Raw genomic sequence first — 72,089 nt, forward strand, 5'->3', positions numbered from 1 at the left:
GGGTGCAGCAATCCACTCCAGCAGTCTAGCCTGGAGAATCCCTGTCAGGCTCCCAGTCCATGGGGTCACAGAGTCGGACATGACTGAAGCAACTTAGCATGCATGCAGGCATGCACCCATAAAGCAAAAGCAAAACTCCTGTGTCTTGTCTCCTTAGCCTCTGCCATATTTGTACTTTTGTCTCCCTTTTCACTGGAGATTTTATATATTTCTGTTTTTCTTCTTAATGACACTTGCAAGATATTTGATTAATACTTTTCAAATGAATCTTTATTTTCTGTCTTTAATTTCTGATTTGTTCCTCTCTATCATCCTTTATTGCTTTTTCTAAATTTGGAAAAATATTCTAAAATTGGAGATGTAGCTAATTAATTTTAACCCTTTCCCTGGTGACTCAGATTGTAAAGAATATGCCTGCAATGCAGGAGACCTGGGTTCCATCCCTGGGTGGGGAACATCCCTTGGAGAAGAGAATGGCTACCCACTCCAGTATTCTTGCCTGGAGAATTCCATGAACGGAGAAGCCTGACAGGCTATAGTCCAAAGGGTTTCAAAGAGTTGGGCATGACTGAACCACTAACTATGTTAAAGTATAAGCATTTAAATGATAAAGTTTTCTTTTTTAGCAGCTTTATTGAGGTATAATTGATAAACAAAAAGCTGTACATATTTAATATGTGCAATTTGATAGGTTAGGACATATGAAAACATCCATCATTGCAATCATATCCATCATAGACATACTCAACACCTCCTAGAGTTTCTTTGCATATCTCCCACTTTTTTTTTGTAGTAATAATACTTTACAGGTTACTCTTTTAACAAATCTTGAAAAGCACAATGCCATGTTAACTAAAGACACTGTCATACAGCAGATCTCTAGAACTAACTTATCTAGCATAGCTGAAACATTAGACATTCTGAACAATTGTTACCTGTTTCCCTCAACCTCCAGTTCCTGGAAAACACTATTGTATTCTTTGCTTCTGTGAGTTTGAATTGATGCTTTTGAACTGGTTTTGGAGAAGATTCTTGAGAGTTCTTTGGACTGCAAAAAGATCAAACCACTTAATCCTAAATGAAATCAGTCCTGAATATTCATTGGAAGGACTGATGCTGAAGCTGAAGCTCCAATACTTTGGCCACCTGATGTGAAGAACTGACTCATTTGAAAATACCTTGATGCTGGGAAAGATTGAAGGCAGGAGGAGAAGGGGATGACAGAGGATGAGATGGTTGGGTGGAATCACCGACTCAACGCACATGAGTTTGAGTAAACTCCAGGATTTGGTGATAGACAGGGAGGCCTGGTGTGCTGCTGTCCATGGGGTTGCAAAGGGCCAGGCATGACTGAGTGACTGAACTGAACAGGTATATGAAAAGATGTTCAACACCACTAAACAACAGGTAACTACAAAAACTACAATGTGATATCACCTCACAGCCATTAGAATGGCCATGATCAACAAAAGAGACAATAAGAAGTGTTGGGGAAGATGTGGAGAAATTGGAGCCCTTGTACATTATTGGTTATGAGAAATGGTGCAACCATTATGGAAAAAAGTATGAAAGGTAATTAAAAAATTAAAAGTAGAATTGCCATTTGATTAGGTGATCCTTTTGAATATTTATCCAAATGAATTGAAATCAGGATCTTCAAGATATGTTTTTACTCCCATTGTCCATTGCAGCATTATTCCCACAAGCCAAGAAGTAAAGATCTAAATGTCTATTTATGTATTAATGAATGAAGAAAACGTGGTATACATATACAACGGAATATCACTTGTTCTTACAAGGGAATTCTGTCATATGCTACAAAAACATGGATAACTTAACTAAATGGAATAAGCCAGCCACAGAAGAACAAATACTACATGATTGCACTTTTGTGAGTTCTCAAAGTAGACAAACCCATAGAAGCAGAAAGTAGAATAGTGCTTGCTAGGGGCTGGAAGTGGGAATTTGGGGGAGATGCTGTTTAATGGGTTTAGAGTTTTAGTTGTGCAAGGTGAAAAAATTCTAGAGATTTGCTGTACAATACTCTGCATCTAAAACTGCATTGTAGTGTATTCCTTAAGAAATGTTAAGAGGCTAGATTTCATGTCATGCACTATTTATTATGCAGAAAGTAAGATCTAAGATTACTGAATGAAAATAACATTATTGTATTTTGCTCCTTTTTCACAGTACTTCGGATAATTTTAGGCCTGTACGAGGTACTACATGGATACTACAGAGTTCTTAGAGTTTGTAAAACATGTCAGTGCTGCCATATTTTATTAGGTTGGCCAAAATGTTCATTTGGGATTTCCACAACATCTTATGTCAGATGTTGTTGATGTTAACATCTAACATCTTATGGAAAAACCCAAATGAACTTTTTGGCCAACAAGTAGCCATAGATCTGGAGATGAAAAGAAATTAATTTCAGGTCTACAGTGGCGCTAATGGTAAAAAACCTTTATGCCAACTCAGGAGACATAAGAGATGCAGGTTTGATCCCTGGGTCAGGAAGATCCCCTGGAGAAGAGAATGGTAACCCACTTCATTATTCTTACCTAGATAATCCCATGGAGAGAGGACCCTGGTGGGATATAGTCCATGGAGTCAAAAAGAGTCAGACACAACTGAAGTGACTTAACACATATGCAGTCAACTCTAAAACTGCAGAGTTTTTCCTTCAAGCTTTGTACTTTTTCTATGGCACCATCAATATCTTTTCTAAATTGCTTTAAATGAAGCAGTCTAATTCTCCAACTGGTAAAATTAAAGCATTCTGATGCTACTTTTGGCATCAATTACTATCTTCAGAAATTGCAAAGAAAAGAAGGTGCAAAGAAAAATAGAAATTGAGATTATAGTCTTAAATAGTAGTCTGAATAAGAAAAAAACTACTTAAAATTGAGAGGGAATGATTTTGTGTGTGTATTTGTGAAGACTGGTAGAAGAAATCTGAATCTAGAAAATTAAAATATGCAAATGAATTATAAAGATATCTTTCTTTGGTTTCCTTAGGACAGGGAAAGCATAAAAAGTGTTCATGGGAAACATTATGAAAAAATTCTCATAGTTGCCGATCATTAAAATTTAATCTGATGGGAGATTGTGTTAGATAACAAATATCACTTTTGTTTTTAAGAAATATGATCAGTAGAGAAAAAAACTACCTTTTGATGTTGATTATTTTCAGTACTGCTTGGCAGTAATGATAGTATCATTTGATATATCCCTCTGATTTTTCTTTATGTCTTGGAAGAAAGATTAAATGATTTCAAGTCTCTCTCTCATATTTTCTCAAATATATCCACAAATTAGGCTAAAGAATGGGAAATGTTTCTGGAAGGAAGAGAACCTTCAGGCAAAACTTTTGAGATTGATTTTTTTTCTCATGTACTCTAACAGTAAATCTTATGAGACTTATGTCCACATAAGGGCTTGTGTCCTTTTAATATGAAAGTATTTCTTTTTCTAAAGCTGAATAATATTCCATTGTATATATATATATACCACCATTTGTGACTACATGGATGAACCTGGGGGACACCGTGCTAAGTGAAGTAAGCCAGAAACAGAAAGAAAAATACTGCACAATTTTACTTGTATGTGAAATCTAAAACAGCCAAATTCATAGAAGCAGAGATTAGAATGGTGGTCCAAAGAGGTGGGGAGGTAGGGTAAGTGGGTGACTGTTGGTCAGTGTCCAAAGTGGCAGTGACGTAGGATGAACACAGTTTCAGAGACCTAATCTACAGCAGGGTGACTAGAGTTAGTAATAAACCTGTACTGTAGGGCTACCCTCGTGGCTCAGAGGTAAAGAATCTGCCTGCATGAGAGGCGACTTTGATCCCTGGTCTGGGCTGATCCCACGTGCCATGGAGAACTAAGCCCATGTGCCACAACCACTGAGCCTGTGCTCTAGAGCCAGGGAACCATGACTGCTGGGCCTATGTGCTGCAGCTACTGAAGCCCACGTGCCCTGGAGCCTGTGCTTGGCAACAAGAGAAGCCAGGGCAATGGGAAGCCCACACACCGCAGCTAGAGAGTAGACCCTACTCCCACAACCAGAGAAAAGACCGTGCAGCAATGAAGACCCAGCACAGCCATAAATAAATAGATAAAATGCTACTGTATTGTATACCAAAAGCTTGCAGAGAGTAGATTTCATATGCTCTCATCACTACTCTGGAAAAGGCAATGGCACCCTACTCTAGTACTTTTGCCTGGAAAATTCCATGGACGGAGGACCCTGGTAGGCTGCAGTCCATGGGGTCGTGAAGAGTTGGACATGCCTGAGTGACTTCACTTTCACTTTTCACTTTCATGCGTTGGAGAAGGAAATGGCAACCCACTCCAGTGTTCTTGCCTGGAGAATCCCAGGGACGGGGGAGCCTCGTGGGCTGCCGTCGCACAGAGTCGGGCACGACTGAAGCAACTTAGCAGCAGCAGCAGCAGCATCACTACACACACACAACAGTGAGTATGTTCAGTTCAGTTCAGTTGCTCAGTTGTGTCCAACTCTTTGCGACCCCATGGATGGCAGCACGCCTGTCCATCACCAGCTCCTGGAGTTTACTCAAATTCATGTCCATTGAGTCGGTAACACCATCCAACCATCTCATCCTCTGTCATCCCCTCCTCCTCCTGCCTCCAGTCTTTCCCAGCATCAGGGTCTTTTCAAATGAGTCAGCTCTTCGCATCATAACTATGTAAGGAGATGGATGTGTTACCTAGTTTGACTGTAGTAATCATTTCACTGTATATATCAAAACATCATATTTCACACCTTAAAAATTATATTAAAAATAAATGAAAATGGGAAAAGTACTCTTTTTGCATTCATATTGAAGGAGAGCCCCTGGTATTCTGAATATCATAGACCATGACTAAGCCTTGACTACCTATGGAGGGACAGAATTAAGAAGAGGGACCATGTTTTTCTGATACTATTTCCCTGTCCACTGTTGTTCATAAAGCAGGGGAATGATTTTCCAGACTCTACCAGATGCCTGAGATGTTATCCTCAACAACACTCTGTTAAGAGTCTCTTTGGCATCATGTAGCTGCTCTTTTCCCAACAAACTGGGCTTCCTGCAGCATTAGCTTTGCTTAAATAAACAGGTTAGCATTGGCACATGAGGCACAGAATATCACAGAACATATGGGCAATCAGCAAAGCATGTTACTTGGTAAATAAGTAGCATGCAAAGATGGAAATAGAATAGACAGAAAAGTAAAAAATAAAAATATTAGGACTTGCTGAAATAGATGCACATTTATATGTACATCTGTATTAACATATATCAATATCTTCATACATTTAGGAGATAAGAAAAATAGTTTCTCTCTTTTCCTCTTAATGACAAGGCAGTGGTCCAGATGTGTGCATTCATCTCTGATTTGAATGAAAGATGTGAATATATTTTCAGGAATAAAGCATATTTTATCTCAAAGAGCACTGCCTTATCATTCATACATTTATACTAGGGAAAATGCATCACACTTCCACTTAAAATTCAGTATATGTGGTAGAAATTGTAGAATTGATCATCAGAAATTTCAGCAGATTGTAAAATTTTCATTTGAATTGGTACACGCTATTTCTGGTCATTATAGCCATCTCCTCTTCTCTGCCATTTTTATTTTTTAAACAGGAAAAAGATTGGTGGAGGAATAGCTGAGTGAATTACTCATTCAGAAAGAATGTCTACTAGGCAGACTTTATTACGAGCACATCTATAAGGTCACATCATAGAACAAAAACCAAAGTTCTAAAACAAGAGTTTCTGTGCCCAAGAATACACATATCTTTGGAAGGCCTGATTGTCTAAAAATATTGTTTTTCATTTATTGGCAGTTCACATGTTATCACTGACAATTTTGTCAATGGTCCAAGTGATGAAAAAGTGCACTGCCATTGTATCTCACCACAAAATAAGCACTTGTCAGATATTCAATATAAACTTGAATGAGAAATATTCTCATCAGAAAATATTTCTAGTGTAATAGATAAAAGTGAAACTACGTAAATTGTATTTAAAAAAAAAAGCAAAACTGACTGGCATTGGTCTACTTCAGGGCTTCCCTGGTGTCTCAGATGGTAAGAATCCACCTGTAATGAGGGAGACCTGGGTTCAATCCCTGGGTTGGGAAGATCCCCTGGAGAAGGGAACAGCTACCCACTCCAGTATTCTCGCCTGGAGAATTCCATGGACAGAAGAACCTGGCAGGCTACAGTCCCTGGGATCACAAACGTATACTTCAGGGCTTCCCTGACGACTCAAAGGATAAAGAATCCACCTGTGATGCAGGAGACACAGGAGCCGTGGGTTCGCTCCCTGAATCGGAAAGATCTCCTGGAGAAGGAAATGGCAGCCCACTCCAGTATTCTTGCTGAAAAATCCCATGGACAGAAGAGCCTGGCAGGCTTTTGTCCAAAGGGTCACAAAGAGCTGGACATAACTGAACATGAGCACAATCAGGCATGGCGTACTTCAGCGAGGTACAAGTAGAAGATGTTTGAGTATAGTTTGCAGGAAAATTGAGCTTCCTAGTAAAAGGTGCAAATATAACTAGTAGTGTGCCTTTAGCCCTTCCTCCCAGTTTGAAGACCTGTGTGACTTCAAACTGTGTGACTGTGAAGAAAAAGTTGAAAAATTGCAGAGAAGTCAGTCCTGACATTTTTGAGCTGCTGAACCAAAGAGAGAGATCCCCTAACTTCAGAGAGTCTGAAATGTGAGAAAAATAAACCGTATATTTTAATGCCACTATTAGGCTTTATCTTGCTTACACTTTAATGCATTTCTGATTGATACAGTGACATATGAACAAAAGTTGCCAGTTCAATGGAACACACTGAAAATGTATTAAAGAGGGAAGAGGTTTTTTGATAAAACAGCATCTTGAAAAGACTAGAAAGGATAGAACTAAATAACAGGTTTTTTTTTTTTTTTTTAAGAAAAGAATGAACTAAAAGGATAATGGAATAGACATCCCTGATCTTCAAGATTTTTGGCTTCAGGTTCATCAACTGTAAAATGAAACGGGCTCAGACTAAATGACCTTCCAAGTTCCCTTTATTTCTATAACTCTGTGATTATAATAATAGCTCTATTCTTTCTCTGAGCCTGGAAGTTGTAGACACATAGGGGCATTGATTCTTGGATGTGAGGAAGAAAGTGTATATGGCCTCAGCTTTCTCCATAAAATCAATGCAGGTTGAACAGAGGGGTCGCTGAGCACCGGTGAAGGTCAGGTTGAAGTTGTACAACATGAATTATTCAGGCACTAAGACTGTAGTGTTCTGGTCTTCCTCCAGGAGTGCTCTTCAAGGAGGACCAGAAGTAGAGGGGTGAACTGCATAGGGGATTCTCTGACAAATGTGGGTATAAAAAAATCAAAGTGCAGGAAGGAAGGATATGTGTTCAACAAAAATAAAATATCAGAATTGTCTATGAGTAAAGTCTACAGTTTTTTAAAAAAGCAAATTATCTGACACTTGAGAATATCAAAAGTAAGAAAAGTTTATTGTATATTTTACAGTTCTTTTAAGCATTAAGATGAATGAGGAAAGGATAGGTAATGTAGTATTTACAGATTTTATTTATTTAACGCAAGTAGCTACATTGCTTACCAAAGCACAATGATGTTGACAAGAAGAAGGCAAAGGTAATTGATTCTATTTTTACTTCTCTTTTCTCTACTAAAGAAAATTTTCAAAAAAAAAAAAAGAGGTTTAAATTCTATATCAACAACAAATAATCAAATAGCAGGATCACACAAAATATACTCACAGTGTTTAACCACTTCATTACTCCGTTTTCTAAGTCCAGGTTCAGTATATGGGAAGAGTCTGAGGTTTTAAAGATGGGTTCTCAGAAACTCTTGAAACCTGAGAGATTATGGTAAATGGAAGTACCATTTTAACTGGAACGAATTGAATGTTCTAATTTATAAAATTATAAACTCAAATTGGAAGTCTTATCAAAATCATCAAACTCTATTTGGAAAATGCAAATTAGGAAAACTTGAGATCAATGAGTGAATTTTACTCAGATGACAAATATATATACTACTGTGGGCAGGAATCCCTTAGAAGAAATGAAGTAGCCATCATGGTCAACAAAAGAGTCCGAAATGCAGTACTTGGATGCAATCTCAAAAATGACAGAATGATCTCTGTTCGTCTCCAAGGCAAACCATTCAGTATCACAGTAATCAAAGTCTATGCCCCAACCAGTAATGCTGAAGAAGCTGAAGTTGAATGGTTCTATGAAGACCTACAAGACCTTTTAGAACTAACACACAAAAAAGATGTCCTTTTCATTATAGGGGACTGGAATGCAAAAGTAGGAAGTCAAGAAACACCTGGAGTAACAGGCAAATTTGGCCTTGGAATACAGAGGAAAGCAGGGCAAAGGCTAATGAGTTTTGCCAAGAGAACACACTGGTCATAGCAAACACCCTCTTCCAACGACACAAGAGAAGACTCTACACATGGTCATCACCAGATGATCAACACCGAAATCAGATTGATTATATTCTTTGCAGCCAAAGATGGAGAAGCTCTATACAGTCAAGAAAACAAGACCAGGAGCTGACTGTGGCTCAGATCATGAACTCCTTATTGCCAAATTCAGACTTAAATTGAAGAAAGTAGGGAAAACCACTAGACCATTCAGAAAGTGAAAGTGAAGTCTGACTCTTTTCGATCCCATGGACTGTAGCCTATCAGGTTCCTCCATCCATGGGATTTTCCAGGCAAGAGTGCTGGAGTGGATTGCCATTTCCTTCTCCAGGGGATCTTCCCAACCCAGGAATTGAACCTAGGTCTTCCACATTGCAGGCAGACACTTTACCATCTGAGCCACCAGGGAATCCCTGACCATTCAGGTATGGCCTAAATCAAATCCCTTATGATTATACAGTGGAAGTGAGAAATAGATTTAAGGGCCTAGATCTGATAGATAGAGTGCCTGATGAACTGTGGATGGAGGTTTGTAACATTGTACAGGAGACAGGGATCAAGACCATCTCCATGGAAAAGAAATGCAAAAAAAGCAAAATGGCTGTCTGGGGAGGCCTTACAAATAGCTGTGAAAAGAAGAGAGGCAAAAAGCAAAGGAGAAAAGGAAACGCATAAGCATCTGAATGCAGAGTTCCAAAGAATAGCAAGGAGAGATAAGAAAGCCTTCCTCAGCGATCAATGCAAAGAAATAGAGGAAAACAACAGAATGGGAAAGACTAGAGATCTCCTCAAGAAAATTAGAGATACCAAGGGAACATTTCATGTGAAGATGGGCTCGATAAAGGACAGAAATGGTATGGACCTAACAGAAGCAGAAGATATTAAGAAGTGGCAAGAATACACAGAAGAACTGTACAAAAAAGATCTTCATGACCAAGATAATCATGATGGTGTGATCACTCACCTAGAGCCAGACATCCTGGAATGTGAAGTCAAGTGGGCCTTAGAAAGCATCACTATGAACAAAGCTAGTGGAGGTGATGCAATTCCAGTTGAGCTATTTCAAATCCTGAAAGATGATGCTGTCAAAGTGCTACAGTCAGTATGCCAACAAATTTGGAAAACTCAGCAGTGGCCACAGGACTGGAAAAGGTCAGTTTTCATTCCAATTCCAAAGAAAGGCAATGCCAAAGAATGCTCAAACTACCACACAATTGCACTCATCTCACATGCTAGTAAGGTAATGCTCAAAATTCTCCAAGCCAGGCTTGAGCAATATGTGAACCATGAACTTCCAGATGTTCAAGCTGGTTTTAGAAAAGGCAGAGGAACCAGAGATCAAATTGCTGACATCCACTGGATCACTGAAAAAGCAAAAGTGTTCCAGAAAAAGATCTATTTCTGCTTTATTGACTATGCCAAAGCCTTTGACTGTGTGGATCACAGTAAACTGGAAAATTCTAAAAGAGATGGGAATACCAGACCACCTGACCTGCTTATTGAGAAACCTGTATGCAGGTCAGGATGCAACAGTTAGAACTGGACATGGAACAACAGACTGGTTCTAAATAGGAAAAGGAATACGTCAGGTTGTATATTGTCATCCTGCTTATTTAACTTATATACAGAGTACATCATGAGAAACGCTGGGCTGGAAGAAGCACAAGCTGGAATCAAGATTGCCAGGAGAAATATCAATAACCTTAGATATGCAGATGACACCACCCTTATGGCAGAAACTGAAGAGGAACTAAAAAGCCTCTTGATGAAAGTGAAAGAGGAGAGTGAAAACGTTGGCTTAAAGCTCAACATTCAGAAAACGAAGATCATGGCATCTGGTCCCATCACTTCATGGGAAATAGATGGGGAAACAGTGGAAACAGTGTCAGACTTTATTCTTTGGGGGCTCCAAAATCCCTGCAGATGGTGATTTCAGCCATGGAATTAAAATATACTCCTTGGAAGGAAAGTTATGACCAACCTAGATAGCATATTCAAAAGCAGAGACGTTACTTTGCCAACAAAGGTCCGTCTAGTCAAGGCTATCATTTTCCCAGTGGTCATGTATGGATGTGAGAGTAGGACTGTGAAGAAACCTGAGCTCCGAAGAATTGATACTTTTGAACTGTGGTGTTGGAGAAGACTCTTGAGAGTCCCTTGGCCTGCAAGGAGATCCAACCAGTCCATTCTGAAGGAGATCAGCCCTGGGTGTTCTTTGGAAGGAATGATGCTAAAGCTGAAACTCCAGTACTTTGGCCACCTGATGTGAAGAGTTGACTCATTGGAAAAGACTCTGATGCTGGGAGGGATTGGGGGCAGGAGGAGAAGGGGACGACAGAGGATGAGATGGCTGGATGGCATCACTGACTTGATGGACATGAGTTTGAGTGAACTCCAGGAGTTGGTGATGGACAGGGAGGCCTGGTGTGCTGCAATTCATGGGGTCGCAGAGAGTGAGATATGACTGAGCAACTGAACTGAACTGAATTGAGATCAATACCCACCAAAATTACACGATGTCTTATCCTGTAATTGAGGTGAAAGCAAATGGAAAGTGAAGAAAAGAAGATGAAAAGCTGTCATGGGCTCACTAAGAACAAGTCATTTCAAATTAATCCACTTATATTTTACTGATACAAATTCTACCCGACTGAGACACTGCTGGTCTAGTGGTGTAGTACAGGATCTCCAAATTCTACTGGATTGGTGAATTAGCATTAATCCAAATATTTGGCTGAGATTTATTGATGGTATGCTGTGTGAGAACATGGTGCTAATTTTGAAGTGTGAAAATGTTAGTCGTCCAGTCACATCTGACACTTTGCGACCCTTTGGACTATAAGCAGCCAGGCTCCTCTGTTCATGGAATTTTCTTGGCAAGAAGAATACTGGTGTGGATGGCCATTGCCTTCTGCAGGGTATCTTCCCAGCCCAGAGATTGCACCTGGGTTTCCTGCATTGCAGGCAGATTCTTTACTGTCTGAGCCACCAGGGAAGCCCTCAAACAGAAACCAGTGAAATTGGTACTCTGTCAGGCTCCTCTCTACATGGGATTATCCAGACAGGAATACTGGAGTGGGCAGCCATTCCCTTCTCCAGGGAATCTTCTCATTCCAGGGACTGAATCCAGGTCTCCCACATTGCAGACAGATTCTTTACCATCCAAGCTACTAGCGCTAGTTTTGAGTAATAATTAATATCACCAATTCTGCTATTAACATTTCACTGCACTGTAAAGATAACTAGATGCAGAGAGCACTAAATACTGTGAATTTTTGCAGAAGGAGTAAACTGTAGCTATAAGGAATAGAAGAGTAACTTTGATTGGAGTAATTATGGAAGGCTGTAAAGTGGTCAGTAGCATAGAAAACAGTTTTGAAGAAAAGGACCTACCACCATTTAGTATTAGTACTATTTCTATCACCATCTGCTGCTACTGTTTGAATTACGTGCCCCAGCCTATTGTCCCCAGCCCATAAAGGCCATGTCGAAAGGCCTTACAGGCGTGCTTTCAGGTGATGAATCCACTTTGCTCTTCAGGTACTGAGTTGAATGTCAGTCGTTGTACTTGTTACGGCCTCTGGAAGAGGCTAAGAGTCAGCGACTAAGTCATCTTTAAAGACTAGGAGACCTATAATGACCTGGAAAACAGGACACTTTGGGGAAAAATCTACCCAGAATAGAATTCCTGGCTTTCTACTAATAGCTTTGCAGGGAGTTTTCAGGACAGGGCAAGGTCTGCTGCAGGGAAAGCTGAACACTTGATGAAAATATAATTTGCAAACTCTGACAAGTTATTCTGAAAAATATGTTCCTTATTTAAAGAGTATCACATAACTTCATTCAAATGGGCCAGAGAGAGCAATTCCCCTCTGATTAGAAGGATCAACTCAAGACAGTATAAGTTGATATTAATAGAATGCTCCATGTCTTGATGCAACTGAAGCCACAGGGGTGTCTGAAGGACATGGCCCATGGAACTGTACTCCTTATCCCATCTCAGCAGGAAGAGGGTTTGAAGAAAGTTGACAGCACCTTTGGTGGGTCTCCCTAGGAAGGGCCCATTTTGAAAGGCAACATGGCTGAGGGGTTGAGCTTGCTTTTTATGTAGGGAAGATGAGTGTGGTTATACTGACTATGTCATCAACTCTCTTGCTCTACTGAAAAGAATTACTGGGATCCTAGGACTCTGTCTGAAACCACATAGGGATGGGAACAATCAGACTGCCCACTTAGCAAAAATAATATTAGGGGACAGCGTAAATGATTCAGAGGACAAGAAGAAAAGGATCAAGGGGGTGGGGTGGGCAGAAGGCAGTGGCAAGTCCTTGCTGAACTGATCTCCCTAAGTATGAACTGGCTTATGTTCCTCATTGGTAGGTACTACACAGTTTATACCAATGGAGATAGGATGTGGGGTTATAGATTCAGCTTAAGCTTCTTTGGTGTGTCTTTGACAGATTGTAGCCTCCTTAGCTCAGCACTATACTTATAAATTCAGATTCCAAAACTTTTTGGAAGGTGTCATGTCGTGTCTTTAGGAGAAAATTTGATTTTGTGTGTATGTGTGTAAAGGAGTTGAATCCTGATAGGGCTCCTTGTTTTTCTTTGAGAACACGCACACACACAAACACAAACATACACACACATTCCTAGTCCATCCTTTCCTTTAGAGAATCTCTGCTTTTTGTAGAAGTGTTAGGTCAAATGCCCTGTGTATTTAAGGGTAATCGAGCCATTTCATTAACGAAATTATCAAACACCCCAAGGCTGCAAAAGCTGTCATTAGTTCACATCAGTCAGTCAGTCATTTCAGCTGCTCAGCTGTGTCTGGCTCTTTGCGACCCCATGGACTACAGCACGCCAGGCTTCCCTGTCCATTACCAACTCCCGGAGCTTGCTCAAACTCACATCCATCACGTCCATGATGCCATCCAACCATCTCATCCTCTGTCGTCCCTTTCTCCTCCCACCTTCAATCTTTCCCAGCATCAGGGTCTTTTCCAATGAGTTGGTTTTTGGCATTTGGTGGCCAGTGTATCGGAATTTCAGCTCCAGCATCAGTCCTTCCAATGAATATTCAGGACTGATTTCCTTTAGGATGGACTGGCTGGATCTCCTCACAATCCAAGGGACTCTCAAGAGTCTTCTCCAACACCATAGTTCAAAAGCGTCAATTCTTTGGTGCTCAGCTTTCTTTATAGTCCAACTCTCACACCCATACTTGACTACTGGAAAAACCATAGCCTTGACTAAATAGACCTTTGTTGGCAAAGTGATGTCTCTGCTTTTTAATATGCTGTCTAGGTTGGTCATAGCTTTTCTTCTAAGGAGCAAGCATCTTTTAATTTCATGGCTGTAGTCACCATCTGCAATGATTTTGGAGCCCCCAAATATAAGGTCTCTCACTGTTTCCATTGTTTCCCCACCTATTTACCATGAAGAGATGGGACTGGATGCCATGATCTTAGTTTTCTGAATGTTGAGTTTTAAGCCAACTCTTTTCACTCTCCTCTTTGACTTTCATTAGCTCACATTCCATCCTGATTTTCATTTTCTTCTTTTCTCATTTTGGGAAATGTCTCTTATTTTCTTGTAGCGCACTTATTGTGTGTGCATGCTCACTTGCTCAGTCATGTCCAACTCTTTTGACCCTATGGACTGTAGGTCTCCAGGATCCTCTGTCCATGGGATTTTCCAGGCAAGAATACTGGAGTGGATTGCCATTTTTTTTCTCCAGGAGATCTTCCCAACTCAGGGATTGAACCCACATCTCCTGTGTCTCCTGCACTGGCAGGCAGGTTCTTGCTACTGTACTACTTGGAAAGCCAATGTACTTATTAGGAGATTTGTAATGTTTATTTTTAGCAGTTTTGTAGTGATAGGATTTTCTTTCAGAATAACTATTCCAACATGCTGCTGCAAGAGGCAGTCTCTAATACATTATTTCAAATAGTTTTATTGAAGTGTAACATACATGTAAAATACATTGATATTCCATACATGTAGAAAAATGTACATGTCATAAGTGTACTACTGAATGAAAAGTCAGAAAATGAACTTAACCATGTGCAATCACCCAGGTCAGTTACTGCAACATTAGTAGCCTCCAGAATTTCACTTTGTGCCCCTTATAACCACAACCTTCTTCCTCTACCCAAAGATCACTAGAGAATTGGTTTCTAATACTATAGATTATTTTTTCCCATGAATTTGAATATGATCATACTATATGAATTATATTGTGCTTGGATTTTTTTCAGTACTTCAGTTCAGTCGCTCAGTCGCGTCGGACTCTTTGCGACCATTTACAAGAATTATTCATTTTGTTCCATGTGGTTGTATTGATTAATTTGCATTGCTGTTGTTTCTATTGTATGAATATATTTATTCACAATATATCTACTTTACTACTGTTAAAGGGCATTTGAGTCATTCAGAGTTTTTATCACTTAAAGTAATGCTGCTATGAACATTGTTTACATGACATTTGGATGTGTGTGAGTGTATTTCTGTTAGGAATTGCTTAAAAAGAAATGTGAAAATACTGTCATAAAGTATCTAATGTGTGGTGTTAGTAGGTAATGCCAAACAATTTCCCTAAATGTTTATATAAATTCACAGTGTGATCTGAAATAAAAGAGTTCCTTTGGCTTCATATTTGCAAACAGTGATTCAGTTAAAATATTTTTTAGCTAATTTGTTAGGTGTGTATTGGTATCCTACTACAGTTATAATGTTCATTTCCCCAATGTCTAAATAAACAATAATTTTCACTAGGTTATTGGATGTTTCATGTTGCCTTTTTTAAGTTTCTAATTTAAGTGGTCTGTTCATTTTTTATTAAGTTGTTTTCCCCTTACTTAGTGATTTAAGACTTTATAGTTAGCGCCTTTCAGTTTAAGAACTTGCCCTATTCCTCCGACATGACAATATCTTGTAATCTAGATTCTAGTTTTATCTTTTTGTGGTCATATATAACATTGATCTGATATTGATTTCTATACATGTAAATTTCCTTCTTTAGTGGTTTGCTAATAATTTAATTTTGTTTTTGACATAAATTGATGTTTTATCACTTTTTCTGCACCTACTGGGATGGTCGCATTTTTTCTCCTTTATTCTTATAATGTTGCAAACATTATAAGAGTTTTTAAAATATTAAAACTCCATTCTATCCTTGGAATAAATCCAACTTTGGTTATAACGTATATTCTTGTATTGGTGGATTTGATTTTCTGGTATTTTGTTTAATATTTCTATCTATGTTCAGTTAAGTCTTTGTATCCAGATTCTGCTGAAATTTTAAAATAAATGGAGAAGTATTCTATCCTTTAATTTTTTTTTTTTCCTCAGAAGAGTTTGTGCAGGAGTTGAACTATGCCTGTTAGTAGAATTCACTGATTAAATAATTTTGGCCTAGAGTTTTATTTGCGCAAATTTGTGTTAAATTTCCACAAAATTTAACATAAAATTTAAAGTTGTGTTAAATATTGGACTATTTCAATTTTCTATTTTGGGGCTAGTGTCTTTAAATTTTATTTTCTTGGAATTTTCTCATTTTACCTAAAACTTCAAATTTTGGGGAATATATTGATATTATTATACATACAACCTCTACTTGTTTTCTAATGTCTATAGATGCTGGTGATATTTACATCCTTAATGTTTGTTGCTTTCTTTTCTCTTTAAAGTTTTGCTAGAAGTTTATTAATTTTAAAATTCCATTTAAAACACCAAATTTTGCTTTTGTTGATAGACTCTTTTGAAACGGTTTTAATGATTTCATTGATGATTTCTTTTATTTTCTTCTTTCTTTGGAAGGAATTTGACTTATTTAACATTTTCTAATTTCCTGAGATGGATGATTGAAGTTTTTTGATTATCTATTGCCTTGTAACCAGTTACTCCAAAACTTAGTGGCTTGAAAAATCAGTTCATTGTCACTGCTTAAATCTCTGGTGGCTCAGAGGGTAAAGCGTCTGCCTGCAATGTGGGAGACCTGGGTTCAATCCCTGGGTTGGGAAAATCCCCTGGAGAAGGAAATGGCAACCCACTCCAGTATTCTTGCCTGGAGAACCCCACAGAAGGAGGAGCCTGGTAGGCTACAGTCCACGGGGTCGTAAAGAGTCAGACACAACTGAGTGACTGCATTCACTCACTCATTGGTCTGTTAGTTGGCAGGGCTTAATTGGGGTCTTTTGTGCCACTACAGATAGCACCTGGGGCAGGAGTCATCTGAAGGGTTATCTGGGAGGGTCATTTAAGTATCTTCTTGATTTACATGACTGACAACCCATGTTGGGATGGTTGGAGCACTAGGGGGCTTGTCGTACATCACCCTTGCCCCACGCTGCCTCTTCACTGTAGTTGCCTTGGGCTTGCTCAGAGCATGGTGGTCTCTATAGCTAAACTTTTTACACAATGGCTGCCTTGCCTCAGCGTGAGCAAGCTAAAAGAGACAGATGGAAGAGTTATCGGAGAGCATGTAGAAGCATGCTCTCTCAAGACTTTTCTTGTAAAAAAGAAAAGTAGAAGCTAAAAGATTTTCCATGACCTGAGCTCAGAAATTATGCACATTCACATCTGCTGCATTCTGCTGGTAAAAAGCGAGCCAAAGGGCAAGTCTAAATTCAAGGGCAGGGACCACACAAACTTGTGAGTATCTGGTAGCATTTGTTTCATTGTGGGGCCATCTCTGGATTAAGGCTACCACACTTTGTTTAGTAAGTACATTTTCTAATGTGTTTATTAAAAGACATAAATTTCTTTATAAGCACAGCCTTTCTACATTCTTCAAGTCTGATATATTGAATTTGCATAAACATTCAGTTAAAAATACTTTCTAATTTCCATTGTGGTTTCTGCCATAACTCACAGGTTATTTAGAAATGTGCTTGTTAACTTCTGAATATATGGAGATTTATAGCTCCTTATTTTGTGTTGATGTCTAACCTATTTCTCTGTGATCAGAGAACACAGCCTATATAATTTAAAGTCTTTGTTTAAAATCTCAGAATTTGTTGATTATCATTAATATTCATGTGTATTTTAAAAGAATGTGTATTTGGCAATTTATAAATGGGTCACTATATATAATTTAGTTGAATTTTGTGAATCATGCTATTCAAATCTTTTATATCCCTACTGAAATTTTGTTTCACTAAAAGGTCTCCTGATATCATGGTTTATTTAATCATTTTCCTCTTATGTTAGTTTTTGGTTTATATTTTCTGAATCATATTCGGTAATGCAAATTTAGGACTATTTTCTCTTCCTATTAATTAAAACCTTTATCTTTAGGAAATGTCTTCTTTATCTCTAGAAATGCCTTTTGCTTTATCTCCAGAGACCTCATTGTGAGATTGGTTTATCCAGGGGTGGGCAGAGACCTAAATCCATTTGTCAATCATCTGCCTCTGTCTCATCACTGCACATGTTTTTCCCGTTTATTCCTGCCCAATGTTACCTACACTTGTTGACCGAATTCTTTTCAGCTCTCTTTCTCACTTTTGAAGTTATTTTGAAAAATAAACCTTTCCTACATACTTCAAAAATAAGATCATGTGTTTTCTTTATTTTTTAATAAGTTTATTTAAAGAGATATGGTTGATTTACAATGTTGTGTTCATTTCTACTGTACAGTGAAGTGATTCAGTTATATATACTTACATACATATAAACCATAATGGAAAAGAACATGAAAAATTATATATATATTCCATTTATAAAATATATGATATTTCCCTGTGCTATACAGCAGGACCTTGTTGTGTGTCACTCTATATATAATTGTTTGCATCTGCTAATCACAAACTTCTAATCTATGCCTTCCCCACTCTCCTTCCCCCTTGACGATGGTAAGTCTGTTCTCTACAGATTGTATATTTTAAATGATTGAAAACATTTTTATTTGCCTCTTAACAGGTTAAATATTCACCTGAAAATTCTCTTTAAATGAGTTTTCCCTTCATAGGTAGAAAAGGTAATTTTCTATCTACTTTTATTTCCATAAACATACAGTTTGAATTAAAGTATTATAAATTAGGTGTATGTCTTCTCAAAGTAATTAACTCAAACTGAAACTATGGACCCACAATCCACAATCTGAAACTGCAATGAGCCATGTTTACCTGGTGAATGAAATATTAAGCCCAGGTATTGCTTCTCCACAACTAAATTGTGAATAGAATCATTATCAAAAATGAAAAATGAAACCAAATAAAACTCAAAAAATGAAGTCCTAATGATTTGCCTAATACTCCTGATAAACATGAAATTATGAAGTCATAATAAGGCAGCCATTTCATTCCTGGTCAATGAGTTTCAGAGCTTATATGATCTTGAATATATTATGTCCATAGTCTATTTTTTTTTTGGTATTTCCTAATTAGATGGTAGAAGATGCTGCTGTCATTTGAAATATGTTTCTATAGCATCCCAGAAAACTTAGTATATTTCAAGGATTTGTGAGCTCACATATTTTTAATAGGCAATTGTACACCTTTAACTTTATTTTCTTCTCCTCACCATAAATATTAGATGCTATAATTAAAGAAAGGCATAAAACTGGAGTGCAAAATAGATGGTGTGTCTCCCCAAAGTAAAACTTTGAAAGAAAAAAAAAATCCTTGTAAAGCAACAGGAACGTACTCTGTGATTATGTGCTCTGGGGCAGTTACACAGCAAGCATGATGGGGATTACAAATTTGCTTGCTCTGGCAGGAAGGATATGCCTATTAACAGAAACCAGCTGTTCGGAAAAAAAGCCATGCCCAGAGTATGGAAAGGATGTCTTAATTTAGCTCTGGGCCACATTTATTACTGCTGAAAAAAATTACAGCGACTATCTACTCTATTCAATTAATGACATTCTTGTGAATTTATGTAACACAAAGAAAATATTAAGAATAGTTCATCTAAAGTAGATCAATCTCTATGGTTTAGCAACTTCTTTCTTTCACCACACGATGTCTCTAGGCTTTCTAACTTGTTATTTTTCATCCAGGCCTATGCAAGGAGGGAATTTAACCAACTCAGTAGAAAATGTTTGCACTTTTCTTCTTGGAGTGATCAGCAGACCAGAGAGGTCACTTAGAGCCCTCACAGAGCATTGAGGGGACAAGAGAATTGCATTTAGGGTTCACTGAGCATCGAATCTATTTTCTTGCTCAATAGCATTTGTGCAAATAACTAGTCTCTTCCTAAATTTGAGTGAAGTCATGTTGTGGCTTTTAAAACTATGGTTTTTGGAGATATTTAACTCAAAGATGTACAACAAAATGAACATAGATAGAAAAGGTCTAATTGGAATATGTAGAGTCTGGATGAAAAGCTCTTATTGAAGCCTGAGATGTTGGCTTTTCCACAACGATCTCTATTTATTTTGGCATCTAAGACTTCCCTGTAGCTCAGATGATAAAGAATCTGCCTGCAACGCAGGAGACCTGGGTTCGATTCCTTGGTCAGGAAGATCTCCTGGAGAAGGAAATGGCAACCCATTCCAGTATTCTTGCCTGGAGAATTCCATGGACAGAGGAGCCTGGTGGGGTCCATAGTCCATGGAGTTGCAAAGAGTCAGACATGATTGAGTGATTAACACACATAATGTGAGGATTTTTATTGAGAACTTATTAATGGTTGAATTATATAGTAAGGACTGTTTATACAACTTTTAATAAGATAGATTTCCTTTTGCAACTCAGTTGAGGCGAATGATCAGTGATTACAAACCTAACTGATAAACATTATGTAGACAGAGTATATAATAAGAGCAAAGAAAAAGAGCACTTAAAAAAAAGACTCTTGACTCAGGCTTGGCTGTGGCGTATGAGTGTGTGCGGGTGTGCACATGTGTGTGGGCACATGCGTGTGTTTACAGCACATGTGTACTCTTTCACAGGAAGTAAACTGAAATCAAGTTTGAACTATTAATTGGATTTATTCAACTTAATCTGGTCGATAATACAGGGAAAGGAACTCTAGAACAAAGAACAAGCATGGGCAGAGATTTCTGAACACCCGAGTTTCATAGCTCCTTCAAAGAGTTTGAAATGACTGAGGCAGAATGAAGCCAGGAGGTGTGCAGAGGGTGAGTCCAGAAGGACTTTGTGAGCAGTGTCAAGAGGTTTGAATGTTATCCTAAAGACTAGGAAAGCCCTGAAGGATTTTAAGCAAAGTCATAAGATTTAAGAATATATAGAGCAACCCTCCTTCTCTGTCAGGCTACCTCTCAGCTTAGGTAGGCAGAACTTAGGTGAAGCTTGGACCTCACAAGATCCTGGAGGTCAAGGACTCATCTGTTGAACACTAAGTATCCAGCGGTGGTGGTGATTTAGTCGCTAAGTCGTATCCAACTCTTTGCAACCCCATGGACTGTAGCCTGCCAGGCTCCTCTGTCCATGGGATTTTCCAGGCAAGAATACTGGAGTGGGTTGCCATTTCCTTCTCCAGGGGATCTTCCCCACCTCGGGATCAAACCCAGGTCTCCTGCATTGCAGGCAGATTCTTTACTGACTGAGGCACCAGCAAAGCCTTAAGTATCCAGATCTGTGGTTATTTTCTGGAACTCTGGATAAGTTTGGAAAATATTTTTTGAATGGCTAAATAAATATATGAATAAAATACCTATGAATAATCACCTCCCTTCTCCAGACTTAATAAAGAAGTTGAGTTGTTGCCTGATCTTGACCTCTATCTTCTATTTAATTTGCCCCATGCCTCAGCACTGTCCATGAACAAGCTCTCAAATATCTCAAAGGTTGGTTTTTATCAATTGTTTATTTAGCTTATTACAACAAACATTACTGAAATTACACCATGCATGTCAGTGTGCCAGATGCAGTAATCATATAAAGACAACAATACTAGGTCTTTATCACTAAACAGCTGGTAATCTCACCTCTTTTCTCTGATAAACATCATTCTTCTAAATTTTTTGTCTTCCTTTTTATATTCAAATGGAATTTTCATTGTATCAGGGTAATTAGGAGCTATCATCTTTATTAAATATGTCATTGTATCAATTTTTGGTATTATTTTATTCTCATGTATTCACCAACTCTGTATGTTAATTAAAAACATTTCCTTATAAGTTTATAAATAAATCAATCATTTAAAACTTGGTTGTATTTTGCCATCCATAGCATATCATGGTGTACTTAGTTTCATTATCTGTATCGTATTAAAATTTGATTTTTAACAGATGGCAACTGGTAATCCTGCAACTTCAGGGAGAAAAGCATATTTGTTTTTGACATTTTAATATGCACAGACTTGGTTTGCTTTATACATGAATAAGCTGATGTTATTCTACAACCTTGGGCTTACCTGCTGGCTCAGTGGTAAAGAATCTGATTGCCAAACAGGAGATGTGGGTTCGATTGCTGATTTGGGAAGACCCCCTGGAGAAGGAAATGGCCATGCACTCCGGTATTCTTGCCTAGGAAACCCTATGGACAGAGGAGCCTGGTAGGCTATAGTTCATGGAATCACAAAAGAGTCAGACACGACTTAGCAACTAAACAGCAACAACAACTTCTACAAAATTAACTTGTATTCTAGTCATTTTGGGTTTCTTTTCCACAATGCAATTTTCTTAACTGCTCTGTAGACTCATAATTTTGAAAGTGACTGCAATTCTTATAATCTTGAATAGATACTTTGGAATCTTCTTTTGGTGTTGCTTATACAGATTAATTGTACTGGGGCTTCCTTCATAGCTCAGCCAGTAAAGAATATGCCTGCAGTGCAGGAGACCTGGGTTCGATCCTGAGGTCGGGAAGATACCCTGGAGAAGGAAATGGCAACCCACTCCAGTATTCTTGCCTGGAAAATCCCATGGACAGTGGAGCCTTGTGGGCTGTAGTCTACGGGGTTGCAAAGAGTTGGGCACGACTGAGTGACTAACACTTCAAAGAGAAAAAAGTGTTAAATGTGTAGATATGGAAATTGTGCGGAAACAGTGAAATGTTAGAACAATGGAATGCTTATAATCAATTGTTTTGATGCTTTCATTTTAGATGCATGAGGTCAAATAGCATGAAAATCTATAGTTTAAATTTTCCTTAAAAGCTAACGCTTGTAAGGCACAATACTTGGAAAATGCAAAATTTCCATTTTCTAGATTGATACATTATTGTAGAAATTATAGTAAATGTCCTAGACTGTACATTGTAGGATTACTACCCCATTACTGTGAATTTTTGAATGTTGAATACTTATTTTGCCCATTACAGAAAAAATTTTTTTTGCATTCATTTTCTTTACAAGTAAGAGAAAAGAAACATTTAAATCTGTAAGAAAATTACATGGTACCTTCAGATTTCTCAATTTGGGGGCCAAATTGAAGTGTTTTTTAGCTATGCCATTAAATAAGCATTAAGCACATTTTATGAATTGAAAAAGAGAGAGTCCAAAACTTTGTGTGTTTGAATTATATCTAGAAGATTATTTTCTGGGTGATGAATCCTGATGGGCTTCACATACGGATAGAAAGTTGCCCAGAGCATTTAAGAGTTTGGAGTTGGCCATCTTTCTTGCTCTGAGCTAGAGTATTTTCTTATTTTAGTCTTTTGATAATGCTGGAGAGGACAGTGAAGGATCTCAGGGAAATTGAGGAGCCTCCTCTTTACTAAACCTACATCTTGCATCTCTGTTGAATCCTTTGCTTTCCCCCTACAGTACCAGAACTAACAATGAAGGGATGAAGGCAACTGATATGAAATAACGGATTATCGGGGCTTTCCAGGTAGCATGGTGGTAAAGAATCTGCCTGCCAATACAGGAGACACAAGAGACGCAGGCTTGATCTCTTGTTAGGGAAGGTCCCCTTGAGTAGGAAATGGCAACCCATTCCAGTATTCTTGCCTGGAAAATTCCATGGATGGAGGAGCCTGGTGAACTAATGAAAAATCAGGTGTCAGTCTCTGTTGCTTTATAAGCATCACCTCCTTCAATCAGCTAAGTGAAGTAGGTTTAATGTTCATTTTGAAGAAACTGGAGCCTATAGGAATGATGCAAATTACTAAAAGTCACAAAAGGAGTTAGTAGAGGGTATTGTAAATTTAAGGCTTCCCAGGTGGTGCTAATGGTAAAGAACCTCCCTGCCAATGCAGGAGACTTAAGAGACATGGGTTCAATCCACAGCCCATGCCTTCAACCACGGCATTCACAGTTTCTCTCTTGACCCCATCTCTTTTGAAGTAGGCACGCGCTCTCCATTTCGCATTCCTCCCCACCACAATTGGGTGATTCCAAGGCGTAGTCATGAAATTATCTCAGTATTAAAGTCTTTTCCCAGAGGGAATCTGCACCGCAATTCTTGGCCAGTTGTGAGCACATTTACCCGAAGTCTCTGAGTTTATTTTATGGGACTACCGATAGAGGGTGGCATCTCACCCCTCCTTTGCCCCTTTTTTAAGGCTTGGGATGTTTTTTTTAACAGCTCTGTCTACATCTCCGGAGAAGGCAATGGCACCCCACTCCAGTACTCTTGCCTGGGAAATCCCATGGAGGGAGGAGCCTGGTGGGCTACAGTCCATGGTGTCGCTAAGAGTCAGACACTACTGAGCGACTTCACTTTCACTTTTCACTTTCATGCATTGGTGAAGAAAATGGCAACCCACTCCAGTGTTCTTGCCCGGAGAATCCCAGGGACAGAGGAGCCTAGTGGGCTTCGGTCTATGGGGTCGCACAGAGTCGGACACAACTGATGTGACTTAGCAGCAGTAGCAGCAGCTACATCTCCTCTCTCCTAAATTTCTGATGCAATTCTCCATTTAAGGGAGAAATTCCATCACGGCAAGCCACTATATGATCTGTCACTGTGGCTATGTGCATCCCTCAGGTGTATTAGAACTGAATAAAAAATAAAACTGTTAAAAATGCTTTTTCAGTGTGTGGATAAGTAGTCTTGATTCAGTTGCATTAAGAAGATCAATCATCAGATAATGACATGACGCACTTTTCTCAAACAACAGCCTTGCTTGCTGATGTAATATAATTCCTGGGCAGCTTCAGCCTGTAAATGATTGACCCTTTCAATCACAGCTATTGCTCAATTCCTCCCAGGGACTGGGTGTTAAGCCTTCTCTGTGACTATTTCTCTGCTTATGCTACCTCTCTGGAAGCCAAATATTGTATTCTTTGATGCAGGAAAATGTAAAATCAGAAATGTGATCCTTCCTTTAAAAAAATCAGCTAGGCAATTTCCTGGGGGTGGGGTGTAGGGGAATACTTGTCCATTCAGTGTCTATCTTTTAAATTGCTTTGGAATGCTTCTGTTCATGGGGTCACAAAGAGTCAGACACGACTGAGTGACTGAACTGAAGAATACTGAAATCTTGCCCTAGTAAATTAGACAAAAAAGCATTAGTTGAGTAATAATCTTTGAAGTAAATTTCCCAAACAAGTTTAAGCTTGACTGTGCTCTGCCTTTGGGATGGTGATGGTTTCTCTGCTGTGTTTACCTGCCAGTCAGTGTGAAGAGGTAAGGACACACCTATTGTCACTTTCCTCAGCTGAAATGTAAGGTCTTGGTATTTCAAACTCATTGCAAGTTGGTGAAATACATTTCAGGTAAACTTAGGAAAATTTTAGAGCCTGACAGTGGGGGAGGAAGTGATAATTTATAGTTTGCTCTTATGGTTAGGAAACACAGAATCAACTTAAATGAATTTATTGTTTTTAAATCATTACCCCATTTCCACGCCAACTTCTTTATTGTGAATGCATATGAAAATCTTAGTAAAAGTTCTAATGTTTGCAAGCAGACTAATTTCTCATCTCCAGGCTGCAGACATTTAGAATAAACTTGAAATGCTGCTGACAGTTTCAAATCCAAATTGTAGCATACAACTTGATTTATATTTTAATACATACCTCCAAGTTCCCATGGTTTTTCACTTCATAAAAATGTATTAATTTCAATTTCCTCCAACACCTAAGCTAAGTACCTCTTTCTTCATGTGTGTAGCTCACTTATTCCTTGGAACAAGCTATTGCTCATAACCTATATGTACTCTTGGATTTGGACATTTTGTTAGTCTCACATCATCCAGTGGGTAAGAGTATTTCATTTGAAATGGGCCTCCTTGATACTTCTGAAATCATGTTACACAGTAGCTAACTTTTTTTAAGTAATAGGAAGGAAAATGGTAATTGATGATGTTCACAACCAGACGATGTTAAAATAGGGTGCTTTTGAGCACTTATTATGTAACAGGCCTTCTATTATGTCAACAAAACCTTTTGAAAACATGTAATCTGATGGTATAATTGGCCAAATTATAAGGTCCTAAGAGTTGGAGGCATATCTGTCCTGTGGACTGTTCTTTCTCCAGTGTTTGACACAGACCTGTGTTCTATCAATATTTATTTATTTTAAAACATTAATTTTTTTAAATTGAAGTATAGTTGACTTACAATGTTGTGTTAGTTTTAGGTATTCAGCAAAGAGATTGTGTGTGTGTGTATATATATATATATACACATATATATATATATATACATTCTTTTTCAGATTCTTTTCATTATAGGTTATTACAAGACAGTTCCTTGTGCTGGATACTAGGCCTTTGTTGGTTATCTGTTTTATATATAGTAGTGTGACATGTCAGAATATTTTGGTTATGATATAGCGCATGGTACCAGACAGGCCAATATCCAAAGAACTTATGCTGCCACAGTTACTACCATTGGAAGAGGATGTATCAATATTTAATTGTTGAATGACTGTTTTCAACCCTGCTTTACAGAGGTGGAGACAGAGCATCTAGAGGTTATGTAATTTCTCCAGAGTTACATCATTTATGTAACTATGGCATCACCGACGCAATGGACACGAGTTTGATTAAACTCTGGGAGTTTGTGATGGACAGGGAGGCCTGGCGTGCTGTGGTCCATGGGGTCGCAAAGAGTCGGACACGACTGAGTGATTGAACTGAACTGAACATAGTTTGTGAGCCCTAGAACCAGGATATCCGATTTTACAGCCCAGACTTAGATCGTTATGTCCTAAGTGTAAATGTGTTTGCACCTTACGCATATGTGTTAATGTAGTTCTGGTTCTATGCTGTTGTTCAGTTGCTAAGTCATGTCTGACTCTTTGTGACCTCATGGACTGCGGCGCACCAGGCTTCGCTCTCCTTCACCACCTCCCAGAGTTTGCTCAAACTCATGTCCATTGATTCAGATATGCCATCCAACCATCTCATCCTCTGTCAACCTCTTCTCCTCCTGCCCTCAATCTTTCCCAGCATCAGGATCTTTTCCAGAGAGTTGGCTTTTCACATCAGGTGGCCAAAATATTGGAGCTTCAGCTTCAGTATCAGTCCTTCCATTGAAGGACTATGTTCTTCTATGTTAGAAGTGTATGAAATCAGAAGAATAAGTTAGGAGATACTCCAAGAGTATACAGAACTTACAGTCCTATGGATAGTGCCTTGCAAGATAGAACCAAAGGAGAGATGGAGTGAGGGAGGGCTAAATTAGGAGTTTTGGATCAGCATAAAAAAATACTGTATATAAAATAGATAAACAACAAAGTTGTACTGTATAGCACAGGGAAGATATTCAATATCCTAAATAAGCCATAATGGAAAAGAATACATATGTTTCAGTATAGCTGAATCAGTTTGTTGTACACCAGAAACTAACACAACATTTTAAATCCACTATGCTTCAAAACACACACACACACACACACAATAAATAAAATCAGAAGAGTGGAGACTCTGAGGGATTTGTAATACAAAAGCATAAAAAGTTGATCTCAAACATACAGCTGTTTTCTCTCATAAAAGGTAGTTTTCACTCATTCTTACAGGATGTAAAACACCACATCTTGACAGTATTTAGCTAATAATAACGGCTTGAGTTAAGTGGGAAATGGACTTATTCAGTCTGCGTCAAGGGGATCTGTCCACACTGGTGTGGAAATTCTTTGCATCAAAGTGCAGGCTGTTCTTTATTAATCATTCAAGATCTCTGCCATGGAAAGCTTAAAATGATGTGTGGACGAAACATATTTTCTCAACTGCAAATTTCACAGTGCCGTCTCCTGTGTCTCCTCCAGACCTAAAGTGTATCAGCCAAGCTTAAATTTTATTCCAGTGATTTAGTTTGTGAGTTTCATATTCGCTGTCTCCCTCCTGAGATTGCATTCTTCTCCGTGAGAATTCAAACTCCTTGCAGCCCCACAATTTCTCTGACATCCCCTGGAACCATCCATCTTCCATTACAGAGAGACAGTAACTCTCTTTCAAGTCTTTTGCCTTCTCCCTGTTCTAGTGAACATAAAACCATTCTGGGAAAAATGTCTTTTAAAAGTTGTGTGCTTTGGACTGAGATTCAGATCAGTTCTGAACCCCAAACTTTAAAAAACTTGTTTCCCCATTTAGAATTCAGAATCAGCTTGAGATTCTTAAGAGTGAACATTAGAAATCTTGCCATGGTTATAGTCTGGCTAAAATAGACTGCAAATTTGAGGGAGAATGAAAAAATGGTAAGCCACCTTTTAAAGTCCCACTGTTTTTAAAAGAGACTTACCTCTGTCACTTTCCTGTTGTTAGAAGGTTACATATGGAAATATGCTACTATGAATTAATCAGCTCTCTGAAGACATTAAAAAAGAGAGAGATTAAAGGCCTTTGGAAGCTTTCTGTAAAATAAGAAAGACAGACTATTTGTTGAAACTAGAGGCAGATGTTATTGAACTGAATGGGGTCCTTGGGTAATGAGAAGACATGACGGGTAGAGAAACGTGGGCACCAAATCTGTTGCCTGCTGTGCTGTGAGGGAGCCCTGTCCAAGTGCATCATGGGAGAACCAAAGCTTCTATCTGCCAAGGCATTACCCATAGGACTGCCATTTCTGTATACTCTTGGAGTATCTCGTAAATTGTTTTCTATGTATAGGTCTTCCTGGCATTTGAAAGGCTTCCCAGGTGGCTCAGTGGTAAAGAATCTGCCTGCTAATGCAGAGACTCTGGATATGCGGGTTTGATCCCTGAGTCAGGAAGATCCCCTGGAGGAGAAAATGGCAATCCACTCCAGTGTTCTTGCCTGGAGAATCCCATGGACAGAGGAGCCTGGGAGGCTACAGTCCACAGAGTCACAAACGGACATGACTTAGGACTGAGCACACACAGTATTTGAAATGTTCATGTAATTCATCAAATTGACTGGGGGAGTAGTGAACCCCAAATCAACCTTGTATAAATTTTACAATCTTGATTCATTCATTTTTTCCAGAACCAGGTGTTGAAACTAATTATATTAGGGTATAAAATACAATAGCCTCCATGCTAAGTTGCTTCAGTCGTGTCCAACTCTTTGTGACCCTATGGACCGTAGCCCACCACGCTCCTCTGTCCATGGGATTCTCCAGGCAAGAATACTGGAGTAGGTTGCCATTTCCTACTCCAGGGGATCTTCCCAACTAAGGGATCCAACACTTGGTCTCTTATATCTCGTGGACTGGCAGGTGAGTTCTTTACCACTAGCACCACCTGGGAAGCCTGGTATAGAAAGCTACCAGAAGCTTATGAGTTCCTAGGCATTCATCTTAAAAAAAAAAAAAAAAAAATCACACTATCAGATTAAGATGTAGAAAATTCGCCCTGAGGCATTTACTTTCTATTGTAAATGAATACTTGGCAAAATTTTAGACAGCTCCCAAAGCAGCTTAGTGTTAGATTGAGGTGAGGAATAAGTTTAGATTAATTGAAAATCTTTTGAGTATGCTAATTATTTATTACAACCCTGAGAGGATTTTTTTTCTTTGTTTTTAAAAATCGTTCCTCTTCCCGGTATCTAAAACCATTTCAGGTATTTCTGGCAAAAGATAAAATAAAATATGTAGGGAATATGAGCCATTTGAATTAAGTTTCTGAGTGTTTGTGGCTGAAATTCTTTATGGGCCCGCAGCATCATTTTCTCCATCTTCCTTTTTAATAATAGAAACCCTAAAGTTTTAGCTCGAACGTGACTGGCCACAGACAACACCTGAGGAGGTGGCAGCCACAGGATGGAAAGAACCTGGTCCCTGAATGATTCTGAATGACCTTGTGGCGCGCTCCCTTTTATTCTGTTTGTCGCAGTGTCTCGTCCTGGACTCTAACTGATACAGTGGTGGAGAACTCTATATGTAGGAAATTATTTTATCTACAATTCTTAGACTTTAATTCATTTCAATTCAGTTTTCAGTGAGACTCTAATAGGCTTCCACTTTCAGCTAAGATGGAATAAAAGGGGCTTGATTTACCCTCCCTCCTAAAACAACCAAGAAAACCAGACACAATATGTAAAACAATGGTTTTGAAACCATGTGGATCAGATATTGAGGTAGGATGAATCCCTGAGGGATGGGAAGCAAATGAAGTGAATTCGAGACTGCCCCAGCTTACTGGCTGAAGGAATTTCCAGGTCCCCAGGCTAGGAGAGGAACTCAGACAGGGCTGGGCAGGATACCTGTATTGAGGAGCCTTATCTAAGAATTCAAGGAGATCAAGGTGCTAGAGTTTGCAGGGCAGAGTGCCAAAGAAGAGGCAGAGAGACCCTCCAATATGCTGAGTCACCCTTGTGCATTCAGAGTACTATCAGCATATTCACATGAGGAAACCACCCAGGACTAGCAAAAGGACTTCTCCCCCCAAAAAGAAAATGGGTTAGAGGCAGTGCCCTGTACTCAGAGCTGATGATAGTCCTGTCTCCACAGTCAAGAGAGAAAACCTTCTGAGCCACAAGGTACTGCATAGAGTACAGTGGTCCCGCCTCATCCAGGGGATACCTTCCAAGACCCCCAGGGGATGCCTGAAACCACTGATAGTATTGAATCCTATGTGTATTATTCCCCCCTGCCCCCCGCCCCACACACATACATCATACGTATCTAGGATAAAGTTTCATTTATACATTAGGCACAATAAGAGATTACAACAACAATAATAAAACAGGACACTGGTAACAGTGTACTATAATAAAAGCTATGTGAATGTGCTCTGTTTTGTTATCTTGCTAAATATCTTACTGTACTGAACTCACCCATCTTTTTCTGCTGATTTGATGTGAGATGATAAAATTCCTTTGTGACCAGATGAAGTGAGGTGAAAGCATTAGGCTCCTGCTGGTCTTCTGTCTATATTCAGGAGGAGGCTCATCTGATTTAGGTGACCCTGGATCATCCAGACATGACAATGTTGATAATTGGACGCCAGGAGGTGACAGTGTTGATGGCTGGAAACCCTGGGTGGGATGAAATGGACAACATGAAATTTCACCATGTTACTCAGAATGGCACACAATATAAAATGTATGAATTGTTTATTTCTGGAATTTCCCATTTAGTATTTTTGGACTGTGGTTGACTGGGTAACTGGAACCATGAAAAGCAAAGCTGTGGATAAAGGTGGAGACTGCTGTCCTCAGAAGTGTCTTGACTTAGCAGAAGGCTAGTTTGACACTTGATTATTAACACTGCATTGTCCCACCCAACAAATCTTAAAAGCAATACCTGAAAGGATCAAACTGCTGATTAATATATATGAGGAGATATTAAAAAGACCCAATATTTAGTTGTCTGTCCGTGCATGCTCAGTCATGTCCGAATCTTTGCAACCCCAAAGACTGTAGCTCACCAGGCTCCTCTGTCCATGGGATTATCCAGGCAAGAATACTGGAGTGGATTGCTATTTTCTCCTCCAGGGAATCCTCCCAATTTAGGGATCAAACGCTTATCTCTGGCATCTCTAGCACTGACAGGCAGGTGGGTTCTTTACCGCTGTGCCACCTGGGAAGCCCCTGATATTTAGATAGTTGCTGAATAAATCAGTTCCTGGACTGGAGAGATTATAGATGGGAAGAGTTATGCAGGCTGGATATATACAGGGCAACCAGAGGTAGACCATGTGAGGCAGAAACTAGAATTTTAAGGCAGGGAAAACCAATTTTAATCTTAAACTGGAGCAGAGATTCTCAACCTGATGTAAAGGGAGCCTGGTAGATTGTTCCCATATTCTCAGACACTCCAGTTCTCCACCTTATTTCTTTGGACTTCCCAGGTAGCTCAGTGGTAAAGAAACCACCTACCAATACAGGAGACACAGGAGATGCGGGTTTGATCCCTGGGAGAGAAAGAAATCCTGGGGTAGAAAATGGCAGCCCACTCCAGTTTTCTTGCCTGAAAATCCGTGTGGACAGAAGAGCCTGGAGGGCTATAGTCCAGGGGGTCCCAAAGAGTCAGAGACAACTGAGCACGCATGCACATATCTCTTTATGTATACTTAGTAATATGACTTTTATTTAGATGACAATGAGAAGGTCTAAAGCATACTCAATAATCTTGATGGTCAAGGTATAATCAGGCAGTGCCATAACTCTCTGCGCTCATTAGTACATGTGTCTATGATGACTTTGTCCTCAAGTAAGCCTTGAAAGTAATAATTTTAACTGCAATGCTACAATTCTTAACTGAAGACTGGAGCTTTCAAATGCAATTTGGGTACTTTCAAGTTCTCTGGTTCTTAATTAGTGGTCTAGAAATGTATCATTATCAGGCTTTGTTGAATGAATGAATGCATGAATTATGGGAAAATACCACTTATGTGCTAGGAAGTTAACATCTTGAAAGATAATAAATGTTATTATGTTTGTGATGCTAACAGAACATTGTTAGTTTTATACAGCTTCTTGAAAATGTTTAGGGAAGAAACAATTTTTAGTTTCACAACTGGAATGGAAAAGTTTAAAAAGAAACCACAAGATCACAGGAGAACACAGGTTTTGCAGAGCAGTAAAGCATTGTTCCAGTCCCCTATAATGAAAAGGACGTCTTTTTTGGGAGTTAGTTCTAAAAGGTCTTGTAGGTCTTCATAGAACCGTTCAACTTCAGCTTCTTCAGTGTTACTGGTTGGGGCATAGACTTGGATTACTGTGATATTGAATGGTTTGCCTTGGAAATGAACAGAGATCATTCTGTCCTTTTTGAGATTGCATCCAAGTACTGCATTTCAGACTTTTTTCTGGACCATGATGGCTACTTCATTTCTTCTAAGGGATTCCTGCCTGCGGTAGTAGGTATAATGGTCATCTGAGTTAATTCACCCATTCCAGTCCATTTTAGTTTGCTGATTCCTAGAATGTTGATGTTCACTCTTGCCATCTCCTGTTTGACCACTTCCAATTTGCCTTGATTCATGGACCTAACATTCCAGGTTCCTATGCAATATTACTCGTTACAGCATCAGACCTGGCTTCTATCACCAGTCATATCCACAACTGGGTATTTTTTTTTGCTTTGGCTCCATTCCTTCATTTTTTCTGGAGTTATTTCTCCACTGATCTCCAGTAGCATATTGGGCACCTACTGACCTGGGGAGTTCCTCTTTCAGTATGCTATCATTTTGCCTTTTCATACTGTTCATGGGGTTCTCAAGGCAAGAATACTGAAGTGGTTTGCCATTCCCTTCTCCAGTGGACCACATTCTGTCAGACCTCTCCACCATGACCTGCCCGTCTTGGGTTGCCCCACAGGGCATGGCTTAGTTTCATTGAGTTAGACAAGGCTGTGGTCCATGTGATTAGACTGACTAGTTTTCTGTGATTCTTGTTTCAGTGTGTCTGCCCTCTGATGCCCTCTTGCAACACCTACCGTCTTACTTGGGTTTCTCTTACCTTGGACATGGGGTATCTCTTCCCAGCTGCTCCAGCAAAGCACAGCTGCTGCTCCTTACCTTGGATGAAGAGTTTCTCCTCACTGCCGCCCCTTCTGACCTTGAACATGGAGTAACTCCTCTCTGCCTTCCTGTGCCCGCACAGCCACCCCTCCTTGGAAGTGGGGTTGCTCCTCTTGGCCGCTGCCCCTGACCTCGGGTATGGGGTAGCTCCTCCCGGCCACTGCCCCTGGTCCTTTTCATTATAGGAGACTGGAATGCAAAAGTATGAAGTCAAGAAACACCTGGAGTAACAGGCAAATTTGGTCTTGGAATGTGGAATGAAGCAGGACAAAGGCTAATAGAGTTTTGCCAAGAGATGCACTGGTCATAGCAAACACCCTTTTCCAACCACACAAGAGAAGACTCTATATGGACATCACCAGATGGTCAACACCAAAATCAGATTGATTATATTCTCTGCAGCCAAAGATGGAGACATTACTTTGCCAACAAAGGTCCGTCTACTCAAGGCTATGGTTTTTCCAGTAGTCATGTATGGATGTGAGAGTTGGACTGTGAAGAAGGCTGAGTGCCGAAGAATTGATGCTTTTGAACTGTGGTGCTGGAGAAAACTCTTGAGGGTCCCTTGGACTGCAAGGAGATCCAATCAGTCCATTCTAAAGGAGATCAGCCCTGGGATTTCTTTGGAAGGAATGATGCTAAAGCTGAAACTCCAGTACTTTGGCCACCTCATGCGAAGAGATGACTCATTGGAAAAGACTGTGATGATGGGAGCGATTGGGGGCAGGAGGAGAAGGGGACGACAGAGGATGAGATAGCTGGATGGCATCACTGACTTGATGGACATGAGTTTGAGTGAACTCCGGGAGTTGGTGATGGACAGGGAGGCCTGGTGTGCTGCAATTCATGGGGTCGCAAAGAGTCGGACATGACTGAGCAGCTGAACTGAACTGAAAGCATTGTTCTACTTAAATCATTAGAATTGCAAAATGAAGCATTTCAGCTGCAGATTAAAAGCAGTTTTTGATGCTCAAAGCATAAATGGGACAAAGCAAAGTATGTATCCTTAAGACAGAAAGGGGAAAAAACAAATTTATCTTAGTTCAAGAAAGAATATAAATAACATATCTTCTGTCTTGTTTTATATAACTACTATCTGTATTGGACATCCCTTGTGGCTCAGCTGGTAAAGAATCTGCCTGCAATGGGGAGGACATGGGTTCAATTCCTGGGTTGGGAAGATCCCCTGGAGAAGGGAAAGGCTACCCCCTCCAATATTCTGGTCAGGAGAATTCCATGAACTCTATAGTCCATGGAGTTGCAAAGAGTTGGACATGACTGAGAGACTTTCACTTACTCTTTCTATACTGGGCAAGTAAAGTGAATTGGAAAATTTGATGCCATTATTTTAATGATCTTTCTTTTATAACAGCAGTTCAGTTCAGTTCAGTTCAGTTGCTCAGTTGTGTCTGACTCTTTGCGACCCCATGAATCGCAGCACGCCAGGCCTCCCTGTCTATCACCATCTCCCTGAGTTCAGTCAGACTCATGTGCATCGAGTCCGTGATGCCATCCAGCCATCTCATCCTGGGTGGTCCCCTTCTCCTCCTGCCCCCAATTCCTCCCATCATCAGAGTCTTTTCCAATGAGTCAGCTCTTCGCATGAGGTGACCAAAGTACTGGAGTTTCAGCTTTAGCATAATTCCTTCCAAAGAAATCCCAGGGTTGATCTCCGTCAGAATGGACTGGTTGGATCTCCCCGCAGTCCAAGGGACTCTCAAGAGTCTTCTCCAGCACCACGGTGCAAACGCATCAATTCTTTGGCACTCAACCTTCTTCACAGTCCAACTCTCACATCCATACATGATCACAGGAAAAACCATAGCCTTGACTAGACAGACCTTAGTTGGCAAATATACTATATATACTATCTAGGTTGATCATAACTTTCCTTCCAAGGAGTAAGCATCTTTTAATTTCATGGCTGAAATCACCATCTGCAGTGATTTTGGAGCTCCCCAAAATAAAGTCTGCCACTGTTTCTACTGTTTCCCCATCTATTTCCCATGGAGTGATGGGAGCAGATGCCATGATCTTCATTTTCTGAATGTTGAGCTTTAAGCCAACTTTTTCACTCTCCTCTTTCACTTTCATCAAGAGCCTTTTTCGCTCCTCTTCACTTTCTGCCATTACGGTGGTGTCATCTGCACATCTGAGATTAGTGATATTTCTCCCGGCAATCTTGATTCCAGCTTGTGTTTCTTCCAGTCCAGCATTTCTCATGATGTATTCTGCATAGAAGTTAAATAAGCAGGGTGACAATGTATGGCCTTGATGTACTCCTTTTCCTATTTGGAACCAGTCTGTTGTTCCATGTCCAGTTCTAACTGTTGCTTCCTGACCTGCATACAGATGTCTCAAGAGGCAGGTCAGGTGGTCTGGTATTCCCATCTCTTTCAGAATTTTCCACAGTTTATTGTGATCCACATAGTCAAAGGCTTTGGCATAGTCAATAAAGCAACTACTATATTTATAACAGCAACTACTATATTATCTGGATCATATATACGGTTCACTGTGTCCAGAGATACTTTCTATTGATCTGACTTGCCTGTTAGCAATCATTATTACTACCTCTTGAAAGATGATGAAATGGCATGAACAGGGCTAGTAAGAAGTAATCAGCATTTCTAGGCCATATCTAGGAAACAAATGTACAAAGTCACAGTGAATGACATGGAGCTCCAAACTAGGGTGCCAATGAATATAGTAGTTTCTGTTGTCAATACAGAGAAAATGTTGAGTATCAGTGGATTTTCTTTTGTTTTACAGAATAGGTCTATAATTTTTAAGTTATTCATATTTGGAGAAGTTCTCCAGGATTTTTACAGTGTTCATTTATTAAAATTATGAAGAAATGAGTCTACAAATATTTGATTCAAATATCCAGTTCTTATTTTTGCATTGAAACTGAGCTCCATTCTTGGGTTATAAGGTTATAGAGATTTCAGGCTATGTTTTTCTTTTTTAAAAATTCTAAATTTAATATTCATTTTGCCTTCTTTGCTCAGTGCCTAGTAATTTTACATAAGAAAAGAATTGAACATTTTTACAGCTTTGTGACATTCACTCTCTCTTACAATTTTGTCAATTCAAACCTTTAAAGCCTCTAAATTTACATTTCACATCTGCACATCAAAGTGCTCATTTCATCATCCTGTCTCAGAAAGGATTAGAATAACCACAGAAAATCATCACAGAGCACTGGCTTTAGAACAGAGTCCTATTGGATGAGGAAGTATATCTGTTGAGAACACTGCTGCAAGGCGCGAACTCCACTAAGGAGATGGCTTCAGATACTAGGAGTCACTATGCAGGTCATTTTTTTCTTCTGTAAATTTCTCCATGACTGTAACCTGGGAAGTATTTGCGGACAGATGGTGATTGGTTCTATCAGTTTATCTTTATACCTTGTAATTCCGTATACTATACGGAACCAATATACAAACAATATACAGACTTGGGTGGGGTATATTACCCTTGCTACGTCAATGAGTGGCCTTTTTCATATAATCACCCTGAGGCATGTACTTGTGTGTGCACACACACACATACACACACACACATATTACTGGCTTATTGCAGTGATCATACAAGAGCTGCCTTCTGGGACTTCCCTGTTGGTCCAGTGGTTAAGAATCTGCCTGCCAATGCAGGCGACACAGGTTTGATCCCTGGTCTGGGATGATCCCACATGCCACAGAGCAACTAAGCCCTTGGGCCACAACTGCTGAGCCTGTACACTCCAGACTCCAGAGCCCATGCTCCCAACAAGAGAAGCCACTGCAATAAGCCTGCACACCACAAAGAAGAGTAGCCTCCCGCCTCTCCACTGCTCGCCACATCTAGAGAAAGCCAATGTGCAGCAACAAAGACCCATTACCGTAAAAAATAAAAGAAATAAATGAATTAAAAAAAAAAAAAAAGCTGCCTTCTTCCCCAGAGGAGATCAAATGACTCTGGATGGAGAGACCTATTTATCCAAGATAAATCCAGAAATGTCGGTTAAAGGGATGAAGTCATTTGGAGAGAAGAAAAAAATGTTTGGTTTTCTGAAAGCTGGAGACCATGAAGGAAAGCTTATGGAATAGTCAAAGAAGGAAGTTCAGTTCAGATGGGGCTGAGCCAAAGAACAGATAAGCACAAGTGCTGGTCCTGGGAGGGTAGCTGCCAAGCCTGGCAGCCTGCTGGGCTACCTCAACTTAGTGACTTGAATACTAACATTTTTCTGAGCTGTGATTTCTTTCAGTTCATCTGCCTGCCTTCTTTGCTTCAGCTGGGCAGATATTGAATTGCTCTTTCTTCCACAATTCCCTCTAGTCCCCCTATGGTCATGCGCTTGTATCCTACAGTTTTTCCCCCTAGGTTACAACAAGGTGACTACCGTCTAAGAGAGGAGTGATAGTAATAAAATCTTACATCTTTAATGAGCTTCTAACTTTTCCAAACAGTTTCATATCTATTAATGCGTAGCACATTTAAATCTCACAATAACCCAGGGGCTATGTTGTACAGTTATGATTACCATTAGATCCATAAGGAAAAAAAAAGTTAAGAACTATAGAGTAGAAATGGAGGAGAGATATGTGGAAGTGAAGCTAGTAGTCAATGAGTTTACTTCCTAATAAACTAAGAATGTTAGATGTGAAGGGGAAAAATGAAAAAAAAAAAAACCAACTGTTTCCATTTCTTTGGTATATGGGCAGAGCTATGAAAATTTCTAGGGAATTTCAGCTCATTGATTTTCTATGCCTTTGAGCTGTGTTCTTTATGTGCTTTCTGTGGCTATTTTTTTGATCTTATATTCTCAAACAATACTATAAGATTCCTGGTGGCATTTACAACTTTTGTGATACCTCAAGGTAGGGTTCTGAGGTGGTTAAAAAGATAAAAGGTATCACACAAATAAATAAATAACTTTAGTCTCATTTGCTGCTGCTGCTAAGTTGCTTCAGTTGTGTCTGACTCTGTGCGACCCCATAGATGGCAGCCCACCAGGCTCCCCCGTCCCTGGGATCCTCCAGGCAAGAACACTGGAGTGGGTTGCTATTTCCTTCCCCAATGCATGAAAGTGAAAAGTGAAAGCGAAGTCGCTCAGTCATGTCCAACTCTTCATGACCCCATGGACTACAGCCCACCAGGCTCCTCCGTCCATGGGATTTTTCAGGCAAGAGTACTGGAGTGGGTTGCCATTGCTTTTTCCGTAGTTTCATTTAGCCAAACAGAAATTAATAACCTATGATAAGACAGTATATTGGGTTATGTTGCCCTGCAGTATTCATCTCTAATTGTAAATTTTGGCAGTAGACTCATTCTTATTGAATTACCTTATCTGGAAAATGATGTTTGGGACTATATGATCACTACTACTTCCTCCTAGGTCTAATAGTCTCCAACATTTTCTAAATTTGTTCTCGGAATTGTGGTGGATTATAACTGTAGAAAAAGCAAGCAAGGAGGAATGACATAATTTGAATATTTTAAAAAATTGAAATAAAGTTTTAATGTATATTCTCAAGTCCTTGATACTCAGTTTTTAATAGAAGTAACTACAGACATGTTTAGCCAAAGTCAAGTGATGAACTTGTATATTATAAATGTCTATAAACTCGAAGGGCTTCTCTGATGGCTCAGATGGTAAAGAATCTGCCTGCAATGAGAGACCTGGGTTCAAACCCTGGGTTTGGAAGATCCCCTGGGGGATGGCATGGCAACCCACTCTAGTATTCTTTCTTGGAGAATCCCATGGACAGAGGAGCTTGACAGGCTACAATCCATGGGGTCACAAAGTGTTGGCCATGACTGAGCGACTAAGCGCACACAGCCATAAATTCCAAAATTCAGCTCAACAAGGCAAAGTGTAGACAGTTCCCAAAATTTAATCTACTATGTAAATACTTTCTATAAGAGTGTTTATGCATGTTGAAAAACAATTTGATGGGTCCAAAAATGAATTCTAGAATCCAGAGATGCATGGTTATAGAAGGTTGTTTTAAAGTGCTAGTTAGCTTTTGATAGTAAAATCAATGGTTTTAGCTGACCCCGGGATTTGATACATTAAAAAAAACATAGCTTCTTTTCCTACCAATGTAGGTAGATAGATTGCTGCCAGTATATAGAGGAGAGCTGATATCCCAAGTAAAAGTCAAGAAATTCAGGTCTGCTATAAAAAAATATTTTGCTTTAATAAAATAACTGAATTTTAAAAAATTCATTTAACAAGTATCGTTGAGTGATTGGGGCATCCCATGTGGTACTAGCGGTAAAGAATCCTCCTGCCAATGTAGGAGGCATAAGAGACGCTGGTTTGGTCCCTGGGTTGGGAAGATCCCCTGGATAAGGAAATGCAACCCACTTCAGTATTCTTGTCTGGAGAATCCCATGGACAGATGGGCTACAGTCCATAGGGTTGCAAAGAGCTGGACATGACCGAAGTGACTTAGCACCCACGCATTCACACATTGAGTGAATAGTATATAATTAGCACTGTGTTTACTAAAGGGAATATGAAAGAAATGCTAGGTGTGGTTACTACCCTTCTCAAGTATTTGGAAAATAATTAGGAAGAAATAACTTATTTGCTCCAAATCATTGTTTAGCAAGGTACGATACTATTTGGTCCAAATGACTGAGGTAAGCAATAATTCAACTAGAGGTCAATTATTATTGGGAAAGCAAAAGAACGCTGTTTTGGAGACAATGAAATGAGCTTCAGTTGACTTGAAAGAAATGGGTAGACTGGGGCTAAGAATTAAAACATGGCAATTTAATTGTAGTAAGCAAATGTTTACAGACTATAAGGAGTGTGGTGTGTGCAGGAGATCATGATGCCAGAGTGAGGGGTGTGGGCACTGTATTGAGATTTGGTGGCAATAACAGTAGGTAAAGTAAGGCCAGATAATTGAGAGTCTTGAATGACAGTGAATTTGGATTGTATTTTCAGACAAAGGAGAAACACTGGCAGCTTTCAAGGAGTTGAAATGATTGTTCGAAGCAGATAAATCTGAAAGCAGAATAATATATAGCTGGGTGTGATAGAAAAAGTATTGCATTGTCAGAAAGATTTCCTTGGTTATAATTTTCATTTTGGAGCTCACCAGCTGTATAACGTTATGTAGTTCACTTAATTTTTCTAGGCTTCAACAGAATCGGCTGTAAGATCTGTATGAAAGTGGGTGGGAGGGTCTTTGTTAGGCGTTTTTTTTTTTTAGGTTTGCTTCCACCTTAGCTTGACTAAGAAGACCAAATATAAAATTATACTGTTCTTCAAAGTGTGAGTTAATAATGAGCTGGGAAAGTAAGAGGATATACAGGAAAGAGGAGATGTAAGGGTCAGCAAAGGCCTCATTTTGAATTAATTGATTTTTTTTTTTTGGAGTATAATTGCTTTATAATGTTGTGTTAGTTTCTGCTATACATTTAAGTGAATCAGCTGTGTATATACTTAGATCCCTCTGTCTTAGACCTCCCTCCCACCTCTCCCCCCATCCTCTAGGTCATCACAGAGCACTGAGCTGAGTTCCCTGTGCTATGTAAACAGCAGGTTCCCACTAGCTATCTATTTCGCACTCAGTAGTGTATATATATAAATCCCAACCTTCCAATTCATCGCTTCCTCCATGTGTCCTCATATCTGTCCTCTATGTCTGCGTCTCTATTTCTGCCCTGCAAATGGGTTCATCTGTACCATTAACACATACATGTGGAATCTAGAAAAATGAATTAGTGGATTTTTAAGACCCATCAGAAGAAGTAAGTTAGAGGGATATAGTGTGAAAATGATTAGGAGAAATCCCTAACTCATCCATTGATTGTGATATGACCTTAGGATATTCAATTATATCTGACCTAATGTGAATGAGTAAATAGTTTTTATTAAACCCTTAAACAAAAGTATTCCTCTAAGTTATGTTCTTTCCTATTTACCCTACTTTCCCTCACCCCAGTATCTAACCTATTACCTAATCCTATTATCTATCCAAGATAAATACTTCTTCTCTTCTAGTTCTCTCTGCTTGATTTTGGCGCTAGAGTTTTGGATTACTGCTGCAGATTTTGTGATCAACTGACAAGGAAACTAGTTATATTAAGGGTTACAGCAATCTAAGAAAATTAAGCTAGTATAAGTCACATTGTCTTCATAATATTTCAAGCAATTTAATAGTCTTAAATGATTTAGGGAAACAAGAGAGTGCTCAGAGAATTTCAGTTCAGTTCAGTTCAGTCACACAGTCGTGTCAGACTCTTTGCAACCCCATGAACTGCAGCACGCAAGGCCTCCCTGTCCATCACCAACTCCCAGAGTTCACCCAAACCCATGTCCAGCGAGTCGATGATGCCATCCACCATCTCATCTTCAGTCTTCCCCTTCTCCTCCTACCCTCAATCTTTCCCAGCGTCAGGGTCTTTTCAAATGAGTCAGCTCTTCGCATCAGGTGGCCAAAGTACTGGAGTTTCAGCTTCAACATCAGTCCTTCCAGTGAACACCCAGGACTGATATCCTTTAGGATGGACTGGCTGGATCTCCTTGCAGTCCAAGGGACTCTCAAGAGTCTTCTCCAACACCACAGTTCAGAGCATCAATTCTTCAGCACTCAGTTTTCCTTATAGTCCAACTTTCCCATCCATACATGACTACTGGAAAAACCATAGCCTTGACTATTAACAAGTAATGTTTCTGCTTTTTAATGTGCTATCTAGGTTGGTTATAACTTTCCTTCCAAGGAGTAAGCGCCTTTTAATTTCATGGCTGCAATCAACATCTGCAGTGATTTTGGATCCCCCCAAAATAAAGTCAGCCACTGTTCCCACTGTTTCTCTATCTATTTGCCATGAAGTAATGGGACCAGATGGCATGATCTTAGTTTTCTGAATTATGAGCTTTAAGTCAACTTTTTCATTCTCCTCTTTCACTTTCATCAAGAGGCTTTTTAGTTCTTCTTCACCCTCTGCCATAAGGGTGGTGTCTTCTGCTTATCTGAGATCATTGATATTTCTCTTGGCAATCTTTATTCCAGCTTCTGCTTCCTCTAGCCCAGCATTTCTCATGATGTACTCTACATAGAAGTTAAATAAGCAGGGTGACAATATACAGCCTTGACATAGTCTTTTTCCTATTTGGAGCCAAGCAATATGAACATATTTAATGAATAAAAAACTGGATAACATGCTAAGTACTGTTTTATATATATAATTTCAAGGTTATTAATATAGAAGTTTTGATGTATATGTGACACTCCTATTTCTAGATAAAGAAGCTTAGAAAGTAACTCACTGGTCCAGGGTTGCACAGTTGACATATTGCAGACCTAGGATTCGAATCTTGTCATTTTAAATTCCAACATCCATGTGCTTATCAACACATGAAACTACCACAGAAAGCAGCTGAAGATGGGACACTGAATCAAATAAATGTTTGGGGTTGTAGTTGTATATTAAGGACTCTCTAGTCTAAAACTAATAAGTGAAGATTTAAAATAGAACTACTTCATTATGGAAAAGGGAATAGAAAACTTGCAGGAGAGGGCTGAGAAGTGTACCCCAACATTCTTCACTGAACTATAAAACTGAATTTTTACCGTCTATTACACATAGCTGACAATTGCTTGTGGTAGCAATCATTCAGTTCAGATCAGTTCAGTCACTCTGTCATGTCTGACTCTTTGCAGCCCCGTGGACTGCAGCAAGCTAGATTTTCCTGTCCATCACCAGCTCCTGCAGTTTACTCAAACTCATGTCCATAGAGTCAGTGATGGCCTCCAACCATCTCATCCTGTCATCCCTTTCTCCTCCCACCTTCAGTCTTTCCCAGCATCAGGGTCTTTTCCAATGAGTCAGTTCTTCACATCAGGTGGCCAAAGTATTAGAGTTTCAGCCTTAGCCTCAGTCCTTCCAATGATTATTCAGGACTGATGTCCTTTAGAATGGACTGGTTGGATCTCCTTGCAGTCCAAGGGACTCTCAAGAGCTTTCTCCAACACCACAGTTCAAAAGCATCAATTCCTCAGTACTCAGCTTTCTTTACAGTCCAACTCTCACATCCATACGTGACTACTGGAAAAACCATAGCTTTGACTAGATGGACCTTTGTTGGCAAAGTAATGTGTCTGCTTTTTAATATGCTGTCTAGGTTGGTCATAACTTTTCTTCCAAGGAACAAGTGTCTCAATTTCATGGCTGCATCATTACACCTTTCATTTCCTATATGACTCTCCAGAATGCACATCACTTTTTCACAAGATCCTAACACCTTTACATCATGAACCAATTCTTCTTTATGGTCAAGATTAACTCCTAATGGGCTCCTTCTCTCCTACTGCTGGTACTTCTGAGTGGCAATTTTTTGTTCTAGCAAGCCAAAATAACCACCATTTCTTTGTTCAGAAGATTATATTTCTAATATCTTTATATTCTAGGTTCTTCTGTAAACTGATTCCATCACCTTTCATGGAGATTGTATACTTGCTTCATTGGAGGGGTGGTTGTAAAGGCTATGGGTTGGTCTTCAATTTTCTGTGTCTGTCTGTTGTAAACTCTTGTTTCTCATTATTATGCAATGTTATCCATAAGCCACTTCTCATCATGCTCTGAATTTGAACTTTCTGCAATCTCTGAAAAACAAGAGAGTTGCACTACATTAGCACTGCCTAACCAGAGGAAGTAATGGCACCCCATTCTACTCTTGCCTGGAAAATCCCATGGGCAGAGGAGCCTGGTGGGCTGCAGTCCATGGGGTCGCTAAGAGTTGGACACGACTGAGCGACTTCACTCTCACTTTTCACTTTCATGCATTGGAGAAGGCAATGGCAACCCACTCCAGTGTTCTTGCTTGAAGAATCCCAGGGACGGGGGAGCCTGGTGGGCTGCCATCTATGGGGTTGCACAGGGTCGGACATGACTGAAGCGGCTTAGCAGCAGCAGCAGCAGCAGCAGCACTGTCTAACAGCCAACAGTTCTGTTTCGTCAGTACTGTTAATTCACACAGTAGTGTTCCTTCATTACTTGAATATTTTATTGCATTTGTCCTTATTCATTTATCAAAAAATGAAGTGATAAATAGAAAAAGTGATAAGCCTTAGTCTTAAAAACTTCATAAACTTGAGACAAAGATTGAAATAATTGTTTATTAAAAAATGATGAATTTTTAGCTCCAGCTGGGTATTCAAGTTAGTTTTGTGCTCAATTATAAGGGAAAAGAATAAAATTAAAGAACATGCGCAAAATGCTTCTGAATAGATTGCCAAGATCGAGTCCTGGAATTTTATTATGATTTTTAAATCATAGGAAGCTAGATCTCTATCAACAAGATCTCTGCCTTAAAAGTTTCACTTTTGCCATTGGAATTTTTGTAGGAAGAAATCATAATTGAAAGCAGAGTGTTGCCTCTATTGAGTTACCCTTTACCCTGTTAACCTGTCAAGCTTGTTAAGAGTTTTTGTAACCAGGAAGGAAATAATACTCCTTATAGACCATATGAACACTACACATTGTAGAAATCTTCTGTTTCTACACATTAGAAATACATATATCCGGTATTATATACTATTCTGCTTTATTGTTTGTTTATCTCCATACCTGTTTAAGCTGCTTGTGTGGAGAGTTGTTCTAAGTTAACTAAACTTCAGTAACAGGCTTCAGCTTTTTCAGTTACTTATTAGATTTTTGTTTTAAGTATGTCCCATTGACCCTCACTTGATTTTCTTGAGTATAGTTTTGGCTGGTTCCCTTTTATCTGGTGTAGTTCAATGATTCTTCTCTCTTTCCCCTGACAAATATTTTAAAATTTACTCATTTATGGGAAACTGAAATGAGTATCTCTAGTCTCGTTTTGGTCTAGGTCACTCTGTATACATTTGTCAGGAAAACAGCCCTCAAATATTGTTTGCATCAGGGCATCAGTTTACTCAAAGAACTTCACCCCCTTCCAACTCTCCAGATGTGGATTTTAACACAGTCATTTAACACAGTCAGTCCATACTTCCCTCATCATTCCCTTCCTTACACAGCTTATTTTTCATCTTTTTTTTTTCCTTTGGTTCATTAATGAAGTCACATTCATCTTCTTGGCAATCCACGTAATGCTATTTTTAGCATTCAGGAGGCAGGAAAGGGAAGGGGGTTGAGAAAGGAGACAGGCAAGAGGCATGTGGGAGAGGGAAGAAAAGTAGAAGGAAAAGAAGGACAGGGGGCTGAAAGGAGGAGTGGACAGGACACGACTCTGCTGTTACACATAGCATCTCAGGATGAATCTGAAGACACCTCTCCTTTGGATGGAGGCAGCCCCAGGCTGGGTACACAGCCTCCTGAGAAGAGCCTGGCATCGACCTCCACAAAAACATGCACATGCCTCTCGCCGTGCAGGGAGCTCTTCTGCAGCTGCCCACATTGTGTATCTTGATGCTCTTAGAAAGCACATTGGTCTTCCTGGTGTCAATTCCCTTGCTCCCATGTTGCCTTCCTCTGAATCTACCATTCCTGGAATTCCCACTTTTCTCTTCCTCCCCACGTGCCTAGACCTTATTGTCTTGGTCCTCGTGGTGTGTGTTCCTCCCTCTCTAAATCCCCGGCAGCTCACCAGCAAATGCTAAGGCCAAGTGTCCCTTCTCTCTAAGCTCCATCAAAACAAACTTTCAGGTGGGCAAACTGAGTCTGTTTCACTTAATACTGTTGGCAGTGAGGAGACAAGGAGGGGGGCACACAGAATATTGCATTTTATAATACTGCTATGGACCAGTTAAAAGGAAACCGATAGCTCTTTCTCCTTATTTTAAACTCCTGAATTGAATTGAAGCTGCTCAGTCGTGTCTGCCTCTTTGCGACCCCATGGGCTGTAGCTATCAGGCTCCTCCATCCATGGGATTCTCCAGGCGAGAGTAATGGAGTGGGTTGCCAGTTCCTTCTGCAGGGGATCTTCCCAACCCAGGGATCGAACCTGGGTCTTCTGCATTCCAGGCAGACGCTTTAACCTCTGAGCCACCAGGGAAGCCCATTTTGAACTTCTGCTAAGTCACTTCAGTCGTGCCTGACTCTGTGTGACTCCATAGACGGCAGCCCACCAGGCTCCCCCATCCCTGGGATTCTCCAGGCAAGAACACTGGAGTGGGTTGCCATTTCCTTCTCTAATATTTTAAACTCCTAGGGCATCCCAAGTTTGTATAATTGGATTATAATGAAATAAAAACACCAAAGGAACTTCCTGATGTATGGGATAAGTTAGAAATCACAACCACTCTTCTAAGTCTATATCATGGAGTTACAATTACATAATTGTATATAAAATTCTAGAAGTACCAAAAGAAATTAAAAAAGAAGAATGCATTCTCTTATTGTAGGGAAAATACAGTGGTGCAGATGATCACAATTCTTCACACTTCCTCCCTTGAATCTTAAGGACTGACTTCTCAGAGAGGACAGACAGGGTCTGTTAGGGAAGAAATCCAGCCCTGTGATGTCAGACTCACCGCTTCCTAAGTCTCAGGGGAGCATTTGTTACTGTCAGACTATAAACAACTAATAACCCGGAAGATTTTCCTCTGACAGCTCCTGAAGCTTGAAACTCTTGTCAGAGATATATTTCTGGTATATCGGGAAGTCTGCTCTCATGGCATGACCTGTTCTTTTGCTAGAATTTTCCAAGAAAAGTGTTTCCTAGATGCCTTGCCTATACCAAAGTATATTAGCATCTGTAACTTTATCCATACATTTAATTGCCTTCAAATGCACAAGTTGGAAAAGGACAATAGAATTATTTGGCTGATATGTCTTCACATCTACCTGAGTTTCTTAAGAAAATGCATTACAAAGCCAATTCAACCAATTGACTTTATCTTACTACAGGCCACATTTACCAAATGTACTTTCCGTTTTTCTTTTATTTGGGTGCACAGTATATGCCTAAGGGTTTTCTGGAGGATAATTTTAAATATTGCAGCATCTACAAAACATCTCCATTTTCAGAGACAAGAAAGAGTCACCTCTTGGTCATACAGAAGAGTTTTGACATTGATGCAAAGAAAGAGAAACAAAGATTGAGGGGGAAATAATTAAGACAGGTATCTAAGCACCAGGCTTTTGGGAGGTCAAGTAATTAGAATAAAGACAGGACTTAACAATTCAGGAAATCTGAGAATTATGATAATTTGTATAATAGGGGCAATGACCTGACGGAACAAAGACTATGTGGAATGTAATAGAAGAAAAATTTAGAACAGAAGAGGTTAGGATGAGCCAAATGAGGAAGAACTTGAGGAAGAAGTTCAGGACTAAAAAAAAAATCTAGTTGGGTTACTTGTCCCTATGGGGATGTTATCGTGATTTTAAAACTGAACTCACTTCTGTGTATACCTGTTCATTAACCATTCAAAGAATATTTGTGTATAGTTTACCCAGAATATTTGTTTTACTCAATGTCATTTTCTACGAAATCTTATCTAAGAACTTGATTTCTCTATTATTCCATCATAAACACTAGACCTGGGTAGACTGAATGACCAATTTTATTCCTGACTAGAGTCCACCATTTTATGCTTGTGTAACACAGAAAGTGACTCCTGTTTCAGTCATGATAGTATCAGTTCAGTTCAGTTCAGTTCAGTCGCTCAGTCGTGTCCGACTCTTTGCGACCCCATGAATTGCAGCATGCCAGACCTCCCTGTCCATCACCAACTCCCGGAGTTCACTCAAACTCATGTCCATCGAGTCGGTGATGCCATCCATCCATCTCATCCTCTGTCGTCCTCTTCTCCTTCTGCCCCCAATCCCTCCCAGCATCACAGTCTCTTCCAATGAGTCAACTCTTCGCATCAGGTGCCCGAAGTATTGGAGTTTCAGCTTTAGCATCAGTCCTTCCAAAGAACACCCAGGACTGATCTCCTTTAGAATGGACTGCTTGGATCTCCTGGCAGTCCAAGGGACTCTAAAGAGTCTTCTCCAACATCACAGTTCAAAAGCATCAATTCTTCAGCGCTCAGCTTTCTTCACAGTCCAACTCTCACATCCATTCATGACCACTGGAAAAATCATAGCCTTGACTAGACGGACCTTCGTTGGCAAAGTAATGTCTCTGCTTTTCAATATACTATCTAGCTTGGTCATAAATTTTCTTCCAAGGAGTAATCGTCTTTTAATTTCATGGCTGCAATCACCATCTGCAGTGATTTTGGAGCCCCCCAAAATAAAGTCTGATGCTGTTTCCACTGTTTCCCCATCCATTTCCCATGGAATGATGGGGGACCAGATGCCATGATCTTCATTTTTTGAATGTTGAGCTTTAAGCCAACTTTTTCACTCTCCTCTTTCACTTTCATCAAGAGGCTTTTTAGTTCCTCTTCACTTTCTGCCATAAGGGGGGTGTCATCTGTATATCTGAGGTTATTGATATTTTTCCCGGCAATCTTGATTCCAGCTTGTGCGTCTTCCAGCCCAGCGTTTCTCATGATGTACTCTGCATAGAAGTTAAATAAGCATGGTGACAATATACAGCCTTGATGTACTCCTTTTCCTATTTGGAACCAGTCTGTTGTTCCATGTCCAGTTCTAACTGTTGCTTCTTGACCTGCATATAGGTTTCTCAAGAGGCAGGTCAGATGGTCTGGTATTCCCATCTCTTTCAGAATTTTCCACAGTTTATTGTGATCCACATAGTCAAAGACTTTGGCATAGTCAATAAAGCAGAAATAGGTGTTTTTCTGGAACTCTCTTCCTTTTTCCATTATCTGGTGGATATTGGCAATTTGATCTCTGGTTCCTCTGCCTTTTCTAAAACCAGCTTGAACATATGATAGTATAACAAGTGTCAAATTTACCCTCCTGCTTGGAACAATGATAAAAATGGACAAAATATATGAGGCAACTGTTTTCAGTTTGAACCTTAGGCATCTCAGGACTGTGACTCAGGTAAAAGGACTAACCCCAGATGAGTTTTCTATTGCTGCCAAAAAAAAAAAAAAAAAAAAAAAAAGCCATGAACAAAGGGACTTGAAATAATACCCAGGGCTCATAGTTCTGTAGGTCAGAAGTCTGTCATGGCTCAGAATATCACAAGGCTGAAATCAGTGTAAGTGAGGCTAAGTTCTTGTCTGCGGGCGGGGGGGGGGGCAGTGAGTGAGGTGAGGGGTCTTCTTTCAGGATCATTCTTATTGTCAGCAGAAGAAGTAGTCTGTCCTTGCTGTTTTAAGAAAGTTTCCAAGTTCTTTGCTAACTGTCAACCAGGGGCTGATCTCAGCTCCTAGAAACCACCAGTAGTCTTTGTCAGGTGTCCTCCGCCATCTTCACATCAGCAAGTGCCCGTCGCATCCTTCTGGTGCTTTAAACCTCTGATTTCCTCTTCTGCTGCCATGGAGAAAACCCTCTGCTTTTAAAAAGCTCAAGTGAATGAGGCAGGCCACCTGGAAAAATCTTTCCATTTTGCAGTCAACCATGCCATATAACATGACTAATGAGGAGAGTAAAATCCATCCCCTAGTTTTGGGGATTTTGCAGAGGCTTCCCTGATAGCTTAGTGGGCTAAGAACCCACCTGCAATGCAGGAGACACAGGAGATGTGGGTTCAATCCCTGGGGTGGGAAGATTCCTGGAGTAGAAAATAACAACCTGTACCAGTATTCTTGCCTGGAAAATTGCATGGACAAAGGAGCCTGGTGAGCTACAGTCCAAAGGGTGGCAAAGAGTTGAAGACGCCTGAGTAACTAAGCAAGGCATGGCATATACCTAGGGGATGGGAAATTCTGGGGGACAACTTAGAATTCTGGCTCCTACCCACCCTGTGCTGCCATGCTCCATGAATACACACATGTGCACACACGCATACACACCACTTGGGCCACTTGTCTTTCCACACAAAGTGAATGAACAGGTGGGTGAAAGCTCTGTCACTTTGGAGGGTTTTAAAACTTCCCTGGAGAAAGTCTGGACTTGGGTACCTAGATGGTGTGTCTATGACCAACCTCATGTGTTTTACCTGACTTTGAATCCCTTATTTCATAAATGAAAAGACAGGTCACAATGAGGTCACAGCCCAAGGTCACATCAGAGGGGCACTGGCAGAGCTGAGATGAGAGCTAAAATCTCAAGTTCATCAGTCTGACAATCTCTGCTTTCTATAGGGTGTGTTTGCTTGATAATGCTAAATATGAAAGAAAAAAACTCTCTCCTGGCCAGCTTACTTGGTGGTTGGTGGGTTAGTCACTCAGGTGTGTTCAACTCTTTTGTGAACCCATGGACTGTAGCCTGCCAGGCTCCTCTGTCCATGGGATTCTCCAGGCAAGAATACTGGAGTGGGTAGCCATGCCCTTCTCCAGGGGATCTTCCCAACCCAAGGATCAAACTCAGGTCTTCCACACTGTGGGCGGATTCTTTACCAACTGAGCCACCACGGAAGCATAATTACATTATGCGTGACTACGAGTTACTGGCTTCTTGGGCCAGGAGGGACAGTCGGGGCAGATCCCAAGGAGAGTCCATGTCACCTTGAGAGGGAGCCTTTGGCACTTTCTTTAAGCAAGGGCTGGCGCTCACGTCTCCTGTAAACAGGAGGAGCCAGGGGAGAGTGGACCATGTCTGCGGTTCAGAGGGTTTAGGAGCATCTGAAGATTCCAGACTTGGGCGATGTGTCCATCTCCTGTGAAAGCCCATTCTTTCCCAGCCAGGGCTGTGACCTTGCCACAAAATGTAAGCAAAATTCAGGTCCAGCTGCCTGACACTCAAAAGCCAATAAAGAGGCAAGGTTGGTGGAAAGGAAAGGCCTGCCCTGGATGGGAGTTTAACCACCTTTGGAGCTTGGCTTCTCTTATAGTTAAGTCCTTGGTCTGGTTCTCAGTTTTTGCTTTTGTTCTTTTGATGCAGACAAGAACTCCTTTATATGCAATGAAGGAGCCTTTTGGTCTTCACGTAACTTTTATTACTTCACGTAACTTTAATTACTAATCTGTGCACTCAGCATCGGGTTACTCTTTTTAAAAATTAATTTTATTGGCGTATAGTTGCTTTACAATGTTGTTAGTTTGTTAGTATGTAAAGCATAGTTGCTTTACAATGTTGTTTGTTTTTCTCACACAACTAACAACACAACCTTTTTGAAAGTGTCAATTATACTTGGCAATAGCCACTTAGTTCCATTATCCTTATAGTTATTAATTCCCCCATATTTCTCAAAAGCTGATATACTCTATCAGCTAATACCTTTCCTTCCAACGGTATGTGTGTGCATATGTACTAAGTCACTTCAGTCGTGTCTGACTTTTTGTGACCCTATGGACTGTAGCCCACCAGGTTCCTCTGTCCATGGGATTCCCTAGGCAAGAATACTGGAGTGGATTGCTATTCCCTTTCCCAGGGGAGCTTTCTGACCCAGGGCTTGAACCTGTGTCTCCTGAGGCTACTGCATTGCAGGCAGATTCTTTACCGCTGAGCCACCAGGGAAGCCCACCACCAGTGAAAGCTTTAACAATTACATGGATACCTTTTGCCCAGAGATATCTGTGCCCAGGTACCACTGATGCAGTCCCTATCGCCATCCAAGTGGTGGGGGATCCAGCTCTCAGATCTCAGCATTTGCTGTTATGGGCCATGCCTGGGTTCCCTGGGAAGCTGACTCTGAAAGAGATTAGCACGCAAGGCATTTATTGAGGGAGAATCATGAGATTCATACCTAAGGAAGGGAGAAAAGAAAGGAGGAGGAACAGGGACTATTGGAGTAGTGACGCAATTTCAGCAAAGTCTCAGCTGATTTCACAGGAATTTTGCAGTTGGGATGCTCTTTAGAGGTGTCCAAAGTTGGGACTAGGGAATAGGCCTTTATAGGGACCCTCCATGTCTACCCCTTGACCAATCTTTGGTGCAGGCACACTCTGAAAAGGGGCTTCGTCTTGGGTGGGGCAGCTTTACTCAGCTGAGGTTGAAGCTGTGGGCAATCATCCAGCAGTTCTATCAGCTTAGAAAACAGGCCTTTTATACCTGGAGGAGGATCTGGGCAGCATGTTATGACATCTAGTAAAGTAAATTCCTACTTTAATGAAGGTTTGCTGTTGTTGTTCAACTGCTAAATCATGTCCGACTTTTTGTGACCCCATGGACTGCAGCAAGCCAGGCCTTCCTGTCCCTCACCATCTCCCAGAGTTGGCCCGAGTTCATGTCCATTGCATAGGTGATGCTATCCAACCATCTCATCCTCTGTCTCCCTCTTCTCCTTTCCCCCTCAGTCTTACCCAGCATTAGGGTCTTTTCCAATGAGTTGGTTCTTCACATCAGGTGGCCAAAGTATTGGAACTTCAGCTTCAGCATCAGTCCTTCCAGTGAGTATTCAAGGTTGATTTCCCTTAGGATTGACTGGTTTGATCTCCTTGCTGTCCAAGGGACTCTCAAGAGTCTTCTCCAACACCACAGTTCAAAAGCATCAACTCTTCTACATTCTTAATAAAGATAATTCAGTGGAAAAATTATGTCCCCATCAACTCTAGTTTCTCATGTGGCTGTTAACAAAGATACTGCCATTTAAATGGGGACAATAACTGCTAATTTCAGATTCAGTATATCAGAGGAAATTAACAAATTCAATAGTGCTTGTCTTTTATAAGTAAATCTATTCTAAACGGCCAATATTATGATTATGTGGAGGAAAGACAATCCAGCAACTCAGAAGCATTTATTTAGAAATATTTCAGAAATCATATTTTATCTATAACATCAGTAAGACTAAAGCAGCTGCTAATAGCAGCCAACATAGAAAGATAAAAGAAATGTCTAGAAGGACAAATTACTGAGTTTTTTTTAACCCTTGCATAGATCTCCCAATAGAAATTTCTCAATCTCTGTGGCTTTCCTTCATAGATTTACCCAAGTCTTCTCCGCCCTTTCCTTGGGGTTTTAAATGGCTTCCCAGCTGGTGCTAGCGGTAAAGAATCTGCCTGCCAATGCAGGAGATGCAAGAGATGAGGATTTGATCCCTGGGTGGGAAGATCCCCTGGAGTAGGAACTGGCACCCCACTGCAGTATTCTTGCCTGGAAAAATTCCATAGGCAGAGGCACTTGGCGGGCTACAGTCTGTGGGGTTGCAAAGAGTGAAACACAACTGAGCACAGCCAACAGCCAGCACCCAACCGTATGTGCCACCTGTTCAGCTTTTGTGCAACTACAGAGCTCAGGCCATTTCACTTAAATCCCTTGCGAATTCTCCGTAGCTCAGCTTTGTTCTGCAGACAGCTTTTGCTGGCTGATTCCAACAGCTGCTGCTAGAAGGCCACTGACAATGAATCTGAGTTGTTCAACAACAGTCAATTTGCTGTTCATCCCTGTGGCTACCCATGATGGAACTGTCTGGGATTGCTAGCTCAGATCTGTTTATGAGAAGCCTCTGCTTCAGATGAATGCAATTATTTTAATGCACCTGCAGGTGACATTTACTCTTTCCTCCTGCTGATCCATTGATAAAGCATCGAGTCCACTCTAACCAGAACTAAAAAAAAATTGTTTTCTTTTTTGTTTTGAACTAGAAATGTTTATTGCAGAAATTTGCCTCAGGTTCCGATTGAGTGGCCCCAGCTGGGGTTGGCTTGGGGCCCTCTGCCTGGGTCAGGCAAGTGAAATAGAGAAGGAAGGGGAAAAGGAATACCTCTGGATAGAGGCCTCACAGCTGCACATGCAGTTGCTGGCCAAGCTACTGGTGAGGCCTGGGCCAGGGGACCCTGTTTATGGAGTTCATGGACTTCCCCTTCCTCTGTCAGAAGCAGTACCTCTTGAGCCATTAGTTCCCAAACAGGAACACCAAAGAATCGTCTGGTAACAAACCTGTCTCCTGCCAGAAGTCCCCAGTGGTGTCTGCAGGGAGCCCACCCTTGCCTTTTGTGTTGTGGGCTCATCCCCGCCCTTTAGTCACAAAGACATCATTCACCTTCAGATCTGCCAACATCTGGACTCCGTAACCTTTGGAGCCCCAAGCTGCCCTGCAAACCCCAGAACGTGGGTCTAGATAGCGCTGAAGGTAAAGGCTCCAAGGACTCCAAACTGTACCTCCTCCTTGCCCTTGAACTCTGCCAGGTTCCACTTGTTCCAGGCTCACCTTCACACATCACCACAGATGGCTGAATGGCCGCTCCCACCTTGATGGGACCACAGATATGGGGGCGCTTCTGAAACCACCTATCTGCTCTCATTTGCATCCGGGTACCTCCTGCTCCATCCAGGACATCCAGGCCGGCCAGCCACACAACCACCAGCCCGGTTTCCTCTTCTGCTGTTTTGTTTTTTAATCAAGAAAAGGTTGTGGTGAAGGCGCTAAGGCAGTTTGGGGTCTGTGGATGTAGGAAATGGAAGATTCAGTTCTGTGATAGTTAAAAATCATGTCTGCATGTGGAAACAGTACCGACGGTCACATAAGAGTCCTCAGCCCCAAACAAACGTGCTACCTTGTATTTGTTTGATTATTTTGTTTCTTAAGAAAAGGAGTACGTCAAGGCTGTATATTGTCACCCTGCTTATTTAAATATGCAGAGTACATCATGAGAAACGCTGGACTGGAAGAAACACAAGCTGGAATCAAGAATGCTGGGAGAAATATCAATAACCTCAGATATGCAGATGACACCACCTTTATGGCAGAAAGTGAAGAGGAACTAAAAAGCCTCTTTATGAAAGTAAAAGAGAAGAGTGAGAAAGTTGGCTTAAAGCTCAACATTCAGAAAACGAAGATCATGGCATCCGGTCCCATCACTCCATGGGAAATAGATGGGGAAACAGTGGAAACATTGTCAGGCTTTATTTTTGGGGGCTCCAAAAATCACTGCAGATGGTGACTGCAGCCATGAAATTAAAGACGCTTACTCCTTGGAAGGAAAGTTATGACCAACCTAGATAGCATATTCAAAAGCAGAGATATTACTTTGCTGACTAAGGTCCATCTAGTCAAGGCTATGGTTTTTCCAGTAGTCATGTATGGATGTGAGAGTTGGACTGTGAAGAAGGCTGAGTGCCGAAGAATTGATGCTTTTGAACTGTGGTGTTGGAGAAGACTCTTGAGAGTCCCTTGGACTGCAAGGAGATGCAACCAGTCCATTCTAAAGGAGATCGGCATTGGGTATTCTTTGGAAGGAATGATGCTAAAGCTGAAACTCCAGTTCTTTGGCCACCTCATGCAAAGAGTTGACTCATGGAAAAGACTTTGATGCTGGGAGGGATTGGGGGCAGGAGAAGAAGGGAACGACCGAGGATGAGATGGCTGGATGGCATCACTGAGTCGATGAACACAAGTCTGAGTGAACTCCGGGAGATGGTGATGGACAGGGAGGCCTGGCATGCTGCGATTCATGGGGCTGCAAAGAGTCGGACACGACTGAGCGACTGAACTGAACTGAACTGAATGAGTGCATGTTTTTGCCAGTTCTCTAATGCTTGATTAGTTAGTAGCCAGAATCTCCGCTAGGCATTTTCCAAAATCAAGAAGTATTTTCTCTTGTTTAATCAAGCCTAACTTTTAGACCTTTTAAATAAAAAAGAAGCATTCATAAAATCAAGAAAATTAAAAAAATATATCTTTTGTTTCTACGGGACACAATCGTATACAGCATTCAGATGCCAGTCATCTGGTTTCAGTTCTCTCCTTTGTCTGTGGACTCTCTTCCCCGTATGTCTGCGCAGACTGTTCTCCCTGTGTTTAAAGGATGAACACAGTGATTTTGCCCATCCCCAGGCATCTACCTCAAGCAGGAGAGGTTAATGGCCCCTCTTATTACTAGTACCGCTAGATTCAGTGGTAAGACCAAGCAAGCCTCTGTTACTTCATCAGAGGAGGGTTTGACAGGATCTTTCTGTTCTTTAGCAGCAAAAATAAACAGCATCATAGAAACTCTGCAGGCATCAAACCTTCTAGCAGTAACACACAATCTCTGTAAGCTAAATACACATGCTTTTATTGTGGTAAAAATATAACTTTCTAAGAAAGGTGCACACAGATCTCTGTGTCACTTAACTGAGAACAATAGTTAACTGTCCCAAATTCCTATGTTCATTTTTTTAGCTCAGATGAAAGTAAAGTATCCTGATATTTGTGGTAGGTGTTAAAGGGATGTGAAGCTTTTGCTGTGGCATTTTATTAAGCATATATTTATCAGAAGCTATCAAAACAAAGTGGGAAGGATTGTGATTTATTTGACAAAAGGCCAGTTCAACTTCAGAGGTCTTGATTATATATGTCTAAATCTAAAATCTCAATAGGACTTTGCTTAAACAAAATTGCATATTTCCTGTAAAGAAGCTGTGTTTATTTATGTATTGGTATGGTGAAACTAAGAAAATAATTATCTTAAGAAAAGGACTTGAGCTTTATACTTAAGGACCACTTATTTGAATTTTTTGTGTTTTTTTTGGCAGTCTCAAAGAGTGGTGTTATTGAATGTTGCAAAGTAGTAATTAGAATCTTCTGCTTCTGAATTGGGCAGAAATTACAGCTGAAATAGAACACTGTTGGAAGGAAAGGCACTAAATTTATTATGGCAGAGCTATAAGAAGATCTCATTATAGGAGTGCAATTCTCTGAAAACTGTCAGGAGTGAAAGAATGTTCAGTAGCCTTTACCTTGAAAGAGATAGGAGGGGCAGGAAGGAGGAAGCCTGTAGGAACTGGAGATTTCTGTGTTTATACAGAGAGACTATCCCCAGATGGTCATTGATATCTACCGAAAGCAACCTGATAGTCAGGAAGGTGCAAATGTGCTAAGATTAGTTGTCCTACCTCAGGGGTTCCCAATCTCTGGGACCTAATGCTTGGTGATCTGAGCTGAAGCTGATGTAATGATAATAGAAATAAAATGCACACAAAATATAATGCTCTCGAATCATCCCCAAGCCATTTCCCACCCCATCTGTGGAAATACTGTCTTCCATGAAACCGGTCCCTGGTGCTACCAAGGTTGGGGACGGATCTTGCAGCACTAGATTTGGCTCCATTGTAAGGTACACCTGATGGTCATGTTGAGGCAAAGCAGTCCGATGCCTTCACCTGCCTCTCTTCTATGCAGTTGCCAGGAACCAGGAGCTGTAGATGATCACTGATTGGGGTTATTTGGCAGAAGGAGGGACTAACTCATTTTTAATAGGTTGTTTTATGAGGGGGGTTATTAGCTCTGGGGAGAGATAACAAGAGTTAACTCAACTTGTAGTTGGATCATGTGATATAATGCCCTGGGGCATGTATTGAACTGATACTTTGAGCCCAGAGTAGCCCCTGATGTGAATAGGTGGCTGTCCTCACCAGATTTTATACTCTTACACATGGAAGGACAGAAGTATGTGCTCACTGTTTGTAACTAAGCTACTTTTTCCCTTTCTCTTTTAATTTTTTAAATATTTGATAGTAGTTGATTTATAATGTTGCATTAATTTCTAATGTACAGCAAATTGACTTAGCTGTACATATATATATATTTTGTTTTTCATATTCTTTTCATTGTGGTTTGTCACAGGATATTGAATATAGTTCCCTATGCTATACAGTAGGATCTTGTTATTTGTCAATTCTATGTATAATAGTTTGCCTGTACTAATCCCAAACTCCCATTCCTTCCTTCTGCCACTGCCCCCCATCTTGGCAACCACGCTTGTTCTCTGTATCTAAGAGTATGTTTCTGTTTCATAGATACGTTGATTTGTGTCATATTTTAGATTCAATGTGGTGTATTTGTTTTTATCTTCCTGATTTACTTGACTTAGTATGATAATCTCCAGTACATTCATATTGCTCCAAATGGCATCATTACTTTCCTTTTGATGGCTGAGTCATAATCCATTGCACATATCTACCACATCTTCTTGACTCATTCCTCTGTTGATGAACATTTAGGTTTGTTTCTATATCTTGGCTATTGTAAATGGTACCTCTGTGAACACTGGGGTGCTGGTATCTTTTTAAATTATGGTTTTCTCTGAATATATCCCAGGAGTGGGATTGCTGGGTCATATGGCAATTCTAGAGACGGCAAGAATACATAGAAGAATTGTACAAAAAAGATCTTCACAACCCTGATAATCACGATGGTGTGCTCACGCACCTAGAGCCAGACATCCTGGAATGTGAAGTCAAGTGGGCCTTAGAAAGCATCACTACGAACAAAGCTAGTGGAGGTGATAGAATTCCAGTTGAGCTATTTCAAATCCTGAAAGATGACGCTGTGAAAGTGCTGCATTCAGTATGCCAGCAAATTTGGAAAACTCAGCAGTGGCCACAGGACTAGAAAAGGTCAGTTTTCATTCCAATCTCAAAGAAAGGCAATGCCAAAGAATGCTCAAACTACCACACAATTGCACTCATCTCACATGCTAGTAAAGTAATGCTCAAAATTCTCCAAGCCAAGCCTCAGCAAGATGTGAACCATGAACTTCCAGATGCTCAAGCTGGTTTTAGGAAAGGCAGAAGAATCAGAGATCAAATTGCCAACATCTGCTGGATCATCAAAAAAGCAAAAGTGTTCCAGAAAAACATGTATTTCTGCTTTATTGCCTATGTCAAAGCCTTTGACTGTGTGGATCACAATAAACTGTGGAAAATTCTGAAAGAGATGGGAATACAAGACCACCTGACCTGCCTCTTGAGAAACCTATATGCAGGTCAGTAAGCAACAGTCAGAACTGGACATGGAACAACAGACTGGTTCTAAATAGGACAAGAAATACATCAAGGCTGTATATTGTCACCCTGTTTATTTAACTTATATGCAGAGTACATCATGAGAAACACTGGGCTGGAAGAAGCACAAGCTGGAATCAAGATTGCCAGGAGAAATACCAATCACCTCAGATATGCAGATGACACCACCCTTATGGCAGAAAGTGAAGAGGAACTAAAAAGCCTCTTGATGAAAGTGAAAGAGGAGAGTGAAAAGGTTGGCTTAAAGCTCAACATTCAGAAAGCTAAGGCCTGGCGTGCTGCGATTCATGGGTTCGCAAAGAGTTGGACACAACTAAGCGACTGAACTGAACTGAACTGATAGTAACTCTAGTTTTTTGAGGAACCTTCATGCTGTTTTCCACAGTGGCTACACTGATTGATATTCCCACCAACTATGTAGGAGGGCTTCCTTGTATCCTAACCCACATTTCTTATGACACCACTTTCAAATGCTAGTTATGGAAACAACTGGCACCACTCAGATAGTGATGGCTAAAGTTTGTAGAGGCCAGCTCTGGAGGCTTGACTCCTAATTAGTGTCCTTTACATAATAATTAATGCACCACAGCATGTACTTCTCGTGAAGGTACTTCAAATGGTGTAACTGCCTTCAGTAAAGACCAGAATTTCCCAACCTATTTGTATTTTGGACTGAATATTTCTTTGTTGTATGTGTGGACTGTCCTGTGTATGGTAGCACATTTACAAGTATCTCAGGCCTCTACTCACTAGATACCAGGAGCACTACCCTCAACTGTGACAACCTTTAGACATGTGTCTTTAGACATTGACAAATGTGCCTTGGAAGCAAAATCTCCCAGTTGAGAAATAAAAATGTACACAAGACCTAACACACCTACACAAGGCACACTGTTTAAGTGTTTGGAACCATTTACAGACACCAATATGACAAGGAGTTGCCAGTAAGTAGATGTCTCCTTTCCTTATTTCTCCTCCAAACCTCAACTCCAGAGGGATCAGCTTAAAGAAAGTTTTCTTACGCAGGCCTGAATGTCACTTTTTAAAAAATCAAATAAAAGTTCACATTAGTTCAGTTCAGTTGCTCAGTCATGTCCAACTCTTTGTGACCCCATGAATAGCAGCACACCAGGCCTCCCTGTCCATCACCAACTCCTGGAGTTCACTCAGACTCATGTCCATTGAGTTGGTGATGCCATCCAGCCATATCATCCTCTGTTGTCCCCTTTTCCTCCTGCCCCCAATCCCTCCCAGCATCAGAGTCTTTTCCAGTGATTCAGCTCTTCACACGAGGTGGCCAAAGTACTGGAGTTTCAGCTTTAGCATCATTCCTTCCAAAGAATACCCAATGCTGATCTCCTTTAGAATGGACTGGTTGGATCTCCTTGCAGTCCAAGGGACTCTCAAGAGTCTTCTCCAACACCACAGTTCAAAAGCATCAATTCTTTGGTGCTCAGCTCTCTTCACAGTCCAACTCTCACATCCATACATGACTACTGGAGAAACTATAGCCTTGACTAGATGGACATTGTTGGCAAACTAATGTCTCTGCTTTTCAATATGCTATCTAGGTTGGTCAGAACTTTCCTTCCAAAGAGTAAGTGTCTTTTAATTTCATGGCTGCAGTCACCATCTGCAGTGATTTTGGAGCCCTCCAAAATAAAGTCTGACAATGTTTCCACTGTTTCCCCATCTATTTTCCATGAAGTGATGGGACCGGATGCCATGATCTTTGTTTTCTGAATGTTGAGCTTTAAGCCAACTTTTTCACTCTCCTCTTTCACTTTCATCAAGAGGCTTTTTAGCTCCTCTTCACTTTCTGCCATAAGGGTGGTGTCATCTGCAAAGCTGAGGTTATTGATATTTCTCCCAGCAATCTTGATTCCAACTTGTAGTTCTTCCAGCCCAGCATTTCTCATGATGTACTCTTTGCATATAAGTTAAATAAGCAGGGTGACAATATATGGCCTTGACGTCCTCCTTTTCCTATTTGGAACCAGTCTGTTGTTCCATGTCCAGTTCTAACTGTTGCTTCCTGACCTGCATATAGGTTTCTCAAGAGGCAGGTCAGGTGGTCTCGTATTCCCATCTCTTTCAGAATTTTCCATAGTTTATTGTGATCCACACAGTCAAAGGCTTTGGCATTGTCATTAAAGCAGAAATAGATGTTTTCCTGGAACTCTCTTGCTTTTTCCATGATCCAGTGGATGTTGGCAAAGGTTCATATCATTTATTCCTAGATACTATTTCCAAGATGGGCGGGTCATGGTGGAGAGGTTAGGCAGAATGTGGTCCACTGGAGAAGGGAATGGCAAGCCACTGTAGTATTCTTGCCTTGAGAACCCCATGAACAGTATGAAAAGGCAAAATGATAGGATACTGAAAGAGGAACTCCCCAGGTCGGTAGGTGCCCAATATGCTACTGGAAATCAGTAGAGAAATAACTCCAGAAAGAATGAAGGGATGAAGCCAAAGCAAAAACAATACCCAGTTGTGGATGTAACTGGTGATAGAAGCAAGGTCTGATGCTGTAAAGAGCAATATTGCATAGGAACCTGGAATGTCAGGTCCATGAATCAAGGCAAATTGGAAGTGGTCAAACATGAGATGGCAAGAGTGAACTTTTACATTCTAGGAATCAGTGAACTAAAATGGACTGGAATGGAGGAATTTAACTCAGATGACTCAGTATCTACTACTGTGGGCAGGAATCACTTAGAAGAAATGTAGAGGCCATCATGGTCAACAAAAGAGTCTGAAAAGCAGTACTTGGATGCAGTCTCAAAAATGACAGAATGATCTGTGTTCATTTCCAAAGCAAACCATTCAATATCACAGTAATCCAAGTCTATGCCCCAACGAGTAACGCTGAAGAAACTGAAGTTGAATGGTTCTATGAAGACCTACAAGTCCTTTTAGAACTAACACCCAAAAAAGATGTCCTTTTCATTATAAGGGATTGGAATGCAAAAGTAGGAAGTCAAGAAACACCTGGAGTAACAGGCAAATTTGGCCTTGGAATATGGAATGAAGCAGGGCAAAGGCTAATAGAGTTTTGCCAAGAGAACGCACTGGTCATAGCAAACACCCTCTTCCAACAACACAAGAGAAGACTCTACACATGAACATCACCAGATGGGCAAGCCAGAAATCAGATTGATTATATTCTTTGCAGCCAAAGATGGAGAAGTTCTATACAGTCAGCAAAAACAAGACCGGGAGCTGACTGTGGCTCAGATCATGAACTCTTCATTGCCAAATTCAGACTTAAATTGAAGAAAGTGGGGAAAACCACTAGGCCATTCAGGTATGACCTAAATCAAATTCCTTATGATTATACAGTGGAAGTGAGAAATAGATTTAAGGGCCTAGATCTGATAGATAGAGTGCCTGATGAACTATGGACAGAGGTTCATGACATTGTACAGGAGACAGGGATCAAGACCATCCCCATGGAAAAGAAATGCAAAAAAGCAAAATGGCTGTCTGGGGAGGCCTTACAAATAGCTGTGAAAAGAAGAGAAGTGAAAAGCAAAGGAGAAAAGGAAACACATAAGCATCTGAATGCAGAGTTCCAAAGAATAGCAAGAAAAGATAAGAAAGCCTTCCTCAGTGATCAATGCAAAGAAATAGAGGAAAACAACAGAATGGGAAAGACTAGACATCTCTTCAAGAAAATTAGAGATACCAAGGGAACATTTCATGCAAAGATGGGCTCGATAAAGGACAGAAATGGTATGGACCTAACAGAAGCAGAGGATATTAAGAGGTGGCAAGAATACACAGAAGAACTGTACAAAAAAGATCTTCACGACCCAGATAATCATGATGGTGTGATCATGCACCTAGAGCCAGACATCCTGGAATGTGAAGTCAAGTGGGCCTTAGAAAGCATTACTATGAACAAAGCTAGTGGAGGTGATGGAATTCCAGTTGAGCTATTTCAAATCCTGAAAGATGATGCTGTGAAAGTGCTGCACTCAATATACCAGCAAATTTGGAACACTCAGCAGTGGCCACAGGACTAGAAAAGGTCAGTTTTCATTCCAATCTCAAAGAAAGGCAATGCCAAAGATTGCTGAAAGTACTTCAGAATTGCACTCATCTCACATGCTAGTATAGTAATGCTTGAAATTCTCCAACCCAAGCTTCAGCAATACATGAACCATGAACTTCCTGATATTCAAGCTGGTTTTAGGAGAGGCAGAGGAACCAGAGATCAAATTGCCAACATCTGCTGGATTATGGAAAAAGGAAGAGAGTTCCAGAAAAACACCTATTTCTGCTTTATTGACTATGCCAAAGCCTTTGTCTGTGTGGATCACAATAACCTGTGGAAAATTCTGAGAGATGGGAATACCAGGCCACCTGACCTGCCTCTTGAGAAATCTATATGCAGGTCAGGAAGCAACAGTCAGAACTGGACATGGAGCAACAGATGCTTGAAATAGGAAAAGGAGTACATCAAGGCTGCATATTGTCACCCTGCTTATTTAACTTATATGCAGAGTACATCATGAGAAATGCTGGGCTGGAAGAAGCACAAGCAGGAATCAAGATTGCTGGGAGAAATACCAATCACCTCAGATATGCAGATGACACCACCCTTATGGCAGAAAGTGAAGAGGAACTAAATAGCCTCTTGATGAAAGTGAAATAGGAGAGTGAAAAAGTTGGCTTAAGGCTCAACATTCAGAAAACGCAGATTATGGCATCTGGTCACATCACTTCATGGGAAATAGATAGGGAAAATGTGGAAACAGTGTCAGACTTTATATTTGGGGGCTCCAAAATCACTGCAGATGGTTATTGCAGCCATGAAATTAAAAGATGCTTACTCCTTGGAAGGAAAGTTATGAGCAACCTAGATAGCATATTAAAAAGCAGAGACATTACTTTGCCAACAAAGGTCCATCTAGTCAAGGCTATGGTTTTTCCAGTGGTCATATATGGATGTGAAATTTGGATTGTGAAGACACTTGAGCACGGAAGAATTGATGCTTTTCATCTGTGGTGTTGGAGAAGGCTCTTGAGAGTCCCTTAGACTGCATGGAGATCCAACCAGTCCATTCTGAAGTAGATCAACCCTGGGTGTTCTTTGGAAGGAATGATGCTAAAGCTGATACTCCAGTCCTTTGGCCACCTCACGGGAAGAGTTGACTCATTTTAAATGTCTCTGATGCTGGGAGGGATTGGGGGCAGGAGCAGAAGGGGATGAAAGAGGATAACATGGCTGGATGGCATCACCGCCTCGATGGACATGAGTTTCAGTGAACTCTGGGAGTTGGTGATGGATAGGGAGGCCTGGCACGCTGCAATTCATGGGGTCGCATAGAGTCAGACACGACTGAGTGACTGAACTGAACTGAACTGTTTTCTTACTGGAGACATCTAGCGAAATGTGGAGAAAGCAATGGCACCCCACTCCAGTACTCTTGCCTGGAAAATCCCATGGACGGAGGAGCCTGGTGGGCTGTAGTCCATGGGGTCTCTAAGAGTCACGACTGAGTGACTTCACTTTCACTTTTCACTTTCATGCATTGGAGAAGTCAATGGCAACCCACTCCAGTGTTCTTGCCTGGAGAATCCCAGGGATGGGGGAGCCTGGTGGGCTGCCATCTATGGGATCGCACAGAGTCAGACGTGACTGAAACAATTTAGCAGCAGCAGCAGCAGAGAAATGTATCTTGGAGGCAAAGTTTTTCCTTACATACATAGTTCAAAAACTATCAAAAACTCGGCACATTGTAATGGCTGAGCACTATCCAGACTTTTAAATAATTATATTTGATTTTATTTAATTATTTTTGGCTGTGGCGGATCTTTGCTGCTGCACACAGGCTTTCTCTAGCTGCGTCTATCAGTGGCTACTCTTCATTGCAATGCACGGGCTTCTCATTGTGGTGGTTTCTCTTGCTGCAGAGCAGAGGCTCTGGGGCACAGGGGATTCAGTAGTTACAGCTTATGGACTCTAGAGCTTGGGCTTGGTAGTTGCAGCGCATGGCCTCAGTTGATCTGCAGCCTGAGGGATCATCCGGGACCAAGGATCGAACTGGACCACGAGAGCCCTGTCCAGACTTTAACAAGTATCATCCCTCGTAAAAATGAACAAGTCTGGTTAAAATATTTGCCACTCTCTGATCTCCAGATCACAAAATTTCATCTGACAGATCTTTCTGAGAACAAATGAGATTCCATTCTCCCCAGTTTGTTTCTTGGTCTTCTGCCAGCTCTGCACAATTGTTTGAAGAAGAGGACTTTCCCAAATGGAAAACTGTTCTTTGGTCAAAGCCACATGCTGTCCACTGGAAATTCCCATCAAGTTTCTTCAAGTCCATTTGTAAGAAATCAAACTAGCAGCCTCTTGCAAATCTGGATAGACCCTGGAACCAATTATGACACTTTCCCAGAATAACTGTTTGGCAATTACAGAGTATTTGGTAACTAAACATTGGACCTATTAGTTGACTGATCAGTCTCTCATGGATTTTCTTCTTGCAAGTCACTCTGGGTTGATGAGACTTTTGGCATTTGGCACTCTCTTAAATTTTCAACTGTTCTCACTTGGTTTTACCCTGGTCCAGGCTCTGCGCATACAACCAAAATAACACTCTAGCTTTCACACCTAAGTTTCAGTTGGCTTTTTACTCATCTCAGCTTGTCATTGTGTCTCAACAGCACATCAGCACAGTGGCTCTTAGCAAAATTCATCCAGTGCAACTTCCCCCATAGGTTTCAAATCCTTGGCACATCATACCCACTAATGGATTCTCTCCCGTTAGTATGTTGGCCGAGTTCAGCACCAGGGAAGATGTTAACAATTGGACCAGTACCCTGTACTGCGGAATGCCTGGCTCCTTTTAGCATAGTGCCAGCTTAGCAGTGAGGATTGGTCTCCCCAACTCCCCAACTCAGACTGTTTCTGATACCAACTGTCACTGGTAGGATTTGATGGAAGCAGATGTTGGCATGGGGTTTGGGGTAAAGAAGGTATTTACTAGATATCAGTAGTAAAGAAAGGAAGGGGAAAGGAGCATGGTTGGGCAGGGGGAAGCTGAACTGTGAAGAGGGCTTCCTGAAGCCGTGGAGTCGAAGGTGAGCGTTACTCCCCAGCCTTGTCTCCTGTCTGGTTCAAGGTGCTTGCACTTGGATTTGCACTTTGCTTAGCCTCCTGAGGGGTTGTCCCAGGAAGGGTACCACTTGAGGGAGCTGGCTCTCTGCAACTTAGATGAACCCTGTGGAGCTGAGAGCAGAAGGGTGTCTATGTTTGTTTGTTTGTTTTTGACAAATAAAAATTGTGTATGTTTAAAATGCACAACTTGATGTTTTGAGCCACATATATATTGTGAAGGGCTTCCCAGGTGGCACCAGAGGTAAGGAATCCACCTGCTAAACAGGAGACACTAGAGATGCAGGTTTGATCCCTGGGTCAGGAAGATCCCCTGGAGGAAGAAAGGGCAACCTGCTCCAGTATTCTTGGCTGGGAAATTCCATGCACAGAGGAGATCCTTGGGGTCATAAAGAGTTGGACACAACTGAGGGGCTAAGCACACACATACATATATTGTAAAATAGTCATTACAATCAAATTCATTAACAAGCCCATCACCTCACACAGTTGTTGGGAAAGGCCGTCTGGTGCCTGCAGGCTTTCTGCTCTTATTTCTTTGTATAAAAATGGGCCTTGGGCTTGGAACACTCCCTCACGAAGAGATAAAGAGCCCATGCAGCCTGCGCCAGTCTTGCCACCTTGTGGGGGGCATCTCTCCCTGTTTTGGGCTCAAAGAGTCCCCTGTGTCCTTGCTTGAGTGATGTGCACCATTCAGCACCTGGTCACCCCGCTATATGTGTCCCCTGTGGGGAGGACGTGGGGTTTGTCTAATGCACCAGGAGAACGATGCGTAGGCAAACTGCCCTGCATTGGGCTCAGGATGAGACCTGGTCACAGGGGACCAATGCCCACTGTTGGAGCTGATCTTACTCTGTCTCTTCTCTGTGTGAGCAAAACTGTTCCATCAGTGCTTGACTGCATGGTATTCTTGGTGACTCCAATACTGAGCTACAGTGGCAGAGGTCTTTAGGGTTCTCCCCTGGGGTTAAACCAGGGTAATTTGCTTGACACTTTCCATTTTATTTCTTTCCCTTTTATCTCTTCTTTTCATTTTTTTCTTCCTCTCTCCATCCAATTCCCCTTTTTCTTTCTTCTTTCCTTTCTTTCTTCTATTTTTTAGAACTAAGATCTACCTTTTTTTAGCAAATTTCAAATATACAATTAAGTCTTGCTGACGACAATCACATTTCTGCACATGAGAGCTCCAGAACAGATTCATCTATTAACTGGAACTTTGTATGCTTTCACCAAGATCTCATTTCTCCCTCCCCACAAGCTCCTGGTAACCACTCTTCTATTCTTTGCATCTATGAGTTTAATTATTTCAGGTTTAACATATAAGTGAGTCAGGTTATGCAGCATTTGCCTCTATGTGTCTGGCTTATTTTGTTTAGCATGTCTTCCAGGCTCATACATGTTGTCACAAATGGCAGGATTTCCTTAAGGATATTGTTCAGTTGGTAAGTTGTGTCTGACTATTTGCACCTTCATGGACTGCAGCACACCAGGCGTCCCTGTACTTCACCATATCCTGGAGTTTGCTCAAACTCATGTTCATTGAGTCGATGATGCTATCTAACCATCTGATCCTCTTCCTCTTCCTTCTCCCTCTGCCTTCAATCTTTGCCAACATCAGGGTCTTTTCCAATGAGTCAGCTCTTCACATCAGGTGCCAAATTATTGGATCTTCAGCTTCAGCATCAGTCTTTCCATTGAATATTCAGGTTTGACTTCCTTTCAGATTGACAGGTTTAATCTCCTTGTAGTCCAAGGGATTCTCAAGGGTCTTCTCCAGCACCACAATTTGAAAGCATTAATTTTTTGGTGCTCAGGGCTGAATATTATTTTATTGTTCATTTTCTTTTTCCAGTCATTTTCATGTATTTAGGTTGTTTCCATGTCTTGGCTATTATGAATAATGTTACAATGCATGTGGGGATGCAGATATCTCTTTGAGACACTGATTTCATTTGCTTTAGGTGTATATCCAGAAATGCTAGTTCTCCCTTTAATTTTTAAGGAACGCTGAAGACTCTTGAGAGTCCCTTGGACTGCAAGGAGATCCAACCAGTCCATTCTAAAGGAGATCAGCCCTGGGTGTTCTTTGGAAGGAATGATGCTAAAGCTGAAACTCCAGTACTTTGGCCACCTCATGCAAAGAGTTGACTCATTGGAAAAGACTGATGCTGGGAGGGATTGAGGGCAGGAGGAGAAGGGGAGGACAGAGGATGAGATGGCTGGATGGCATCACCGACTCGATGGACGTGAGTTTGAGTGAACTCCGGGAGATGGGATGGACAGGGAGGCCTGGCGTGCTGTGATTCATGGGGTCGCAAAGAGTCAGACACAACTGAGCCACTGAACTGAACTGAACTGATAGTTTCCTCAGTGCTCTAACAGTTCATATTCCTGCCAACAATGTATAAGGGATTTCTTTTTTCCACATCTTGGCCAGTTATTACCTTCTGTTATTTGAAGATTGTCTGTTGACCACATTCTCCACAGTCAGCCAGGAAGTCCTTCCTTAAGGGGAGTTATGAGAGGCATTTCCTGTTTATTACATTACAGTGTGTTCCTTTTCTATACCTGCAAAATTGTGATCAAATCAACAGAACCAGGTGGTCTATTCTTTCTGAATCTACTCTGTGTTTTCAGAATCTATGATGGCAATCTAATAGTGAAAGTAGGAGTGGGTTGGAATAAAGGACAGTTGTGGCCACACCACCCACATCTTACTGGATTCTCTTAGCAGGCACATTTTTACCTGTGGAAGATTAGTCAATTCTTACTTTCCTTTCACCTGTGTACTTTCCTTTGGAATATATATATATATATATATATATTTAATTTAAATAAACTGTTAGTTCTCTAGCTTGTGGATCATGTTTGGCTAGCTGATCTTCTTGCTTATAACTCACCTTCAGGTTTATTTAGTCTTTCAAGTATAATGAGTTTATGACCACTTTTTTCTATTCCCTTTGTCTCAAATCAGTCTTCTACGTGGACTCACCACTTGCCTGGTCGTGCTGACTTTTTGCAGCTCTGGCTGCACTGATGGTTCTATTCAGGTCCACAGATCTGGCTTAGACACACCACGACTCAGTTTCTCCCCTGTGATGTGACATTTCCTTACCCTTGACCCCCATTATATTCTCAAAATAAGTTTGGAAAGGAGAAGGGTAAGATGAGCCCTTTTGCACACAAGCTTTTCTATGTATCCTCTCCTGTCTGTAGTTCTTCATCTGGCATTCAGGAAATTATATTCTGTAATAGTCCTTTTAAAAGATTATTCTTAGCTCATGGAAAAGGACTTCCATTTATGGAAATTTAGGCATTATACAGGTTGGTGTGAGCAAGTCTTCCTGACTTTTCCATATTATTTTAGTATAACTTCCTATGTAGGCTTCCAAAGTGGGCTCTGATCATATTATCTAAGTGAAAAATGGATATACAATCAGGTGAGAAACTAGAATTCTGATAAATTAGCTTAGGGCATTTCTCAGATTCTTTTGTGTTGTCCCACAAGAAGAGAACTTCTTTACTTTGTTCAGGCTCAGACTTCATTTTTGGACAATCTGAGGCTAGCAAAAATAGCCATCACGCTACAAAGAATACTCCTTTTTTTCTTAAACCATGTGAGAGTAAGTTGCTGGCATGATGACCTGTCACTCCTAAAAATTTTAGAGTATTTTCCTCCAAAGCAGGAAGTTCTGCGTAACCAACATACATACATGAGCAGGGTGAAGAATACCTTGCTGTGTCTTCCACTTCAGACCATATTAAGTTTTGCCAATTGTCCCCACAATGTCCTTTATAACAAAAGAACATATAACCATAGTTCAGGATCTGTTGTAAGGTTTCTTTGGTCTCTTCAATCTGAAAGCATTCGTCAGCCTCTTAATTTTCATAGTCTGGCACTTTTGTAGATTACAGGGGAATTCCTTTATAGAATTTATCTCAATTTGGGTTTTCCTGATGCTTCCTCAGATTAGATTTAGGTTATGGATCTTTGGCAAGAATATTACCGAAGTGATACTGCATTCTTTTCCTATTAAGTAGTATGCAATTTTGATTTGTCCCATTACTGATTGGAAGTATAGAAATTAGGAGTTTGGGATTAACATAAGTACACTGCTGTATATAAACTAGATAACCAATAAGGACCTACTGTCTAGCACAGGGAATTCTACTCAATATTTTGTAATAATCTTGGAAGAAAAACTATGATAAAACTGCTGCTGCTGCTGCTGCTGCTGCTAAGTCGCTTCAGTTGTGTCCAACTCTGTGCGACCCCAGAGACGGCAGCCCACCAGGCTTCCCCATCCCTGGGATTCTCCAGGCAAGAACACTGGAGTGGGTTGCCATTGCCTTCTCCAATGCATGAAGGTGAAAAGAGAAAGTGAAGTCGCTCAGTCATGTTTGACTCTTAGCGACGCCATGGACTGCAGCCTACCAGGCTCCTCCATCCAGGATTTTCCAGGCAAGAGTACTGGAATGGGGTGCCATTGCCTTCTCTGATGATAAAACTAGATGGTATTAAAAAGCAGAGACATCACTTTGCCAACAATGGTCTGTATAGTCAAAGCTATGGTTTTCGAGTAGTCATATATGGATGTGAGATTTGGACCATAAAGGCTGTGTGATAAAGAATTGATGCTTTCAAACTGTGGAGAAGACTCTTGGGAGTCCCCTGGACAGCAAAGAGAAAAAAGCAGTCAATTATAAAAGAAATCAACTCTGAATATTCATTGGAAAAACTGATGCTGAAGCTAAAGCTCCAATACTGTGGCCACCTGGTGGGAAGAATTGACTTATTAGAAAGGACCCTCATGCTGGAAAGATTGAAGGCAAAAGGAGAAGGGGATGACAGAGGATGAGATGGTTGGTGTCATTGACTCAATGAACATGGGTTTGAAAAAACTCTGGGAGATAGTGAAGGACGGGGAAGCCTGGTGTGGTGCAGTCCATGGGTTCCCAAAGAGTGGGACACAACTGAATGACTGAACAACAACAGGGGAAAAGAATCTGAGAAAAAAAAAAAAAAAACCCAAAACAGATATGTATATATATGCACATAACTAAATCACTTTGTTATACATCTGAAACTAACATTGTAAATCAATTATACCTCAAAAAAAAATGTCTTCTAACAAGTAGACCAAATATACAGCTGTCCAGAGATTAGGCCCTTTGTCAGATGACCAGGTCTGTGCTCTTGAGCCAGGGTCCTCATTCAGATACAGGGAAGAGAGGTCTGCTTCCAATTTCTGACTTAAGAAAGCAAAGAAGTGTAATCATTCATTCATCAAGAGGTCGTCCGCCAACCTTCTTTGTAAAAGTACTCTCTTTCCTTTAAAATGAATAAGTAAATGGTGGAAGTTACAGTAAGACTATGTGAACATCCTGTTCCCTACCAAAATTTCAATTTATTTCTATCAATATAGATTCATAGTTTCCTATTATAAGCATGCGTTATAATCTCTCATCATAATTTGTTTTGATGTTTCAGTTCCCAGATGTGTCTATTGATAGCCTTTTCAAGCAGGCCTCTGTGTCCTTCTGGCATATGTCTATCTTTCTTTGAATAATACTTCCTTACTTCTTAACATCACAGTGTGCTCAAGGCTCATCTTACAATTAGCCTGCACAAGCTCTGAAATGAGCTATTTCTCCAAGGAGCTCTGGTCACTTTAAATGAAGAATGGGTGGATGGTGTTTATAAACTGAAATCTGGAAAGTAGGTGTGCTCATTGCTATTGGGCTGTCACTGGATAGAGCTAAGAGATGTATACATGGGTATGTATGCATACATTCACATCTATATTTATTTCTATATGTTTCAATTTATTGAAATGTGTGTACTCACAGAAACATCTTCAGTTTTAATCTAACACCGCAGAGTTTGTTTTGCTCTCCACATGTGTGTACTCCTCTTTCTGATGGTGAGAAAACTGTCTTCTATTACACGGAATATATTTACCTATTTGGTCAAAATCTCTCCCCTTCCTTTAGCCTATCTCCAATCTTCTCTGCTGTTGCCACTGCCTTTCCTCCCACAGGACAACTGTCACCACTCTGCTTTAGCTCAGAAACCCTGAGCTTGGCTGTCTCTGCTGTCCTCTAACTCGGCACACTCCCCACCCCACCAC

General features: G+C 40.6%; 1 non-coding gene across 1 annotated transcript; it reads right to left on the bottom strand.

The window, feature by feature from the left end:
- Positions 1–46,110: 46,110 nt before the first annotated feature.
- Positions 46,111–46,182, bottom strand: TRNAS-GGA (transfer RNA serine (anticodon GGA)). The gene has a single exon. It is a non-coding gene; the product is annotated as a tRNA-Ser (tRNA).
- Between the last annotated feature and the right edge of the window lie 25,907 nt (positions 46,183–72,089).

Source organism: Capricornis sumatraensis, chromosome 5, assembly GCF_032405125.1.
Source record: "Capricornis sumatraensis isolate serow.1 chromosome 5, serow.2, whole genome shotgun sequence".
Lineage (NCBI taxonomy): Eukaryota > Metazoa > Chordata > Mammalia > Artiodactyla > Bovidae > Capricornis > Capricornis sumatraensis.